Below are 60,948 nucleotides of genomic sequence, written 5' to 3' on the forward strand. Positions count from 1 at the left end.
TGTCGGCCACCTGCGGCCGACATCCCGTAGTCGTCCCCCGCTTGCAGGGCGATGATGAAAGCAGCACGGACATTGGGAGAGTTGGCGGGCTCCCGCACGTCCCACACCACAACCGCTTCCCACACGCGGGAAACGACCACGGAGCCCCACGGCCACAGCGTCGGCATCCAGCAGTCATCCCATGTTCGCGGGGCGATGGCGAAAGCAGCACCAGTGTCAGGAGAATTGTCAGGCTCCCACACGTCCCACGCTACACCCGTTTGCCGTAGCCGCGGCGTCGGCATCTCTTTGTCCTCCTCCCGCTGTGAGAGCAGCGATGGCGGAGACGAGGTCGTTGAGACGCTTCTTCCTGCCGTGGAGTTCCTTCCTTGGCGGCAGCTGTGAAAGGGGCTCCAGTTCCCGCTGCCGCGCCAGTGTCCACAATTCGCCGATCTCCATCACCGGGGCTTCAGCACCCGGGGCCGCTTGCGGGGTCAACTCGCCCTCTTCGTCGTCGTCCAAAGACGACTAGGTGAGCGCTCGTCACCTAGTGAGCATAAGTCTTCATATAAGCTAGCTACACCTAACTAACAAACCACTTCTGACGCCCGTGTAGTGTATGTCAACTGAGGCACACACACACACACACTGTTGTAGGAGGCAACGCGTTTATTAAACAATTCACTACACCGGATTCTGTTGCTAAGTGTGGCTAACTCCCTAGGCTGCTCACTATGTGTGTGTGTATTCTATCTTGATCCCTGAAACGAGCCCCAAATCCCCCTTACACTCCCCTTTTATCCTTTCTCCCCGGCCCCGCCCCTTGCTGTATCAAGGATGGCACCCCTGCTTCCGGCCACATGTCCTTAACTCCTCCAATCGCGACACCACTTCAAGTCACGTGTCCTTGACTCCTCCAATCGAGGCCCACTTCCGGTCACGTGACCTTAGCTCGTCCAATCAGAGCACCCGGCGCTCGGCACCCCTCCACCACTGTGGTTGGCGCGACCCACAGAGACATGTCTCTACATGTGTATGGATAAATTTCGATTTAAAGCTTTCGTGACTGCAATGATTCATCTTCTTTGGTTCTTTCGGTAAAGTCACGTAGAATGATAATAAAATAATAAATTGATCAAATAAAATAACAATAATATTCTCACGACGTTTCGGCCACAACACAAGCGGCCTTCATCAGGTGAAGGGGGCGAGACTGTCTGGTAGGACAGCGCTGGAGTGAAAGAGCCACGTTCAGATACGGCCTTTAAGCTGTGTGAGAGGAACAAAGTGCCTTGACAAAGGAATTAGCATATAATTTAGCATTGAAATGGCTGAATGATTAGCTTGTGACTGGTCACAGAAATAGCTATGTTAAAAGTTAAAGCATACACCCCCGCAGAGGCACCCATTGTTAAAGGGATTAGCATAGAATTTAGCATTGAAATAGCTAAGTTAAGGCATACACATCTTGACAATGGAATTAGCATAGAATTTAGCATTGAGATAGGTGAGTGATTAGCTTGTACCTGCTGCAGAAATAGAGCTTGTACCTGCTGTAGAAATAGCTACGTTAAAGTCAGAGCATACACATTCACCGAGGCCCTTAGTACAAATCAAACAGGATAATTTAGCATTGAAATAACTAGGCGAATCCAGCATTGAAACAACTGAGTGATTAGCTAGTGACTGGTCACAGAAATGACTACACACCTGAGCTGTTCACAGTACTATATAGTGAACCAATAAAAACTAAAATATAAATTACCTTCATGTTATCAATAAACTCTATATTCTCCAATCAGCTAAGCTACCAACAATAAGTCGTTATATATCACAATGCTATATGGCGAAAAAATGGGTTTGAAACTGACGCCATCCAGACTGCCACTCTACGCCCGACCTTATGGAAGAGGTACGTTGATGACACCTTTGTCATCTGGCCACATGGCCAGCCTGCTCTAGACCAATTCCACGACCACATCAATTCCATACACCCAGCCATCAGATTTACCATGGAGGTCGAAAAAGATGGCAAACTACCCTTTTTGGATGTCTTAATTAAAAGAAGACATGATGGTTCAATGAGCCACTCTGTCTACAGGAAAGCTACCCATACAGATGCTTACTTGAAACCGGATTCCCACCACCATCCATCCCAGAAGAACTCCCTCATCAAGACTCTATACCAGTGGTTCTTAACCTGGGTTCGATCGAACCCCAGGGGTTCGGTGAGTCGATCTCAGGGGTTCGGCAGAGCCCCCGCCACGGAGGTCCGGACCCACTTGAATTATTGTGTAAATTTGTGATGACACACACGGCCCGCTTGGCCATCACTGGCTGCAGATGATCATGCTACACTGCTTGGCCAATCAGCGCTGCGGGGAATTTAGTGCGTACTCAGTAGTCAACGTGTGACTGTTGTTGTTGTACGTCGTGTGATTTCTTTAATATTTTATCCATACTAACTATGTCGGGCAAAAGAAGAAAGTGGTCGGACGAATATGTACAACATGGATTCTCATGTATCACGGAACGTGATGGGAGTGAGCGTCCTATCTGCATGATTTGCAACGCCAAGTTGAGCAACTCTAGTCTTGCACCGGCAAAACTAAAGGAACACTTCTTGAAGCTGCATGGAGACGGGGAATACAAGAACACAACACTTGCTGAATTCAGGGTGAAGAGAGCCAGATTCGATGAAAGGGCCACTCTGCCTGCTCTTGGATTTGTACCTGTTAACAAACCGATCCTGACAGCATCATACGAAGTTGCTTACCTGATCGCAAAGCAGGGCAAGCCACACACCATTGGTGAAACACTTGTGAAACCAGCTGCATTAAAGATGGCGAATCTGATACTCGGAACAGCGGCCGAAGGTAAATTATCCCAAATTCCCCTTTCAAATGACACCGTCAGTGACAGAATAGAAGACATGAGTAAAGACATCTTGGCTCAAGTAGTCGCGGATCTGATTTCAAGCCCGGCAAAATTCAGCCTTCAACTCGACAAAACCACAGACGTTTCTGATCTAAGCCAGCTTGCTGTTTTTGTACACTATGTGAAAGACGACATGATAAAAGAAGAGTTTTTATTTTGTAAGCCTCTTACAACAACAACGAAGGCAGCCGATGTGAAGAAGCTTGTGGATGACTTCTTCAGAGACAACAATCTTTCATGGGATATGGTTTCTGCAGTTTGTACGGACGGAGCTCCAGTCATGCTGGGAAGAAAGTCTGGTTTTGGTGCGCTAGTAAAGGCCGATGCACCACACATCATTGTGACGCATTGTATTCTGCACAGGCATGCGTTGGCAACAAAAACCTTACCTCCAAAAATGACAGAAGTATTAAAAACTGTGGTGAAATGTGTGAACTATGTGCGAAAAAGTGCTCTGAGGCACCGCATCTTCAGTGAGCTGTGTAAAGAAATGGGCTCTGAATTTGAGGTACTTCTGCTCCATTCTAATATTCGGTGGTTATCCCGGGGACAGGTGCTGAATCGTGTTTTTGCCATGCGTGTGGAATTAGCCCTGTTTTTGCAAGAGCACCAACACTGCCATGCAGATTGCTTCAAAAATCCTGAGTTCATTCTCATTTTAGCGTACATGGCTGATATATTCGCAGCTCTCAATCATCTCAATCAGCAGATGCAGGGTGGTGGAGTCAATATCATGGAAGCGGAAGAACACCTGAAGGCTTTTCAAAAAAAGCTACCGTTATGGAAACGACGAACAGAGAACAATAACTTCGCAAACTTCCCGCTTCTGGACGACTGTGCAAGTAAGATCGAAGATGTGTCTGGAATCGGAGATATTTCTGTATCCACGGAACTGAAGCAAACAATTGCCACGCACTTAGATGAGCTTGCAAAGTCTCTCGACGGATATTTCCCTACAAGAGAGTCATATCCAGCATGGGTGAGACAGCCGTTCACGTTTGCTGTTGAAACAGCAGATGTCAATGATGAATTCCTCGACGAAATCATTGAAATTCAGCAGAGCCAGGTTCAACAGCAACTCTTCAGAACAACAACGCTCTCAACGTTTTGGTGTCGACAAATGAACAAGTATCCAGTTATTGCTAAGAAAGCCCTGGATTTTTTTATACCATTTGTTACAACATATCTTTGTGAGCAATCCTTTTCGAGGATGCTGGACATAAAAACGAAGAAAAGGAACAGACTTTGCTGTGAAAATGACATGAGAGTGGCACTTGCCAAGGTGAAGCCACGCATATCTGAACTGATCTCTCAAAGGCAACAGCAGAAGTCACATTGATTTCCAGGTATGTAATTTGTTGTGAGTTTATGCATTGTGTTGGTTTTATTCTTTGAACAAGGTAATGTTCATGCACGGCTCATTTTGTGTACCAGTAAAAAACATATCTATGCCTTGAATTTGAAAAAAAATCACAATTTATTTTTCACTAAAGAGGGGTTCGGTGAATGCACATATGAAACTGGTGGGGTTCGGTACCTCCAACAAGGTTAAGAACCACTGCTCTATACCATAGAGCCCAATGCATTTCCGACCAGGAACACATTACCAGTGAACTCAAGCACGTACACCAGGCTCTCAGGGCTAATGGCTACTCCGACTACACAATCCGCAAAGCCATCACTCCAGTCATGAAGTAGGATCCTCTTGTGGACCCACTCAAAACCATCACCTTACCCTACATTGCAGGGGTCACTAAAAAGATCTCCAAAATCCTGAACAAACACAAGATCCAGGTCCGATTCAACACAGTACATAAAATCCGTGATTTAGTTCCATCTGTAAAAGATGCTGTTCCAGACATACAGTACCCGGGCGTTTACAAACTAAAGTGCCTCTGTGGTAGTAGCTACATTGGAGAAACCAAAAGACATATCTCGGACCGCATCCGCGAACACAAAGCAGACTTGAAACACGGTAGGACGAACTCCTCTGCCGTGGCAGATCACTGTTATAATTCAGTGGGCTCACATGACATTGACTTCTCCAAGACGGAGGTTCTTTGCAAACCAACCGGCTACCATGAGAGATTCGTTCATGAGGCCATTCACATATACAAGCACAGAGACAATTTCAACCGAGAAGATGGATTCAGGCTTAGTAACCACTGGAAAGATGTTTTAAATCATTTCTGTTCTTAATTAATTGTATTTTTACGATGACCTTCAGACCACAGCTCTTTCGCCAGCATTGCCTCTTAATACCTCTCACACCACGGTTAATGGTATAGTTTTACAATATGGAGCATGCTAGGGCCTCGCAGCTGTCTCTCTCCCCCTCCTCTGTTCCGACCATGGACGAACTCGTCCGTCTGAACGGGGCCCGTAGCTATCCGTGGTGCTGAAATTTGAGGGTAAGAATCCACCCATTTTTTCGCCATATAGCATTGTGATATATAACGACTTATTGTTGGTAGCTTAGCTGATTGGAGAATATAGAGTTTATTGATAACATGAAGGTAATTTATATTTTAGTTTTTATTGGTTCACTATATAGTACTGTGAACAGCTCAGATGTGTAGTCATTTCTGTGACCAGTCACTAGCTAATCACTCAGTTGTTTCAATGCTGGATTCGCCTAGTTATTTCAATGCTAAATTCTCCTGTTTGATTTGTACTAAGGGCCTCGGTGAATGTGTATGCTCTGACTTTAACGTAGCTATTTCTACAGCAGGTACAAGCTCTATTTCTGCAGCAGGTACAAGCTAATCACTCACCTATCTCAATGCTAAATTCTATGCTAATTCCATTGTCAAGATGTGTATGCCTTAACTTAGCTATTTCAATGCTAAATTCTATGCTAATCCCTTTAACAATGGGTGCCTCTGCGGGGGTGTATGCTTTAACTTTTAACATAGCTATTTCTGTGACCAGTCACAAGCTAATCATTCAGCCATTTCAATGCTAAATTATATGCTAATTCCTTTGTCAAGGCGCTTTGTTCCTCTCACACAGCTTAAAGGCCGTATCTGAACGTGGCTCTTTCACTCCAGCGCTGTCCTACCAGACAGTCTCGCCCCCTTCACCTGATGAAGGCCGCTTGTGTTGTGGGCGAAACGTCGTGAATATTATTGTGTTATTTTATTTTATCAATTTATTATTTTATTATCATTCTACGTGACTTTACCGAAAGAACCAAAGAAGATGTGTATGGATAGTCCTCGACTTACGAACAATGTTGATTCCCTTGGTTAGTTCGTAAGTCAACCTGTTCGTAAGTAGGAATGTATAAATGTACTGCATTTAAATGGCCATGCGGTCAGTGTCATGAAATCTGTTATGGTTCAACAAAAAATTTAAGCATTGTTATAACTCATAACTAAGAAGAAACATTGTACATTTGCGTGTAACACTGAAATATACTATATAGTAAATAAAACATACCATAACGTTGCATAAATAGAAACAAATTCTGTTTCACCTACCTTGAGTATTGATGCTGGCTTGCTTGTCGTAAGGGGCGCAATGAGTTACCATAATTGCACGCACACAGTCACACACTCAAATGACAACGATCCCCCATATAGCCTTAACAGACTGTTGGAGAGCAGCACGTGAGTGGGCAGTACCAATCCCGGCCACCATTGACCACCATTGACTCCCCAGTGGCGATATTTCCACACCGAACCAGTTACTCATTCGAGACTGAGTCGACCTGAGGAAGGCCGAGGACCCATTCAGATAATTGTCACTGGTATTAGTCGTAAGCAGGAATCTAACTCAGGTTGCCGGGTTAGTAGAGCAGCATGCTAAGCATTTCACGACTGCTCCTGCCACATGAATACCAATACCTATCATTCGCCACAACGTGACAATTACGTCACCGCAACACCTGTGCCAGGCTGGGTGCACTTTGAGGCCATGTGAAGTGTCAAAAGCTCACTGACAGGAGGTCACGGGAGAGACCCAGGTGTTATTGGTTAAATGGTTGAGATAACTGGCAGATACACCAGCTTTGCCACCTACTGTACCAACTTGCTGTATTTTAGCTGCCCGGCACTCCGCTCATTGTTGTGAACATCGCTCCTCTGCCCTCCATGGTTGTTGGAGGGTGACTGCCTCAAACTGACAATAGCATCCTTCACGAGCCTCCTCCATAGAGGCCGATCTTAACACCGCTGGTACCAGTCTTTCGCAAGTCCATTTAGCTCCACATCCTCCCCAACTGCATCAGTCTATATTTTCTCCACCCGTGTCGTGCCTGTTTAGTTTCCTCTACCCGGCCAAACCGAAGCTGTTTGGGCATGTGGTAGTTGGGCATGCGGGCTACATGATCCAGCCAATGCAGCCTTGCCTGCCGGAGGAGCTCACTGACAGGAAAGTGTCCAGTTCCTTAAATAATTTGTGAGCTCCTCACACAATCCAGCCTGGTTAAACCCAGCATGGTTCGTAGGCAAGCCAATCTGAATGTTTCTAACCGGTGCAGATGTTCAATTAGAGGGGTCTACGTTCACAAGCGTAGAGATTGGGAGGCGGAGTGACAGTTCAGGTAGCTTCCACACAGCATTACACAGCCGATGAAAAGTTAATGCCTCTCAACTGATTCGGAGGAGGCAAGTGTGCACACACACGCACACCAAACTAAACATCTTTTTTTTTATTTTACCAGGTAAGGCCCACTTAGCTATATAGCTTTTTTCAAAAGAAACAACAACAACCGCCATTCGCCACTAAGTGGCAGTGACATTACCACGACGCTTGTGCCAGGCTATGTGCACCCTGAGGCCACGTGACGTGTCGAAAGCCCGATGACAGGAGGTCACGGGGCAGACCCAGGTGCCACGGGTCGACTAACTGAGATGACCGAGATTACTGGCTGATGCACCACATGTGCCCCCTACTTTGCCAACTTGCTGTGCTTTAGCCACCCGGTGCTCCACTCGTTGTTGTGAGCATCGCTCCTCCACCCTCTATTGCTGTTGGAGGGTGACTCCCTACAACTGCCCAGTAGCGTCCTTCACGAGCCTCCTCCACAGAGGCTGATCTTAACACCGCTGGTACCAATCATCGGCAAGTCCACTCAGCTCCACATCCTCCTGTACCACATCACTCCATCTCGAAATTCCTCCGGTACAGCTACTGAAGGCTTCACGAACTACGTGGTCGAAATATGTAAAATAATGTTGGAGCCAGAGGACATCCCTGTCGCACCCCAAAGTGTATAGGGAATGGCTCTGACTCCCGGCCATGTAGTTTTACCCGGGCCTGCTCACCATCATGAAGGTCCTTTATGAGCATGAGCAGAGGGTCAGGGACTGCAAAAGCATGAAGAACAACCCAGAGCCCACTGATGGTATCATCGGCCTTGACCAGATCAATGAAGCAGAGATATAGGTCTTGTTGGAATTTCCTACACCTCTGCTGTAGTAGACGGATATAAAATATGGCATCTGTGCAAGACCGCCCTTTCCTGAAACCGCATTGGGGCTCCGCAAGCCTCTCCTCAGCGTGCCTAGCAAGACGATGTTGAATAATCCTTGCCAGAGCCTTTCCTGGCACACTGAAGAGTGAGATGCCCCTTTAGTTGTTACAGTCTGTGCGGTCCCCTTTCTTAAAGAGGGGGGCCACCAGGGCATCCTTCCAATTCTAGATTTGAAGCTTCCGCAACTGAAAGGATCCATACTCTTTGGTTCTATTCGGTAAAGTCATGTAGGTAAAAAATAAAACAACAAAAATCACGACGTTTCAGCCACAACACAAGCGGCCTTCATCAGGTGAAGAGACCAGACTGTCTCGAGGACAGCGCTGGACTGAAACACAGCCAAGCTCAAACGAATTATTCTACTGTAGCTGATCACTGTTACAACGCTGTGGGTGATCACGATATATTTTTCTCCGATACCAAGGTTCTTTGCAAACCCACGGGTTTTTATCAGAGATTTGTTCACGAGGCAATTCAGATCTACAAACACAGACACAATTTCAACCGAGAAGATGGTTTCAAATTAAGCAACCATTGGAAAGATGTTCTAAATCGAACCAAACATTAAACTAATTTTTCAATGCTACAGTATATTTTTCAAGTAGTGATACCCCAAACTTTCGCAGCTTAAAATCCCCTTTTCACACCACCAGCATGTGGACGCTGCGGTGCCCCCTCGCCAGCCTGCACAGGTCGACCCCCTCCCTACCTTCATCATGCTAAGTCCGCCAATTAAAATGGAAATTTTTATGCTAATTCCTTTGTCAAGGCACCTTAATTACTCTCACACAGCTTAAAAGTCGCGGTCTGAGCTTGGCTGTGTTTCACTCCAGTGCTGTCCTCGAGACAGTCTGGTCCCTTCACCTGATGAAGGCCGCTTGTGTTGTGGTCGAAACGTCGTGATTTTTGTTGTTTTATTTTTTACCTACGTGACTTTACCGAATAGATCCAAAGAGTATGCATCCTTCCAATCCTGCAGAACCCGTCCAGTGGCCCAGACTGTTGTTATGATTTCATGTAGGGCAGTCTGCGCACAAACGCCACACTCCCGCAGCATTTCGCTTGGGAGATCATCTCTGCCCGGTGCCTTTCTTGGTCCTAGACTCTGGACCGCCTTCAGTATTTCCTCAACGGATGGCACCTTAGCCAGCCACTCACAGGGGGTGACTTCCTCCTCCAATATTTGAGGCACCGCAACCTCAACAGGGTCATCCACACTTTGTCCCATGATGTTTTCCAGGCTGAGGGATTTCCCCTCCCCCAGGACCTCACAGAAATGCTCAGCAAATCTGCAAACCTGTTCCTGGGGGTCGGAGATTGGATCACCGTTTTTCCCCTAATGATGGTAATAGGTGTGGCGGTGCAGGTTACTTTTTGATGGAGTTAAATAGAGATTTGTGATCACGGGCCACTGAGGCAGACTCCATCTCCTCAGCAACCCGTCCAGTGTCCCCGTTTAGCCACTGTGGTGGACACAGACGCCATGAGGGGAGGAGCCAATAGGAATTGGACCTCCCCTCACAGCACTGTCCACGACAGAGTTGCCTGTCCGGCACACATGCACGCACAACACTGACTCCCAGCGCGAAGCCGAGTCATTACATCTCGCAGAGGAAGGCTCCTCTGAACAAAATAGTTCCGCGGTTCAGTTTGCAAGTGTGATTTCACGTTTTAAGTCAATGTAATAAGTCAGGTGTTCATAAGTCGGTTTTTCATGAGTCGGTTATTCGTAAGTCGATGACCGACATATATATTTACTTATGTACGTGTTTTGTTTATTTTGTCAATGTATGCATATGTATGTGTCTATAGAAATAATTGTATGTGTACAAACCTCTGTTTGTATGCATGTGCATGGGTGTTTGTATATAGTGCGGGTGTCTCTGAATGCGTGTGTAGCACCCCCGTTGCCCATTCTCGAGGTGAATTTGCTTTTTCTTCAGCCACCCAGCTACAGAAGCCATAATTGTTGCCTTTGCACACTACATGAGTTAACAAACATGCAGCTGAGAAATCGTCAGAGCCCATTTAAAATATTCATTATCACAAAACCGATCATGTTCACACGTTTGAAATCTCTCGTGACACTAGGTCCATAGTGGATAAAGCAGTGCAGGTCTGCATCAAATATAGATGGGCTTTTGGTGTTTCCAATTAACTGGGCTCATAAAAGTGGTAAGAACATGATGAAAAAGCTGATCAATCTCAAAGGAGGTTCAGTATTCTCTAGGGGAGGTGTTTCGCCACATAAGTTTACCATGACTCTGCAGCCAGTGAGATTTAAAGACACTGAACGCGATGCTATCGTACTCTAGAGCCGCAATCTAGAGGATCTGGGAGACCTAGTTCACACATCAACATTGCAGGTAAGTTGCTCAAAAGATTAAACTATAAATGTGTGAAATATACAGCATGCCAAATTCCCGTGGCAAATGCATTTTACTATACATATACTACTATTGTTGTGATACATAACAGTTAATGTTGGTGACTAATCATGTGTGATGTATGGAGAGATGTGGTAATACAGTGTAATACAGATGTAGGGGTGTTGTGGGAAGGAAACACAGTGTGGGAAGGTAACACACATCCACACTTTGGTGGCTACAACCACGTCCACTATAGCCCCGCCCTCAGTGGTGTATGGGTATAAAGGGCGGATAGCCAGAAAGCTCGGGGCCAAGAATGAAGAACCAGTGAAGAATGAAGGCCGGCTAGATAGACCCTGGGACTTCCCTGACCGCTGCCCTTTTGAGGGCCGGCAGGGTAAGGCAGTGGTGCAGCCCCAGAGCCTCAGAGCCGGAGCCCTTTCAAGGGCCCATCTGGTTGGTGGGGTGCTGTGATTTGTGCTTGACGAGGGCCAGATCAGATAGCCTCCTCTAGCGTCTGTAGCGGAGGAACTGGGAGCACAGGAATTAGGCTAGATAGCCTAGGGGGTGTCCCAGAGTGTATATGGGTGAAGGGACCGTTACCTCTTCCAGTGTAACCCCTGTTAAGTTGAATAAACAGTGCTGCCTCTGCTTCACCATCTCCGTGTCCCGTGAACCCACTACAACTGGTGTCAGAAGTGGTCTTTATAATGGACAAAAGCCGGACAAACTGCTCGCAAGAACCTGGGGAGAAAGACGACTCTGCTGGGGCTGCTGGGACAGCGCCAGCGGACTTGGACCACGATCCCGAAATGCCACAGGCGTCCCAACAGCCGCCGCAGCTGGAGAAGTGGCCGCCGTTAGGGGACGGGTTACGGGCGGCTCACTCCCATCTGGCCGAGCTGCTGTACGCCGCGGCATCCACGCTGGAAGAGATTAACCGCGCGGGGCTGGGGGTGCCAACGCAGCATGGCGAAGAACGCCGGTCAACGGCCGTTCATGCCAGCACACAGCCGCCAAAATTTGGATTCGCCGCCATGGCGGTGTCCACTACGGAGATTGGAGGGCCGCAGCACCACGTGGACAGCGGGGGCCAATCACCGGCCGTAACATCATCACCGATGGACGTTTACCACCAGGACCAATCGGTAGGCGCAACGTCATCAACTGTGTGACCGCCGATGGGGACCCCCATCCCCTCCAGTGAGGACGAAAACAGTGAGAACAACGTGCAGCGGCTGTCGCTTCCTCGCTCATCAAGAGATGTCCGGGTGGACGGACAACGAGGCGCTGCATGCCTTGCCGGCCACGTTGGATGATGACGCTCTCGCCACCCTCATCACGGCTCTCAAGTCGGCGTGCGCTACACTACAGTCGGCACTCCGAGTCCTCGACACTATCTACGGGCCGCCATCGGACTGTCGCCAACTGTTCCACGAGCGGCGCAGGGGCCAGAAAGAGTCGCCGCTTGCGTACCGCACAGTTCTCCTGGCCCTTGCAAAGCGGCTTTCCCGCGCATGGACTGCGAGAGGGTGGACGCAATGGTTACAGAAAAACTTCTGGCGCTGGCTCAGGAACTACAGATTGTCATCATCGCAGCGGACGACGCGGACATGTGTTCCTTGCGGGCAGCAAGGCACATACACGCGCATCTGCTGTCTCAACGCAGATGCATTGAGACAACATACACGGGCTGGGACGCCGACCATCCCCTCGTCCGAGGAGATCTTCACTGCGGGTCGCCCAGCAGAGTGAAGATCCGGAGGGAGGCCGGTTCGAACGACATCGAGCTACCAGGAGCAACCCAAGACAGCGGGTGCACTCGTCATCTGCTACAACTGTGGCCTCAAGGGCCACGTGGCTTCGGGATGCCGGGTGCCGCGACAGCGACCACCAGGACCCCGGCCAGACAGCGCTCCAGCCGACAAGCCTTCGCATCAAACTCCGGCAAGTCACGGCACCCCACATGCTCGGCCTGTGCACACACCTGTCCCTACCTTACGCACTTCGATGTACGGATCTCGTGGTACGACCGCCAGTTCGTCGGGTTGCGGCGGGGTCGGGAGGGCGCTCAGGCCGGGTTAGTGGTCTGAATTGGCTCACCGAGTTGTTGCTGCGTCGGCGGGTTTGTCAGTTGTTGCGGGTCGTATTGATTGGGTTGAGGTGCGTGTCCTTGTCGATACGGGGGCATCAGCAACTATTGTGTCGGATTTGATCTATAATATCCTCCCCATTCAGAGCCACCCCTTGCTGCCAGTCGACGTTCCGTGTTACGCAGCAAACGGGGGTTCATTGGGTATCATAGGCCAAATCCGAGCACAAATTTGCATTGGGGATATCAAATTATCTGGGCCAATATTAGTCTCATCCTCGCTGGTGGTTCCGTGCTTGTTGGGGACAGACTTTTTGGCCAAAATGCCGATTAAAATATTGATTGACGAGAGATGCATTGAGCTCCCTTCGGGCAGACGTATTACGTTCTTGCCTTCCCCCGTCACCTCAAGGACGGCCTGCGCGACAATACAGGCATTTGTCACTCGTACTGTGCGTGTGCCACCGGGTGCGCAAATGCTCGTACCTCTTCGGTTGCGTCGACCCTTCGCGCCGGGTGTTTCAGACCACGGCATTTTGTTAGGGCCCTCAAAGGCTGGTGAAAACGGGCTGGATTTGGTGGCCGCTCAAACGATTGTGAAGGGAAGCGATGACCCGTTCATCATGGTCCTTAATGTTGGGGTGCACACGGCTATGGTTCCTCAGGGGACCATGCTTGCACACGCGACGCCGGTACCCATAGAAGAAACGGTTATGGGGCATGTGGGGACCGATCCTCCAACTCGGCCACGTTCCATTGAGGATGATAGTTGGATGGATGCACTGTGTTCAGGAACGAACGATCTATCTGACTCCCAGCATGCCGGATTATGGAACCTTTTGATTGAATTCGCTGACGTCTTTAGCAAGCACAAATATGATATTGGGTGCACGAATTTGCTGCTACACCACATCGACACAGGTGCAAATGCCCCGGTACGTCAGAATCCTTTTCGGTTGAGCCCTGCCGAAAAGAATCATGTTAAAACGGCTGTCGACGACATGTTGTGTGCGGAAATTATATCTCCATCCGCCAGTCCATGGGGGGCACCCATAGTGCTTGTAAAAAAGCACGATGGGTCCTTGCGATTTTGTGTGGATTTTCGTCACCTAAATAAAATCTCGGTGGCCAATGCGTATCCACTCCCCCGAATGGACGAATCTTTGGATGCTCTAGCAGGGGCACGATTTTTCTCTACATTGGACTTGACAGGATTCTGGCAACTTCCATTGGATGACGAGTCCAGACCAAAGACTGTATTCCGTACACCACACAGCCTATTTCAATTTAACTGGTTGCCTATGGGATTACACTCCGCTCCGGCGACATTTCAGTGCCTTATGGAACTGGTTTTGGCAGGCTTACAATGGGACGTTTGTCTGATCTATCTGGATGATGTAATTGTATTTAGCAAAACGTTTGACGAACACCTTTTGAGATTGCGTGCCGTGTTCCTCAAAATGCGCGCTGCAAATTAAAAATTCAAACCACAAAAGTGCCACTTGCTCCAAGAATCCGTGCGGTATTTAGGGCACATAGTCAGCCAATCGGGCATGTCCACCGATCCCACAAAAACGCAGTGTGCCAGCTCCTGGCCGACCCCCAAATCGGTGGCTGAGGTCAGGAGTTTCATTGGGTTCACATCTTATTACCGGCGGTTCGTTGCGGACTTCGCGACCATTGCTAAACCTTTACATGCCCTGACGGCAAAGGGAGTGAAATTTCACTGGGGCCAGGTCGAGGAGATCGCTTTCCGTTCCCTTCACGACGCTCTCGTGGGGGCCTCACCATTGAGCTACCCCGATTTTTCCGAACCCTTCCTGCTCGATACGGACGCCAGCAATACGGGTATTGGGGGTGTACTCTCACAGGTTGTCGGTGGTGTGGAGCGCATTGTGGCTTATGGCAGTAGGGTCTTGTCTCCGGCGGAGCAGAGATACTGCGTCACCCATCGGGAGTTGTTAGCCATTGTTTTTTTATACAACAATATCGGCCATATCTGTATGGATGGCACTTCACCGTCCGTACGGGCCATGCGGCATTGCAATATGCCTTGCGGGTGGAACAGCCTTTGGGGCAATTGTCTCAATGGCTCGAGGTCCTTCAGGACTATGATTTCACAACCACATATCGGAATGGTGTTCGACACACTAATGCGGACGCGCTGTCTCGCCTGCCACCCGCCTCAGATTGCGCTTGCCTCATGGGATCGGGGCGTTGTAAGCCGCCAGATGACAGCCCCACTTTAAATGTTCCAATTCTTGCTGCCACCACCGAGGACCCTTTGTCTGCGGGTCCTATCGAGCAGGGGGGAGAGGACTCCTTGCTGGGATTGTCTGTTACGGAATGGGGGCACCTCCAGATGGAGGATGCGTCCCTCCTCGCGTTGTGTCATCGAGCAGGGGGCTCCATGAGGGGGGTGACGGGGGTTGATTCATTCGGGCTGCACCAGGGGCTCCTTATGCATTGGGATGGGAAGGCCCGCCGTCACAGGCTGGTGGTGCCTTCTGCTCTGCGGGGTAAAGCCGTGTGGGCTGCTCATGAGCGACTTTTGCACCTAGGGATCCACAAGACCCTTGCCATGCTCCAGCTGGATTTCTTCTGGTCGGGCATGGCAAGGGATGTGGATGACCTCCTGGGTGCATGTACTCAGTGCACCCAACGGAAGCCACCAACGAGGGGCGCCTGTCCGCCGATACAATCTATTATGGTCTCTCGAGTTAATGAACTCGTCGCACTCGATATATTGGGGCCCTTCCCTGCGACCCCTAGGGGTAATAAGTATCTGCTAGTTGGCGTAGAATACTTTACTCGATGGCCTATGGCATGGCCCCTCGCCAACCAGTCAGCAGCAGCCATCGCCGAGGCCTTTGTCCAGGGCTATGTCCTCGACAAAGGTGCTCCCGAATGGCTGCTGACTGACCAAGGGAAGAACTTCTCTGGCGTCCTTCTGCACAAGGTGTGTGCGCTCCTCGGTACTAAAAAAATCCGTACTTCCCCCTATCACCCGCAAACGGATGGAATGGTGGAACGCCTTCATAGGACCCTCACGTCCATGTTGTGTCACCAGGTGTGTGACTCTCAGACCGATTGGGACCTTCAGATCCCTTGGTTTTTGGCTGCCTACAGAATGGCTCCTCATGCGGCGACCGGATTCTCGCCGTTCTTTCTGATGTATGGTCGCGATGTTGATCCACCTATTGAGACTCAGCTGCGGGTCTCCAAACCAAACGAAAAATCGAAATTGCCCGACCATGTCCAATTTAATATCCTAAGGTTGACCGAGGCTCGAAAGGCAGCCGCCCAAAACTCTAATTCCCGACAGAAGGCTAACAAAAGGTTTCGATCACGCCAGTCACGCACACATGCGTGGAAACTGGGTGACAGAGCCTGGCTGCACTGCCCTCAAGTACCGTTGGCAACCTCGGCGAAATTGTTGCGGCCATGGAGGGGTCCTGTGGAAATTGTGCAGGTCATGCGGCCACAGTGTATTCGTATTCAGTGGGGGAAACATCGCTGGTATGTACACCCCTCGCGCCTGAAGCCATTTGTGGCACCGCGCATCCATCCGCCACATTACACAGGCCGAGCATGTGATGTGTCCGCTGACTCCCAGATGGCGACTTCGCCGCCTGCCCCTGATATGCCACTAACTGTCCCAACTTCAGGTTCCCTGAGAATAACGGCCTCCCAGCCGCCTGCGCCACCCGGTGGGCACGGGGATTGTCCTTCGGGGATGTCGGAGGGTTGCGCACCCGAACGGACAGCGCCCACCGCCGGCCCGACCGGTTCCCCCCCCCTACGATGGCCCCGCAAAATGGACTCGCGCTAAAACGCGCCGGTTTTTGTAATGTTGCCTTCTGGTTGCACTTGCTCTGTGCACACTGTTCTAATCACCTGTTACGTCTCCTTTTGCTGCGCTGATGGGTGGCTCTGGTTGAATGCGGGCGGGGGAGGGGGGGAATGTATATGCTGTATATAGTGCATATTTGTATAGGTGAGTTGGGTTATTTATTGGGGCATTTGGTTGTTATGAGGCACGCATGGTTGGGGTTTTGTTGCGTTGTTATTGTTCAATATTGTTGCAGCCGGGATGGCTGCGGGCTGTACAGGAGGCGGTGATGTAGGGGTGTTTTGGGAAGGAAACACAGTGTGGGAAGGTAACACAGCCACACCTTGGTGGCTACAACCACGTCCGCTATAGCCCCGCTCTCAGTGGTGTATGAGTATAAATGGCGGATAGCCAGAAAGCTCGGGACAGTGTGTTGGGGCCAACAATGAAGAACCAGTGAAGAAGGAAGGCCGGCTAGATAGACCCTGGGACTTCCCTGACCGCTGTCCTTTTGAGGGCCGGCAGGGTAAGCCAGTGGTGCAGCCCCAAATTTGCCAATAAGGACTTTATGGATGAACAGGGCCCAATATAGATGTATTCTTTAAGCAAGTGCTGAGAGATTGTAATTTAAGTAGAGGCCACAATGGTGGGTCCTGTATGGTACATCCAGTGTAAATCTAAGAGCAGAACGATGAAGCAGGTTTAATCTGTTTCGTGATTCATTAGCTGATCTGTAAGCAGCATTACTGTAGTCAAAGAGTGGTATAATGATAGTTGCAAAAATTTACAGGCGTAATCGAATGGAAAAGCAATGTTTGTTTCTGTATAAAAAAACATTTTTAATTAGATTTTCTTCTAGATGTGATGAATATGGGGTTGGAACGTAAGTTTTGAATCAATCAGTAAAACCTTGTACTTGAAGTATTCCATATGTTCAAGGATGTTGTTTCTGATCTCAGTAATAGGAGAAGACAATTAAATTGAACTGCTAGTAGCTAGATATGGCTAAGGAGGTCTCATAATGTAAAAGCTTACCCCGAGCTCTCAATACTCTGATGGTGCATTGTCTTTGAGTTGTGCGCATTTTGGCATCATCTGGTCCAACACCATGTGAGACTGGGCTCTAAGAAAAGCTGTCTCGGGTGTGGACCAATCAATTTCAAGGACAGTGCATACATTATCAGTGTTGTCTTTTTGTTTGCATTTTGACCACAAGTGTTGTGGTTAGTGCAAGTGTAGTGTTCGATTTCACTCGGACAACTTTTGTCTTTCTTCGAACACCGCTTTATTTACAACTCTTAGCATGTCCTCAATACTTCACAGCATCCATGTCGCCACGGCTCGCTCGCCGTGCTGCACTCGACTCGCTCGCCACCTTTGTCTCTCCACTCCCCACGATTACCTCGCTTACTCCGCCGCGAACTTCTTCGTCCCCGCTCTCCGCTATCACCGTCGCTATGTTCTCTCCACTGCTGGCTGCTTCTCTTCAGCTCCGCTATCGCTATGCTCTCTCCACTGCTGGCTGCTTCTCTTCTTCAGCTCCGCTATTGCTACACTCTCTCCACTGCTGGCTGCTTCTCTTCTTCAGCTCCTCTATCGCTACGCTGTTTCCAAGCTCCATCTCCAACTCCGTCTCCCCTATACTCTGTCCCTCCAACTCTCTGTCTCCAAGCTCTCCATACTTCAATTCTCCGCTGTTGACTCCAACTTCAGTTTCCCCTGTTCACTCCAAACTCTCCAACTTCAACTCCCCGCTCCAATTGCCGCACTCCAATTTATCCCCGCTCTCATTACTCCCCAATTAATTAACCCGCATCCCAACGGCACTCCGCGTGACCGTACACCTGTTCCTCACCAGACTTCAAGACGCCCCTCCAGCCTTGGTAACAGCACCAACCAATCACAGCCGTCCTTGGCTCTCCCAGCTTAATTGCCCTTACATAACCTGTACTGTATTTGCCTTCGCTACAGGCATAACCCGTACTGTCTGTGTTATCATGTAATCACGCTGTTTCCACTACGTACCTTCCTACTCCACTACACAAGCATGATCCCTTGTAAAAAGGTATCAGTTTTATTGCCAGATAAAAGGGTAAAAACCTAGTATTATATCTTGCTACTGGCAAAGGAGGTCTCATAATGAGATGACACGTTGTTTATATATTTTCGTTTCTCCAATGTAGTGGACACAAGGTTTGCATGTGATGCAAGATGGCAGGCGTGAATATCAATCTATGGTGTTTCACATAGGATGCTCTGAGTTCTTTCGGTAAAGTCACGTAGGTAGAAAAATAAAATAAAACAAAAAAATATATCATGACGTTTCGACCGCAACACAAGCGGTCGTCCTCATGCGTAAAAAACTATCCAGCAGTGGAATTGCTGAACCAGCGAGAGAGCTGTTACAACAAGGTTATATATGTGGCGATGGGCAAGCAGGCGGGGTCTGAGTTGGAAAGGAATTCCATCCCCAGACGCAAGCATGTCAGTTGTGTTAATGGGGGAGATTAGGGAGCAGGAGATTAGGGATTGAGATTTAGAAATGAGCTTCCGTCGCCGCATAATAGTATCATCCCCACATATGCGCACAACAGCAGTGTTAATGAGAGATTAGCACTATACTCTTTGGTTTTATTCGGTAAAGTCACGTAGGTAAAAACAAATTAAAATAAAATAAAAAAACAATTAAAACACGACGTTTTAGAGGCAACACAAGCTTCCGTCTTCAGGTGGAAACAGTCAGCAAAAAAATCGCTGCACCAAGTGGCGAGGCTCTGGGAACATCGGGCTTAAATACAGGTTAAGGGAGGGAGGGGGGAGGAGCCATGTAGGGGGACCTTGGTGGGGTGAGGGGCTGAGTTAATCCGTCTTTTGTTGTGTCGAGGGTGCGAGGGGTGGGTCACTGTGTGTGTGCAATAGAAACGGAACAATAGAAAAATGAAATATCAGCAAGAATGTGCCACCTAGGTTCCAGCACCTGACACCATTAAAATAATTGAGGATCTGGTCCAACATGGACTAAACCCTGAGGTACCTGCGCTGGTTAGGCACTGCCTCACCAGCACCTACTTTACTTGGAACGGTACCTTTTACAAGCAAAATGAGGGTACTCCCATGGGTTCCCCCTTGCCACTAGTGATAGCCAATGTTTTAATGGAGAAATTTGAATCGGACGCCATCCAGACATCCACCCTCAGTCCTTCCCTGTGGAAGAGATATGTGGATGACACTTTCGTCATTTGGCCACATGACCTCCCAGCTTTGAACCTTTTCCTGGACCACATCAATTCCAGACACCCTTCCATCAAATTCACCATGGAAGTAGAGAAAGATGGCAAACTGCCATTCTTGGATGTTCTGTTTGAGAGGAGGTTTGATGGCTCGTTGGGACATTCTGTTTACAGAAAGCCCACCCACACAGATTCCTACTTTAAACCGGAATCCCACCACCACCCGGTTCGAAATAATTATCTCATCAAAACGTTATACCATAGGGCTCATCGCATTTCGGACCAACACCACTTGACCAGTGAATTAAAACTGGTACGGCTGGCCCTCAAGAGGAATGGATACTCTTACCATACCATCCGCCAAAACTGTTTCTCCTACCATACAGAAACAACCACTTGATACTCCTATCAAAACCATCACACTACCATACATAGCAGGCGTTACTAAAAATTTCCAAAATTCTAAACAAACACAAGATCCAAGTCCGGTTCAATACAGTACACAAAATCCGTGACCTGATCCCTTCCGTGAAGGATGTTATTCCTGCCTTACAGTACCCCGGAGTTTACAAATTGAGTTGTACCTGCGGTGATTGCTATATCGGGGAGACGAAACGACACATCTCTGATCGAATTCGCGAGCACAAATCAGATCTGAAACACGGCAGAACGAATTCATCTGCTGTGGCTGAACATTGTTACAACGCTATGGGTGATCATGAGATTGTTTTCTCCGATTCCAAGGTTCTCTGTAAACCTACAGGTTATCACCAGAGATTTGTCCACGAAGCCATTCAGATATACAAACACAGGAATAACTTCAACCGAGAGGATGGTTTCAAATTAAGCAACCACTGGAAAGACGTTTGAAATCATACCAAACGTCAACTAATTTCTAACAGCAATTTCAAGTAGTGGTATACCAAGCATATTCCTTCAAAACTTTCTATTTCCCTTTTTTCGACTCCTCCCTTACAGCACATTCTTGCCGATCTTTAATTTTTCTATTGTTCCGTTTCTATTGCACACACACAGTGAGTGACCCCCCCCCCGCACCCTCTACACAACAAAAGACGGATTAACTCAGCCCCTCACCCCACCAAGGTCCCCCTACATGGCTCATCCCCCCCCCTCCCTTAACCTGTATTTAAGCCCGAGGTTCCCAGAGCTTCGCCACTTGGTGCAGCGATTTTTTTTTGCTGTGACTGTTTCCACCTGAAGACGGAAGCTTGTGTTGCCTCCAAAACGTCGTGTTTTAATTGTTAATTTTATTTTAATTTGTTTTTAACTACGTGACTTTACCGAATAAAACCAAAGAGTATGAATTCCTGCAGTCACGAAAGCTTCAAATCTATAAGATTAGCACGATATTGATGGGAGAGATTAGGCAGAGAGATTAGGGGATTAGTAAGTTAATGTCATGTCTATGTGTAACACAAGCTGCGGCGCTGCCAACTGCACATCCACCCAAGAGAACCACCGCAACGGTGGTCGCATCAGTAAGACACAAAGCCCATCGCACAGCCAGAACAATCGATACATTGAGGCTAAGAGAGCAGCGGTGGCCATGTTAGTGAGACCCCAGATGGGATCAAATCACAGTTGTATTGACCTGTTAGGTGCCTCTGCATTAACGGGCTGGGTTCTCACTAACATGGCCACCTCTGCTCCCTTAACAGACCATCTTATATAGAAGGACGCTACGCCCAACCCTTTATGTAGGAGACATTACACTGATAAACTCCTGACATGGTTACCTGCTTGACCACCTGAATATGAAAGTGTAGTCGTTGCTCTGTATCTACATTATGCTTTGGTAACAGAATGGATGTTATTTAATAGTTTTCATCATTGTGTTTCGTAATTGTATGCACAATTTTAAATAGGTTATGTTTAACTCAAGATAGAGGAAGATGTTCTACGGCAGGCCATTGTGTGTGATGGTGGGGGATCAGTCTGAAATTCGAGTGTTGATTTACACGACAGAAAAGTAAACTTACAAACTTCTCTATTCACACATGCAAGTGTGCTCGGCTGATGGAGCTGAACGTAACAGAGGCCATGCAGATGGCTCCTCCAGGAAAGATCTACATGACGGGTCTTCTGCGCGAGCCAGAGAGCACGAGGCCTCTCGTGTTCACATATATTTTTTACGTACTTGTGCTCTCGGTTTCATGAGACAATGGACAACATTTGTGCACATGGTGCGTTTTGTGTCAGGTGGGAACTATAGAATCTCACCATCGGTGCCCACAGTTATTCAGCAAAACTGGTACTGGAAAGAGATATAACGAGTGCGTGAAATATAGAGGGGTAAATTATGACAATGTGAAAGTATATGTTTCATGTATACTTTTTGGTTCTATTCGGTAAAGTCACGTAGGTAAGAAATAAAACAAAAATCACGACGTTTCGGCCACAACACAAGTGGCCTTCATCAGGTGAAGGGACCAGACTGTCTCGAGGACAGCGCTGGAGTGAACACAGCCAAGCTCAGACTGCGACCTTTAAGCTTGTGTGAGAGGAATTAAAGTGCCTTGACAAAGGAATTAGCATAAAAAATAGCATTCAATTGGCGGACTTAGCATGGTGAACGGTGTAGAGGGGGTGAACATGTGCAGACCGACGAGGGGGGGAGGGGGAGTTTACACAAAATCCGTGACCTGATCCCTTCCATGAAGGATGTTATTCCTGACTTACGGTACCTTGGAGTTTACAGATTGATCTGCACCTGTGGTGACTGCTATATCGGGGAGACGAAACAACATGTCTCTGACAGAATTCGCGAGCACAAATCAGATTTGAAACACGGCAGAACGAATTATTCTGCCGTAGCTGATCACTGTTACAATGCTGTGGGTGATCACGATATAATTTTCTCCGATACCAAGGTTCTTTGCAAACCCACGGGTTTTTATCAGAGATTTGTTCACGAGGCAATTCAGATTTACAAACACAGACACAATTTCAACCGAGAAGATGGTTTCAAATTAAGCAACCATTGGAAAGATGTTCTAAATCGAACCAAACATTAAATTAATTTTCAATGGTACAGTATATTTTTTTCAAGTAGTGGTATCCAAACTTTTGCAGCTGCTTAAATTCCCTTTTCACACCATCAATATGTAAACTCCCCCTCCCCCCCTCGCCGGTCTGCACATGTTCACCCCCTCTACACTGTTCACCATGCTAAGTCCGCCAATTGAATGCAATTTTTTTATGCTAATTCCTTTGTCAAGGCACCTTAATTCCTCTCAAACAAGCTTAAAGGTCGCGGTCTGAGCTTGGCTACTTCTCTGAGGACACCACGGCAGCTGGGGAAGGGCTCGCTGCTGGATTACCAGAAAAACAACGCAGTACACGGCAGGACTGATCGAAAACACAGACACAATCCACAATACCAAGAAAGCATGGTCCATAATACACAAAAAAAACTGAGCAGCTACCCACGGAAACAAGAACGCCACTATATCACAGCAAACCAGATAGCACCTCAACTGCTTCAAAATTGCAAATACGAAATAAACAGCACACAAAAGGCAAAAAAAGAAACTTAACAACGAATATAGAATAAGAGAACAAATCTTGACTTAAAGTTTCATGACTACAGGAATTAATATTCTTTGCGTCTATCGGTAAAGTCACGTAGATAGGTTAAAAGAAAATAACAAAAAAATACAAAAAACGATGACGTTGTGATCGAAACGTCGTAGTTTTTTTATTTTATTTTCTTTGAACCTATCTCCGTGACTTCACCGAAAAACCCAAAGAATAAGAAGAGAACAATTACTTTGGTGACCAGTTCACAATCGCCGTAATGGAAAACCCCACCACCACCACCGTGGGAGCAGCCAACGGTCTGCTCTCGGCCTCCATCAAGGCACAGCCCCAGCTCATTGGGCGACAAGGCCAGCCATCCCATTCCCCGCGAGCGGCCCGACGCCAGCAGCAGCAGCCCCACACGGCGTGGCAGCAACTCACCTGCCCACCTCCTCCAGGTGAAGGCTGCCCTCTACTCACTGCCACCATCCGGCTCACGCAAACCCATGCGCAAGCCCATGAGTCCGGTAGCGGCCTCGGTGGGGGACCGGCAGCAGCAGATGAGGAGCAGCCAAGCAAGTTCCAGGACAAGCCGAGCATACTGTCCAAGCGGTTATGCCCAGCATGCGGCGATGTAGCATCGGGGTACCACTATGGGGTGTCATTGTGCGAGGCTAGCAGGGCCTTCTTCAAGCACAACATCCAGAGAGACATCGAGTGCAGCTGCCCAGCTTACAAAGAGTTCGAGATCATCAAGCGGCGCCGCAAGTTACACCAGGGCCACTTCATGAGGTGTCTCACCGTGGGCATGCTCAAGGAGGTTTGCTTTATGAGGATGCCATGCTGTGGCTATGATCTTCGGGATGGGCTTCTGCTGGAGAGGTCCTTCCCTGGCTGGTGTTTATGCTGGTACTGGGTTGTCTGGAACTGGTAGAGCAAACTGCTGCTGGTATCTCACCTAGTATCTCTGGTCTGTCTTTTAATCCCATTGTCCATAGAATCCATTGTCATCTCATCCATTACACACAACACACCCCATATACTGTCTCAAACAATACCTCCCATATTCTGTTATTTTTTTTCTTCCAGGATATAGTATTCGACAATGGCATAATATTGTTCCTTTCATAAGGTCTCCTGTCACACGTAACTTAAAGATTTCATGCAGACATGCCACACTACATGTCAGAAAAAGCCATTCATGACAGCACTCTATTACAAAATACATTGTAAAACTATTCATATTGATATTGTTAATTAGGTCGGGTATTGAAACAAAATCCTGGTTCCATTACTGCCACATTTTCTTCATTACTCACCTTCAAATTCAATAGCAAAAAAACAGACAGGGTCTGGGCATTATCAATGTCAAGACCCTGTCTGGTATAGTGATAGCAGGTTCCGCCACAGTCAGTATGCACTGCTGTAATCATAGCAGGTTCCACCACAGTCGGTATGCACAGCTGCAGTGATAGCAGGTTTCACCACAGTCAGTATGCACAGCTGCAGTGATAGCAGGTGCCACCACAGTCGGTATGCTCTGCTGTAGTGATAGCAGGTTCCACTACAGTCGGTATGCACAGTGGTTGTGACAGTAGATACTGCTATCGAGTTAGTAGATACTACTATAGAGTTTGTGGTTACCAAAACAGTTAGTATATACCACTATGCTCAGTAAAACTGCTACAGTCAGTAGATACTACTACGGCCAGTATCTACTGCTATAGAGTCAGCAAATACTACTATAGAGTCTGTATATACTATCTTGATTTGAAGCTTTCGTGACTGCAGGAATCCATACTCTTTGAGTCTTTCGGTAAAGGCACGTAGGTATAAAATAAAATCAATCACGACGTTTCGGGTGCAACACAAGCGTCCATCATCAGGTGGGAAAGCATGGTCTGCTGCTGAGGCAGACTGTTTTAAAAGGTTTGACATGGGTGTAGCTCAAGGGTTATAAAGAAGTGGCCGGGGCTAGTGATGTTAATGTGAGGGATTAGCATGATGTTACTGTGATAAATTAAAGGGCACGGAAGTGGTTATGTTAATGTGAGAGAGTAGCATGATGTTAATGTGAGACATTAGCATGTAACTGTAAAAAAGAAGGAGAAGAAGAGTGGCCTCCTCGACGAGGGAGTGCAACACAACGGGTATAATCCGAAGGGCCTGGGAGTATGAGAGTGCAATCTAAAAGACATGTGAGTATGAGAGTGCAATCCAAAAGCATGAGAGTGCAATGCAACGGACATGTGAGCATGAGAGATCTAAAAGAGAGGCATAGAAGGAGAGAGACACAGAGAGTCGAAATAACAGCAGACATATGCAGGTTGGATGGAAACATCACAGTCAGTTAAGAATTTACCTGGTTAATAACGTCCTTCCAATGATTGTTCAGTTTGTACCCATCTTCTCGGTTGAAGTTGTGTCTGTGTTTAGATATCTACATGGCTTCATGAACAAATCTCTGAAGGTAGCCGGTAAGTTTGCAGAGTACCTCCGTCTTGGAAAATGACTTTAGTGTGAGCCCACAGCGTTAAAACAATGATCGGCAACGGCAGAGGTATTGATCCTACCGTGTTTCAAATCTGACTTGTGCTCACGGACGCAGTCTGACACGTATCGTTTCGTTTCCCCAATGTAACTGCTGCCACAGCCACAACTCAGTTTGTAGACATCAGGGTATTGCATGTAAGGAATGACATCTTTTACAGATGGGATTAAATCACGGATTTTGTGTACTGTATTGAAACGAACCTGGATCTTGTGTTTGTTTAAGATTTTTGGAAAAAAATTGGCAACCCCTGCTATGTACGGTAAAGTGATGGTTTTGGTTGGATCCTCAGAAGGTTGTCTCCGCATGGTTGGGGAGACAACTTTGCGGATCGTATGGTCCGAGTATCCGTTGATCCTGAGGGCTTGGTGTACGTGCTCCAACTCACTGGCTAGGTGGTGCTGGTCGGAGATACTACTATAGAGCTAGTAGTTACTACTATGTATAGTCAGTTGATACTTCTATAGAATCAGCTGATACTACTATACAGTTAGTAGTTACTACTATAGAGTCGCTAGATACTACTGTAGGGCGAGTAGATACTATTGCGGTCAGTCGTTACTTCTACAGTCAATTGATAGTACTGTAAGGCCAGGAGATACTACTACGGTCAGTAGTTACTACGGTCAATAAATACTACTATACAGTCAGTAGCTACTAGTGGTTCAGTAGATACTACTGTACAGTCAGTAGATACAACTACAGAGTCAATAGATACTACTTGCTCTGTTGTATGTAGGGTGTGGTGGTATATATACATACGTGGGGGTACTGTAAATCTATTTTTTGAGGGGGGGTGGACAATTTTCGGAAATTTTTTTTGATTAACTATTTACCCCCCACTTTCTATTACTTTTTGGACCTCTGCAAGCCTCTTATAAATTTGTTGGTGGAGAAATGGACAAACGGCCCAATGGGCTTTCACAATAGTTTAGTATCTGTGTATGTATATGAAAGGTTTTTAAGAGTTTTTAAATATATTTTTCGCCCGAGGTACTTTCCATTAGTCTAAATCTAAACAGATTGCTTCATCCATGTCAATGAGCGCTCATCGTGCAAAAATAACCAAGACACCTCATAAAATCATTATGGAATGGACATTTAAAAATGTTGACCTTCAATAATTTATACATGACACTCTCCATTTTGACTGAGATACGGCGAGCTCGTTTTTTTACTGCTTGAACATATTTTAAGATCTAATTCTTAAAAATCATTTACTAATATGCCTCCGTAAAAAAAGTTCAGAATAAAGTGTGATCGTCCACCATGGTTTGCTCAGAACATTTCTGAATTAATGACAACCAGAGACATAGCCTGGAATAATGATAAAACATCAAATAATCTCCCAAATTGGACTACCTATGGAACACGAAGAAATAGACGTACTCGCCAAGTAACAAACACAACATTTCCATACTATCATCAAACCATTCTCAATTCACAAAAAAGCAAGACTCTTTGGGCAAGCATTTAATCCAGTTGAAAACCAAAGGAAAGCAAAATGTTTATACCAAAAAAACTCCAACTAGGTAGCAAAGAACTGTTCACAAAACAAGACATTGTTTATGGATTTAAGTATCATTGTCGATTAGCAGGACGTCTTTTACAAAATACACCAGAGTAAAATTTCCCCAAATACACTACCATTCACATCTCTCGCTTATTCCTCTTCACACACCTACAGTACTCTAAAAATGTTAGTGAGTCATCGTCCCTATTTCTCGTTTAGTCCCATATCTGAACTGGACGTACTGGATGAGCTAGTATCAATTAAGACATCGTCGTCTACAGGAGAAGACGAGGTACCTGCTTTTGCACTTGTGGTTGTGGCATATCTAATCTATAAACCCTTAAACGCATATTTTCAATCTCTCACCGAAGTTACATTTCAACGAGTGTAAATCTGCTCTTTCGTTCAGTATATAAAATAGGCTGCAAGTACCCTAATAATTATAGATCAATCTATATTCTTCCACCCGTTACTAAACTGTTTCAAAAAAACTAAAATCACAAATAAACTGCTACTTAAACAATCTCCTGCAAAGTAAACAGTCTGGATTTCGAGAGGATGCCTGCACCAGATCAAAGATGGATGTGTAAAATGTCATGTTCAGTAACCTTGATACAGTCCACTACTGCTGTGCACTATTCCACGACTTTTCAAAAGTCCTTGATTCTGCTGACCATGACATTCTACTCACAAGACTTGGTCAACTAACATTTTCAGACAGTAGAATAAATCGAAGAGCAGCATTTGGGAAGAGGAAATAATGGGCAGCTTTGGGCAAGTGTGCATTAATGGGCACCAGTCGGCAGTATAGGTAGATGTTTTCTCATGTATTTACATGAGGAGCTCTGTGGTATTCCTATTGTTTGATAAAATGTGATGTCCACTGTCACCAACATTGTAGACACTTATTATCTGCAGCAGTAGAAAATGTGGGCCCGATATTTCAATTTCAGCATTTGCGGTCCAAGTTCACAAATCCACTTTGCTTTGTGGAAATCTCCTTCCTGTGACATGTACGCCCTGTAATTAGTGAGGACACCTGATGGAAAATATTTCAAGTTCGTCTTATTTTTTTTAAATATATTACATTCATCTGCAGCACAAAATCTACTATAATTACAAAGTGTTATTCTTACAAGTCATTGCATGTATTTATTTTCAGCGAGCAGGCTTTACACTATAAGTTATGGATTGGCATAGGACATTTGACAGCAGTTTCTCGAAATCACATATAATAAATTACCAAAATAAGAGTAGAAACTCTAAATGAGTCTTCCTCCGTTTGAATGTCCTTCTATTCATCACTCGCTGAGCAACAGTGACCATCATTGTTTCCTCCACAAGTTGCATCAGCTTAAAAAAAAGGAGCAGCTGTGACTCATCATCACAGAGCCGATTTAATTATTAATTATCGCAAAATGGGTAACGTTCACACCTTTTTAAATCTCTTGTGACGCCAGGTCCATAGCGGCTAAATGAGTGCAGGTCTACATCAAATGTAGGTGGGACTTTTAGTGTTTCCATTTAATTGGGCTCACAAATATGGTAAGGACACGCTAAAAGGATGATCAACCTCAAAGGAGGTTCAGTATTCTCCAGGGAGGCGCTTTGTCACGCAAGTTTGCCATGACTCTGCAGCCAGTGGGATATAAAGATACCGAATGCGATGCAATCACACTCTAGAGCCACAATCTCGAAGATTGGCAGACCTAGTTCACACTTCAACACTGCAGGTAAGTTCCTCAAAGATGAACTATACCTGTGTGCAATATACATGCCAATTTCCGATGGCAAAAAGTGTTTTCATGTATGCGGCAATTAAGGTTGGTAACTAATCATGCTTGACTAATGAATGCTCGCGCAATCAAGGTGTACTATAATGTAGAAGTGGCAATCGGTAAGTTTTTACTATTAATCAAAGCAAATTTATTGTATTTCAATTTCACTGATGTGAATCATGTTGATGATTCCAATGATCCTTTGAAAATATTGTTTCATCTGTAACTCTAATCCTCACAACTCTAGCAGTAACCATAAACCCTCATGCTAATTATGAACACTAACCCAAACCTTCCCTTTACCACCAACCCTGCCGCTAATCATAAACCCTTTGCACTCACCATAAAAACGCATTCCCAGACCCTTCCACCCATCTGACCCCTACACCAACCTTAAAACTTGATACCTACTCTTTACACTATCAATATACTCTAAACACACACCAACGTGAACTCTCCTTCTAATCCGATCACTAATATAAAGCATAACTCTAACGCTACCCATAAATCAATAAGCTAACACTAAGAATAACTCTTAGCCTTGCACTAAACCATAAACTCCTAATTCTAGAATAACCTATAAACCTTATGATTAATCATAAGGCCTTACCCGAGCACAATCGTAAGTTATAACTCAAGCACTTTAGCCATAAACCCTAGCTCTTCCTTAACCCAACGTGAACCCCCATGCTAGAGCACTAATCACACATAACCCCTATTTCTAGCCCTGCCTTCGTGAAATTTCACAAAGGCAGTGTGTACACGTTTGTGCTAATTCATTTAATAATACAAGTTTTTGGGTTAGATCGCGTAAGTATAAATGTGTCGTAACCCTCCATCACCCGACACAGCCAGTAAGGTTTGTCACGTAAACAACGTGCCTATTAGTTACTACTTCAGCCCACCAGTGTATTGGAGACTAAATCCACAACATTCACAATCTGAGTATGACGTTTCGCTGGTAATTACATCCAGCATCATCAGGCAAAACGTCGTACTCAAATTGTAAATGTTGTGGATTTACTCACCAACACACCGGTGGACTGAAGCAGTAAGTAATTGACGCAGTTTATGTGACAAACCTTACTGGCTGTATCGGGTGGAGGGTTACGACACATTTATACATAGGCGATCTAACCCAAAAACGGTTATAATGAATATTGGTTGCGAAATCCTACGTGTTAACATGATGAATTTCGTTTAACACGTAACGAATTAATTACGTATAACTATTGCAGTTTTTCCCCCATATGCTTTCTTCAACTTTACTTGTGATTGTTTCAATTACCTCGGATTAGCACAGTTGGTTACGTATGGTGCGAAAGAAGTTAATAATTTAACAAGTAGGCTTTAGCGACCAATATTATCTATAAAGGGGCTTTTTTGGGTCAGATCACATAAATATAAATGTGTTGTTAAACCCGCCACTACCCGACACAGCCAATTAGTAAGGTTTGTCACGTAAACAAAACATGCGAATTAGTCACTCGGTTTGTTGGAGTGTAAACCCACTGCAACATTTACAATTAGAGTACTGTAATATTTCGTGGGTAATTACAACCAGCCTCATCAGGCGACAGCTAGCAAGATGCTTGTTTTTTTACTACGCCAGTGAAGCTGGTTGTAATTACTGGCGAAACGTCGTACTCAAATTGTAAATCTTGTGGGTTTACTCTCCAACACACCGGTGTGCTGAACTAGTAACGAATTGGCACGTTTTGTTTTCGTGACAAACCTTACTAATTGGCTGTCGGGTGGTTGCGGTTTAATGACACATTCATAATTTACATGATTTAACAACAAAAAAAACCCTCTATTATAGAAAAGTTCGACTGTATAACGTCCGATATTTCCGACCAGCTAGGGCTGGACACCTCTCATAAAGAGCTTCATAAGTCATCGGATTCGCAGCATTTAAATCACGTCTGTTTAACGAGGACTGTGTTTTGTGATATAGAGCTATGCATTTGGTAAATGTCCTGCTGGGCTGATTGATATGAACATTGACTACTTTGTTGTGTGGATTAGATTAGAAATAATTACAACACTTTAACCAAAGAACATAGATTCTGGAAAAGACCAATGCATTTAAAATATCATGGTGCCTTGCCTTTGTAGATTACGAAAACGCATTAGTCAATAAAAAAAGTGATGCATTCACTTAAGCTCTCCCAAACCGAGGCCTAAGTAAAACATATATTGAGTTATATTCTTAGCTCTTTCGGTAAAGTCACGTTGAAGGGAAACAATAAAATAATAAAATATATAAAACAATAAAAATTCTCACGACGTTTCGACCATAACACAAACGGTCGTCATCAGGTGTGTCGGTTTGTATTTATTTATTTTTAAACGGTGTATATATTGAGTTATAATGGTCATTTAAGAAAATTGAACAGCCACAATATTTTTTTTAAACATACCAAAGTAGTGGAATCAGAGAAGTTTGAATGCTTTTACCAAATTTATTCATAGTAAATGTTCATGATATAAATGTATTGGCATTACCAAGGTGCGCGGAATTAAAACAATATTATTTGCAATTATTTTCTTTATTTTGCCGCGATTCGCAAACCTGAGACAGAAAATCTTGCGGGGGTGGTGGTGCATCAAAATCAGCAGCTGAACACGAAACTTCACAGTCTGTTGCCATAGAGCAGCACCCATCCTGATGACGATTGGCTGCTCTGTTTTTGAACGGCAGATTTGGCTCCTTGTACCCTAGACCTGGTCGGACGGTTCCTTAAAAATCGCATGCCCCGGACCCAAATCAGCAATCAATGTTGACCTTTTTTAACAAGTCTCAGTTGACCGAATAAACCCACGAATCGCGTCAAACTTGGTGACAGGCTCAATTTAAAACAGATAAACATTTGCCAATTCAAATGTTTTTATTTTAGAACTGTTTGATGAGGACTGGTGTGTTATGCTGCACCGGTGTACCGCCAATACGTCCATATTTTCCAAAAATGAATTGGAAAAACAAATTGTCATGCAGCGGAATGGTTTCAGAAGCATGTGGTGGGCTATGTGCATGTATGCGAGATTTGACACAAGATCAGGAACCTCCATCTCCCATATATGTGCATACCACAAGATCTCAAATCGAACCCAGAAGACAATAACACAACTTAGTCTATTTTAGTCTATGTTAAACAAGGTACCAACGTGTTCCGTTTACAAGCAACGCCCTCTTTAACGCCATCTCCGCAAAGCAAGGCGTCAACACGATTGCTTCAGAAACTGTTAGGTTATTTTTTATTAGTCATCAGTGCTAAACAACCCCGTATCCATTGGTGAGATGCAAGTGCTGTGAAGGGGTACGCACCGTTCAGGAGTGCACACCGTTCAGGGTCTACGATAAGGGATGATGAGCAGAGTTGCAGTGGCCTTGTTCCCGACAAAAGGGGGGGCGCTGTGATAAAATAAAAGCTGACTGTGACGGTATCACCAATGCTGGCTGATGTTAGCCAATCAAAAGGGGGGAATATCGCCTGACCACTCGATCCCAAGTATCGATTGCCAATGAATCTATTGGCAACGAATCGCCATGAAGACATTTTAATGACGGCTGCCGGATAGAATAAACTTAATCTCTACAAATTAAACCTCGATTCGTGATTCACAATGACCAAATATGGACAAAGACACGGCCACACCTTGGACAATGCTATGCCTTACTTTATTCCGTATATTCGGGGTGGGGAGAAATTTATCTCACAATGCCCAAAAGCGCAGCCCGGCCATGCTTCACAGTCCAAAGCTGCACGTGGATCCATCTTCTCGTCAGCCTATCGAACTGGTTTCAGCCCCACGCGATGAGGCAGTGGTCACAATTAAACACACCTCTGTTTCTATCTCTCAACATATTTCTAACCTAAGGAATATAATCTTAAGCGTAACATATTTACAACACTGCCACAATATTCCTTTAATATATTGTACGGAAACAATGTTTCATTCCTCTTCAACAATATTCAGTATCACTACTGCTTAAATAACACCAATACCCTAAGTAATCACTTTAATATATTTTCACACGACCCACATATCAGTACACTGACAATACTGTAATTTTCATCCGTAGCAATGTTCACCAGAATACTTTTCCACACAGCATACCTCAGTCATTTACCAGATTCTACTCTACTGCCAATAGCAGGATAATCACATTCATTGGCACTTCACAATGGTCAATACAAAACACTTCCTCCGCTGTATCCACAGTATTATATTATTTGAAGATGCCCTTTACTAAACTGACATACTAACGCCCGTCCTGGAACCCAAACATTGTCTTGAGAGATGGCCATGCGTAACTCCACGTGGTGACTCAAACCAGTCTGATCCGGATTCAGCCTTTCTCCCTCCTAGATTTGAAGTTTTCGTGACTTGCCGGGATTCATACTAGATTTAAAGCTTTCGTGACTGCAAGGATCCATACTTTTTGGTTCTATTCGGTAAAGTCACGTAGGTAAAAAATAAAACAACAAAAATCACGACGTTTCGGCCACAAAACAAGCGGCCTTCATCAGGTGAAGGGACCAGGCTAATTTTTATGCTAATTCCTTTGTCAAGGCACCTTGTTTCCTCGCACACAGCTTAAAGGTCGCGGTCTGAGCGTGGCTGTGTTTCACTCCAGCGCTGTCCTCGAGACAGCCTGGTCCCTTCACCTGATGAAGGCCGCTTGTGTTGTGGCCGAAACGTCGTGATTTTTGTTGTTTTATTTTTTACCTACGTGACTTACCGAATAGAACCAAAGAGTAGGGATTCATACTCTTTAGTTCTTTCGGTAAAGTCACATAGGTATAAAATAAAATAAATAAAATCACGACGTTTCGATCGCAACACAAGCGACCGTCATCAGGTGGAACAGATACAGCAGGAGAACTTCTGACATAGGAGGTCGACTCAGCCTCAAACAAGTAGTTGCTGTGGTGTGTGAACATCGCCACTGGAGAGACAAAGGCGGCCAGGCGTGGTGCTGTCAGCCATCCCCTCGTATGCCATGCCGGGCTTCATAGGTGCTCGCTAACAGCACTTGTCCCCTACAGTCTCTTCTCTTTCTTATCTATAAAATTCTCCGCGCGCGTGCTCTTGCGAGGGATTTGCCTCTCGAACGGTGGCCAGCCAGCATGCCCTAAGCCCCGCGGTGGGAATAGGTTATTCCCTTTTCACGTCCGTCACCTTTCAATTAGTTTATTCAGCGTTGTTTTGGAGATAATTATAAAACTTAAAAGTTAGTTCACCTATTATTTATGTATTTCCCCTCGCTGCGCGCTGGGTCACAACGCAGCCAGCTACACTTGCACACAGCGCCCACGAGGCTACCCCCAGCAATCCACACGCGCCATCGCCCAAGGTAAGTCGCACACTTTTGTATTATATGCTTTTAGATAACACGTAAGTCCCACTAATTTGTCTCATAAGCATTTATCTCATTACACTTTGCACTGCCCACATGGGTTGCCCCTAGCAATGCACACACGATCGCCACATTTTCTTTCGCCTTATACATGTAGCTAGCATAGCATAGGCCTTTGTGTCTCGAGAGACAATTATTTTTGCACCTTACGAGGTCAGTTGTAGGTTTTGCAGTGCCTAGAATGACTTAGTAGGCCAATCCTTGAGTGACAATCCTTGCCACAGCAATTGCAAGTGAATGCGGTGGCAGCTCCAGAGGTGTTTGTTGCTTTTTCTTTACGTCGCTCCCTCTTGGTCTGCCAAGCGGTGTGTCTTTTCTCCTCGCCTCTCCTGAGGCCTGTTTTCGCAGCCTGCTGCCAGCTGAGTCGGTCGTCGGCAGTTTTCTCCCAGTTATTTGGGTTGATGTCGCAGCTCTTCATGTCCCGTTTACAGACATCTTTGAAGTGCAGGACTAGGCGACCAGTGACCCGTGTGCCTGATGCCAGCTCGCCGTACAAGACATCCTTGGGTATTCTGTCATCCTGCATGCAGCGCACGTGTCCAAGCCATCTCAGGCGCCTATGACTGAGTAGAGAATACATGCTGGGAATGTTGTCCAAGTTGAGAACTGAGGTGTTGGGAATGTAATCTTGCCATCTGATATCGAGGTGGAATGTGTTTAGTCGATGTTCTTGATGGGCGTATGTTGTCCAGGACTCAGACCCATAGAGGAGTTCTCTAATGAGGACTTTGCGGACTTTGGTTTTGGATCTGAGACGGCCAAGGTTGCTAAGGACGCATGCCCGATACACTTGTACTTTGGTGTTGAGCGTTAGGGATTTGTTCTCCCACACTCTTTTAGTCAACCTGAACATAGCTGTAGACGCCTTCCCAATGCGCTTGTCAATCTCTGTGACAAGGGACAAATTGTAGGTGATGGTAGAACCCAAGTAGGTGAAGTCCTGAACGACTTCCAGGGTGTAGCTTCCAATGTTTATGGAAGGGGTGTCTCTGACATCCTGATTGTCGGGCCAAAGTTGTTGCAGGAAATGGCAAAGTGGTCGATGAGTGTCTCCAAACCTTGTTCTGTGTGAGCTGTCAACGCAGCATCATCAGCAAAAAGGAGTTCTCTAATGAGGACTTTGCGGACTTTGGTTTTGGATCTGAGACGGTCAAGGTTGAAGAGTTTGCCATCAGATCTTGTATGAAGAAAGGCTCCCTCTTCTGCTGCCCCAAAGGCATGTGTGAGCATAAGTGAGAAAAAGATGCCAAACAGTGTTTGGGCAAGCACGCACCCCTGCTTTACACCGCTGAGTATGAGAAATTCCTCTGAGGTGGTGCCGCTGTGCTATATTTTTCATTTCATGTTGTCATGGAAAGAGGAGATGACTGCCAGCAGCTTCGGTGGACAGCCGATCACTTTGAGGAGTTTGAAGAGGCATCCCCTACTGATGAGGTCAAAGGCTTTTGTAAGATCAATGAATGCCAAGTACAGGGGCATTCTCTGTTCTCGACATTTCTCCTGTCGCTGACGCAAGGAGAAAAGCATGTCAATTGTAGACCTTTCTGCTCTGAAGCCACACTGAGCCTCAGGATACGTCCTCTCAGCTAGTATCTGTAACCTGCTGAGGGCCACACGGGCAAAGGTTTTCCCCACAATGCTCAGCAGGGAGATGCCGCAGTAGTTATTGCAGTCCCCATGGTCACCCTTGTTTTTATATAGGGCGATGATGTTAGAGTCTCTCATGTCTTGAGGCACTGCTCCTTCTTCCCAGCACTGCCAGAGAAGTTCATGGAGTTTTGTGAGGACGGCGGGTTTTGCACATTTCAGTACCTCAGGTGTGATGCTGTCCTGTCCCGGTGACTTTCCGCTGGCTAGTGGGTTGATGGCGTTGTCAAGTTCCTTCAAGGTTGGAACATTGTCCAGTTCGTGTATCGTTGGTAGGGGCTTTACAGCAGCAAGGGCAGCTTCTGACACACCGTTGTCTCGTGAGTAGAGCTCTGAGTAGTGTTCTACCCACCTGGCCATTTGCTCTTGTTTATCAGTGATGATGGACCCTGTGCTGGATTTAAGGGGGGCAGTCCTCCTGATGTTTGGACCAAAGGCTGTCTTGATGCCTTCATACATGGCACGGATATTGCCAGTGTCAGAGGCGAATTGGATCCTACTGCTGAGATTCACCCAGTAGTTATTGGCGCAGCGTCTAGCAGTCGTTTGAGCTGCACTGCGAGCAGCTTTCAGAGCCCTTAATGATTCTGTACTTGGGACTTGCTTGTACTTCAGGAGCGCCATGCGTTTGGCTTGGAGGATGGGTTCCAATATAGCTAGGTGTTCCTCAAACCAGTCTGTGTTCCACCTTGTCTGCTTGCCGAAGGTATTGATGCATTGAAGGATGGCATCTCTGATGTATGCCCACTTTGTCTCCACGCTTCCATCTGGTGTGTCGTCTAGGGACTGCTCAAGGCTGTGTTGAAATAATTGAGTGAGCTCTGGGAGGGATGTCTTGGAAGAGTTGATGCGTAGGTAGCGCTTTTGTTTGAGTCCGTGTATCTTTCTGGGGCGTAGTCTGACCTTGCTGGATACCAGCGAGTGATCGGTGTCACAGACTGCACTGTGGTAGCTGCGTGTGATGAGTACTGAGTTGAGGAGGGCTCGTCGGGTGATGACGAGGTCCAGTTGGTGCCAATTAAGAGACCTTGTATGTCTCCATGATACTTTATAGCATGGTTTTGTGAGAAAATGAGTTTGTGATACAGAGATTGTGGTATGAACAAAGCTCCAGTATTTTGATTTAAAGCTTTCGTGACTGCAGTAATTAATATTCTTAGCTCTTTCGGTAAAGTCACGTTGAAGGGAAACAATAAAATAATAATAATATGTATATAAAACAAAAAAAATTTCCACGACGTTTCGACCATAACACAAACGGTCGTCATCAGGTGTGTCGGTTCGCATCAATGAATTAATTTATTTTTAAACGGTGTATTTATTTATTTTATAAAACGTCAGCGCCACGCGCAGCGATTTGGCAGTTTATTTAGAAGGACGAGTCCATCTTTGTTCTGAAAAGAGGAGGGGGGAGACGAAAAGTTAATGTATGCTGTCTGAAAGCCACTGTAAGCGTGAACAATCAATTAAGACCTGAAATGGTTAATCAAATCTTTACAATGGTTGCTAAGCCAGAATCCATCTTCTCGGTTGAAATTGTCTCTGTGCTTGTATATGTGGATAGCCTCATGAACGAATCTCTCATGGAAGCCAGATGGCTTACAAAGAACCTCTGTCTTGGAAAAGTCAATATCATGTGAGCCTACTGAATTATAACAATGATCTGCCACGGCCGAGGTGTTGGTCCTACCGTGTTTAAGGTCTGCTTTGTGTTCACGAATGCGGTCCGATACATGGCGTTTGGTTTCTCCAATGTAACTACTACCACAGAGGCAACTTAGTTTGTAGACACCAGGGTACTGTATGTCCGGAATCACATCTTTTACAGACGGAACCAGATCACGGATTTTATGTAATGTGTTGAAACGGACCTGGATCTTGTGCTTATTCAAGATTTTGGAGATCTTTTTTGTGATCCCCGCAATGTAGCGTGAAGTGATGGTTTTGAAAGGCTCCTCAAGAGGGTCCTTCTTCATGGTTTGAGTGATAGCTTTGCGGATTGTATAGTCAGAGTAACCATTAGCCTTAAGAGCTTGGTGTACGTGCTTGAGTTCACTGCCTATGTGTTCCTGGTCGGATATGCATTGGGGAGGGTTTCCACATAACTTTAAGATCCTTCAACAAACTTCGGGATAAGAAGGCTCAGCTGATCGAGTCTCTCACCTTTCTGAAGAGATGCCGCGACTCTGGGGTAATACCAATCGCATTTACACTGACCTCTGCTGCTGTAACTCCTTCTAATGCGAAACGAATTCTTTTCAAAACTAGCTTAGCTCTTATCTCAGAAAAAATCAGACGTATACGCACCGAACTAGATCAGTTAGACAAGACACTCTACAAATCACACTTATCATTGACGGCAACAATGTCCACATCGGATTGGGAACATGTAGACAATATGACTGCCTCTTCAGCTGCTACTATGTCGACCAAATGTAAGGACAACCTGATTTCCAAATTTAACCTCCTCTTCAACAAAAGACCGGACCCACACACCAAAAAGTTAGACGTTAACAAAGTCGTAATTAATCGTAGTAACAGTTCTATGTCCGATGGTCTGAAATCCGTATTAGCTAAAGGTCTAAACTTTGCAGTCACACCTAAACACATACCACTTAATGATATAATTGCCCAAGTAGACGTTGCTCTCAGGGGCCTGGGTCAAATCGCTGCAGACGTAGCAAGATCTGAAATCGCTGCAACCCTCAAAAACGCTAAGATGCCAGCTAGCAACCTCAGCAAAGATGAGCGTTTTGAATTATATAAATTAAAAAAGAGGGATGATATTGTAGTCCTCTCAGCTGACAACGGCAATGCTACTGTCATCATGGATAAAATAGAATACAACAACAAAATTAAAGAATTACTCGACGATGGTAGTTATACAAAAATAAAAAGAGATCCCACCAACAGCCTCATCACACAAACCAACAAAATAATTTCTGATTCTACCACATTAATTGATCAATCTAAACAGTTTTCGTTGAAACCTTCTGCTGCCAGGCCACCAAGATTATACGGCTTACCAAAAATACATAAAGTAGATACACCCCTTCGTCCCATCGTCTCTACTATCAACTCCCCCACCTACAAACTGGCTCGTTTTTTGTCTGAAATCCTGCGTCCTTTCACTGGAAAAACCACCTCTGCGGTACAAAATTCTACTCACCTGGTATCGACAATCAAGGGTATTTCCCTGTCCCCAGACGACCTGCTTGTCAGTTTTTACGTAGTTTCCTTATTCACCAAGTTTCCTGTACCTGACACCATCACAATCATTGAAGACTTGGTTCATCAAGGACTAAACACTGAGGTACCCCCCCTGGTGAGACACTGTTTAACCAATACATACTTCACTTGGAATGGAACTTTCTACAAACAAACTGAGGGCACCTCAATGGGCTCCCCCCTATCTCCGGTTATAGCTAACATCTTCATGGAGAAATTTGAGACTGACGCCATCCAGACTGCCACTCTGCGTCCTATCTTATGGAAGAGGTACGTGGATGACACTTTTGTCATCTGGCCACATGGCCGGCCTGCTCTAGACCAATTCTTCGACCACATCAATTCCATACACCCAGCCATCAGATTTACCATGCAAGTCGAAAAAGATGGCAAGCTACCTTTTTTGGATGTCCTAATAAAAAAGAGACCTGATGGTTCAATGAGCCACTCTGTCTACAGGAAAGCTACCCATACGGATGCTTATCTGAAACCGGATTCCCACCACCATCCATCACAGAAGAATTCTCTCATCAAGACTCTGTACCATAGAGCCCAATGCATATCCGACCAGGAACACATAGGCAGTGAACTCAAGCACGTACACCAAGCTCTTAAGGCTAATGGTTACTCTGACTATACAATCCTCAAAGCTATTACTCAAACCATGAAGAAGGACCCTCTTGAGGAGCCTTTCAAAACCATCACTTCACCCTACATTGCGGGGATCACAAAAAAGATCTCCAAAATCTTGAATAAACACAAGATCCAGGTCCGTTTCAACACATTACATAAAATCCGTGATCTGGTTCCGTCTGTAAAAGATGTGATTCCGGACATACAGTACCCTGGTGTCTACAAACTAAGTTGCCTCTGTGGTAGTAGTTACATTGGAGAAACCAACGCCATGTATCGGGCCGCATTCGTGAACACAAAGCGGACCTTAAACACGGTAGGACCAACACCTCGGCCGTGGCAGATCATTGTTATAATTCAGTAGGCTCACATGATATTGACTTTTCCAAGACAGAGGTTATTTGTAAGCCATCTGGCTTCCATGAGAGATTCGTTCATGAGGCTATCCACATATACAAGCACAGAGACAATTTCAACCGAGAAGATGGATTCTGGCTTAGCAACCATTGTAAAGATTTGATTAACCATTTCAGGTCTTAATTGATTGTTCACGCTTAGTGGCTTTCAGACATCATACATTAACTTTTCGTCTCCCCCCTCCTCTTTTCAGAACAAAGATGGACTCGTCCTTCTAAATAAACTGCCAAATCGCTGAGCGTGGCGCTGACGTTTTTTTTTTAAATAAATAAATACACCGTCTAAAAATAAATACATTAATGCGAACCGACACACCTGATGACGACCGTTTGTATCATGGTCGAAACGTCGTGAGAATTTTTATAGTTTTATATATATTATTTTATTGTTTTTCTTCAACGTGACTTTACCGAAAGAGCTAAGAATAAAAAGCTCCAGTAGTCTTTGTCCACTGGCATTTATCTTTCCAATGCCATGATAGCCAAGGCATGCGGGCCACGCGTTGCGGTCAGCCCCAACCCTTGCATTGAAGTCTCCCAACAGAAATATGTGCTCAGAGCTGGGGATTTTGCGAATAATATTGTGAAGCTCTTCATAGAACTGGCCATGAATCTCCGGAGGTGAGTAGAGTGTTGGGGCGTAGACACTCAGGATGTTTACATGGCCAGAAGCAGTGAGCAATCTCATGATTGGAATCCGCTCGGAGCCTGCAGTCGGTGGTTCTATTATGCCAAGGAGTGTTTTTGACGGCGAACCCAACACCGTGTTGCATTGGTTCGTTCTGCTGTTTTCCTTGCTAGTAGAAAGTGTAGTCACTCTCTCGTAGTGAGCCACTGCCAGCAAGCCGGGTCTCCTGCAATGCTGCAATATCGACATGGAGTCTCGCCAACTCTCTGTTGATAACTGCAGTCTTGCGGATGTCCTCAATCTGCAATAGATCTTCAGAGTGTCCAGAACACATTGTACGTACATTCCAGCTTGCAAAATGAAGGGCTGGAACCTTCTTTCGTTTTGTTTTGCTTTTGTCTGGTGCAGGTTTTGCAGCCCACTTGTTTGGTGATGAACCATAAGCTCCAAGCACCCATTGGAGCGGGTGAGCCGTGGCGGGAAAGCACCTTATTGGCCGGGGGCTGCCCAGCTTGAGGTGGGCGGTAGCTATCCATTGGGGTGCAATAACCCCTCCCACCGACGATGGCAACCCGTGGCGCCCATTTTTTACGCCACTCTAAATTGAGCTTATAACCCGTGACTGCTGCCATCCGTGTTTCTTGGCCACGATTAGGTGGCCGAGGAGTGTCCTCTCCCCATTTTTGCACCTCTTGTTGGTGCAAAGCCCGGGCAGGTTATTCTGGAAATCCTGGGTTGCACATGCGTCAGGATCCCCCCCTCGGCCTTGCTGGTGATGTCCAAAGGAGTGCGTAGCACGACGTTTGGTACCAGTTTGGCTGCAGGGGCTGCCGGGAATGTGCCGCAGTGCGTCACAAAACCGCCTGAGGGGCCCCACTCCTGATTTTCTGTCGGGGTTTACTCCCTTAGCCATTGACTCTCCCGAGACACTCACAAGGCAGTGAGAAAACCGTGTAACCCTGAGAGGGGCCCTTGCCAGGTACTGACAGCCGGGCCAGCTGTGCCTGGGACTCGCGTAAGGCAGGGTCGTCACACCCTGAGGTAGTTTATCACAAACTACCCGCTACCTTAATACATGCAGCTAAAACACACCAAACACGTACATTTTTCACTGTGCGATGTCCTCTTCTCCCCACCACACCCCAATTATACCCCAATGCGTCTTGAAACTACTATAGAGCCCCTACATATCATTATAGCGCTTACATCACATTATTTTCGCGTTTCCGGGGGGACTGGCCCAGACCCCAGCCTGCCAAGGTCAACCTCGGCGAGCTGGGAAATCTAGGCGAGTCCGGGGGCTCTGCATGCGACTAGGCCTCACCCCGGCACTCTGTTTGCTTTCTACTTTGTGCTATACATTCCATATATACTGCTATACAGTCAGCATGTACTACTGTAGTGCTAGCAGGTTCCACCACAGCCACTATGCACTGCTGTCATCATACCAGGTACCACCACTGTCGCTTGGCTTGCTCTAAACATAGCAGCTTACACCACAGTATGCATGCACTGCTGTAGGGAAAGCAGGTACCACCACACTTTGCACTGCTGTAATCATTGCAGGGACCACCACAGTCACTATACACTGCTGTAGTTAAAGCATGTACCAAGGTCCGTATGCACTGCAGTAGCTAAAGCAGGTACCACCACAGTATGCACTGCTGTATTAATAGCAGGTTACACCAGAGTCACTAGCCACTGCTGTAGTGATACCACGAACCACCACAGTCTGTTTGCACTGCTGTAGTTTAAGCAGGTACCACCACTGTCCGTGTGCACTGCTGTAGTGATACTGCATACCGTCGATGTGTGTGTGTGCGTAAGTCCATGTGTGTGTTAGTCAATGTGTGTGTGTAGACAACTACTATTTTTTAATTCAGTTACTTCTTTTCACAATAATAATGCCTGTGTCTAAGTCCATGTGTGCGTGTGGATCGATGTGCATGTCTGTGTCGATGTGTGTGTGTGAGTCGATGTGTTTGTGTGTGAGTCGATATGTCTGTGTGTTTGTGTCAGTCGATGTGCGTGTGTACTAGTCGCTGTGTGTGGGACGCTCCATGTGAGTCAGTGTAAGTCCATTTCTTTATGTGTGTGTGTGTTTTGGTCCACGTGTGCGTGCCTCTATGTGCGTGTGATAGTACATGTATGTTTGTGTGAGAGTCTATGTGTGTCAGTCCATGTGTGTACGGCAATGTGTTTATGTGTGTGAGAGTCCATGTGTGTGTGTGTGTGCGTCGATATGTGTGTGTAAGTTAATATGTCTGTGCTTGTAAGTCGATGTGTTTCTATGTGTGTGGGTCGATGTCTGTGTATAAGTCTACGTGTGTGTCTGCCTTTTTCACCTGGGCAACACCGGGTACTTACCGCTAGTAATGCTATAAAATAGATTTGAAAAAAATGGCGGGTTTTTTTTCAAATTTTCTTGCTGTGGGTTTCACACCTGATGATGATTGCATGTGTTGCAGTCGAAACGTCGTGAGAATTTTAATGTTTTATATTTTTATTATTTTATTGTTTCCCTTCTACGTGACATTACCGAAAGAACCAAGAATACCTACAAATTATCCAATAAGGTAATTTGAAAATGACACGTAGCAATTTTCGCCCCCTAATGACAGACAACGACCATTTAATGTGTAGGCTGTCGCAGCCAATATCATCCATAATAGAGGTTTTTTTGGTTAGATCTCATAAATATAAATGTGTCGTTAAACCCGCCACCACCAGACACATCCAATTAGTAAGGTTTGTCATGTAAACAAACATGGCTATCGCCTGATGAAGATAGTTGTAATTATTCGTGAAATATTGTACTCTGATTGTAAATGTTGTGGATTTGCTCTCCAACACACCGGTGTTCTGTACTAGTGTAGAGGAGTAATATGGGGACGTGACATCATGCGCGCTGTCCAGTGCGATGACATCATGGGACGTGACGTCATGCACGCTGGGCGGGGCGATGACGTTATGCCTCCTCTGGGTACTTAAGGGGGACCCCGTGATGAAAGCGGGGTCACTGTGGGAGCCCGGGATAGAGAACGGTCAAAGAGCCAAGCCAGGGGTAGAGCTCAAGGAGTCTGGAGAGAAGCCGGCGGTAGTCATAAGAGGTGCTACTCTCCCCGGTCAGTCGGTGTTGGCTGAACCCCCGATCCGATTTGAGGGAGAGAGCCCTGGAGCTAGCCGAGCTAGGAACAGACAGTGCGGGGTCGTGTGAAGGACCCAGTATAGGACCCCTACCCCTGGGGAGTTTTCTAAACCCTTAATAAATATCCGGCGCAAGCCCTTACATGAAGATCTGCCTCCGAGTCATCATTTGTACCTCAACACTAGTAACGACTTGGCATCTTCTGTTTACGTGACATGCCTTACTAATTGGCTGTGTTGGGTTGTGGCGGGTTTAGCGACGCATTTATATCTACGCGATCTAACCCAAAAACCTAAATTATGTAAGACTAACGACCAGGTCCAGTGCTGCCATCACCTCGTGCCCATAGGAACAGCTGCCACTGGGTGTGCTCTTTCAAACGTTTGAGATCAGACGTGATGCAAAGCACTTTGAAACATCTCGATGGAATAGGGCACCATATAAAAAAAGCATTACCCTTCGCCATTGCAACTCAATCCTCGTTTGATCTCCATAAAAGTAATTGACAGAAAATACAACAGCTGTTTGCACAACATATCAACCCACATTGCTGCTGGCGCCCCGTAATCCTCGGCTCGGATTCTCTCGTGAGAGGCAGAGACAGGGCTGGCCCCGTGGGTGCCTTGTGCAAGGTTTGCAGAGGGCACACTTTTTTTTTTCTAAGACCAGCCCTGAGGGGAAACCCACAAAATAAATCTGTCTATGCCTGAATTCCTTCCGTACATGGTGCCAACTGCTGCTGAAAAATAAACCTCGGGAAAGTGGGGCCACCTCGACCCAGCTCGCAACACAAATTCCATCTGTGGTGAAGAGCAGTTGATGTCATGTCTACTCAAGTGTCACGTGTATCGAGCAACTGTGGACAGCTGATGATTTCAGCACCCTTACTAACCACGCGTCCATAAATGGTCTTCGTTAATCTAAGTTGGAATAATGACCACGCAACGACGATGAGTGTGGTATATTCCCAACTACGATGGGCTAGCAAAATTTGAGCAATTAAATAGACATCATCATTGCGTTTCTCAATTTTGTTCCAATAAATTTCCCAACATGGTTATGTGTAATTATAAATAGCGGAAGATAGTCTCGGTGACGATTGTTGCGTGTGATAGTGGGAGTGAGTGTGGAATTCAAGTGTATATTCTACAGGGCAGAGGAGTAAACTCACAAACATCTCTATTCACAGGTACAGGTGTGCTGGGCTGATGGAGCTGAACGTAACAGAGGCCATGCAGATGACTCCTCCAGGGATGATCCTCATGACGGGTCTCCTGCGTGAGCCGGAGAGCACGAGGCCTCTCGTATTCACATTTGTATTTGTGATCTATGCCCTTTCCATTATTGGAAACACATTGCTGGTTCTGGCCATCTTTCGAGAGGAAGAGCTACACAAGCCCATGTACATCTTCATGTGCGGACTTTCCACGAATGCAATTGTCGTGAGCACCACCGCACTTCCAAGAATTATGTATGATCTTGTGTTCACCAATATCATTTCCTTTCCTGCTTGTGTCGTACAAATGACCTTCATCCACTTGACAAGTGTTTTCGAATGCTTTATATTGGCTGCAATGGCAGCGGATCGATACGTGGCTATATGTAAACCTCTCCACTACAATTCTATCTTCACCTCCGTATTCGCCATTAAAATATGCTTCGTATTCGTTGTGATTTCATCCATAATGTTATCTGGAGAAATTATATTGGCAAGCCTTATTAAGCTATGCAACAAGCCAAGAATTGTATGGATGCCAAATTGTGATTTTATGTCATTGACAAAGATGAGCTGTGCAGATGTAACCATCAACATTATATATGGCTACGTTCTCACGGCTATATCAGCTGTAGCCTCATTGGTGATCATTGTGTTTTCCTACATCTGCATTCTGTATGACTGCCAGAAGTCCACCCAGCGCAGAAGTCAACATAAAGCGATCAGCACGTGCGTTACTCACTTCTTTGTTCTTATCATGTTTTATGTGTTTGTCGTCTTCATGGTCATGCATCATCGGATTGAACATTCTACACTAATTCCCATTGCAGTCCGCTCCACGCTCAGCTCATTGTATTACATCATCCCTCCAGTACTTAACCCAATTATTTATGGTCTTCGTACGACCGAGATTCGACAGAGTTTAGTGAAAATATTAAAGTATAAAATTTCATCCATTTAGCGATACTTCCAGTTATAGGTTGATAAGAAAAATGTCAGTAATCTTAAGTCCTCACCAAAAGGTGTGCTTCGTCTAATCCATAAGCTGGCGCATTGTTGAAAACGCCTTTCCTAAGATGTGCTCGTGTTATTTTTAATCGTGAGTAAGATACGTTCAGCCTTAAAATGTTTTTACAAGAATGACCCGATGAGGACCTTGGTGCATTTTTTGTGTGACAGCAAATGAAGCATAATATTGTAGAAACTGAGTAGTAAACACATTGGAAGGAAAACGACAGCCAGTTCAGGCACCACTCAAGCGACACTGGAAGGCAGCTGATGAATTGAAGCGCTAAGTCGCAACCACATCCGCAAACCATGCATGCAGGGATTGGAGTGCATATCAAAAATAGAATACAATATTCGCGCGGGTTTCCTAACCACAAGTGCCAGAGAAGGGATATTTTAAATAAAAGAAAATATTTTTTAAAGCAAGGGAAGATAATGGAAGGAGTTGTGGATTGGTCCGACTCTCGCGAATGTGGGCACGGATAAGGGAGAGTATCCACTCTGTTGTGATGATGCTAACACCTGCAAATGTTTTTTTACCAAAACAATGAGAATATATTATTGAATCGCAGAATATATACGACAGGGCGTCTCAGAGCCCGTTACACATCTAATCACAAATATTTTAAAAGGCACCTCCAGTTGCAGCTGTCCCTGTGGGCAAAAGATAAATCAGCAGCACCTGGTCTTCAAATTCGTGTGCCAGTAGGGTGTGACGATGGAAATGTATAATCCTGATTGAGTAATTCAAGAGTACATTTCGAATGTGGCAAAATTAAAGGTGACACGTGACTTGGAAGCTTGATATTTCCCCCCATAATTGACAAATGTGCATGATCCATGTGAAACGACACGAACGACGAACAACTAACAGCCTCTTTCCAATGGCACAGCAACAATAGTAGGTCCGGGCTTCGTGCTTGTTCTTGAAGCTCGTCCATTCTGTCGAACCTCCGTTCCCCTTGTGCTCTGCCCTTTTATATCATTCGAGCCCCTCTTTTCGAATGTTCCCACACTGTTTGTCTCCTAGTCAATCCCTGTTCTTCTCCTCTTACGGATCCTAAACATCGCCTCTAGGTTCCACTTTGTTTCCCACCTATTCTCGTTCAAAACTTTTTCCTCCAATAATTTCACAAGCCTGCCTCTCGAACAATTACTGTGGAGGCCTCTTTCTGCCAATCGGAGACCTTGGCCTACTTTTGAATAACTATTAGGCTGCACATTTTCTTGGTTTGAGTTTTTATGAATTTCAGTCATTACATAACCCCCCTCCTCCCACCCTTTGAAAAGAACGAGCCGTCCCGGCTAACTTCAGGGAGGAATGACTGACCTACAGAGCACGGGGAGGCAAGGGGAATTACAACCCAGAACGCGGTGATACCATATATAACATTTCTGTGCCGACAGTGTGGCAATAAACAATGTGTGAATAACAATGTGTGGTGTGGATAATTTTCGCAGCACAGACATTGCATCTCCTACAATTAGGAACAATAACGACAATAGTATTATGGAAAAAGGGGTGCAACGGTCTTTTGCACTGACCAGTCCATTGTCAGCACCATCGTGTGCATTTAGCGCAAGTTCTTGTCGCCTGATCGGCATCTGCTGCAGGGTCTCACTCTGTCCCGTGCTGGGTCACACTCAGCTCTGTGGGCGGCACAGAGTCATGTACTTGTGATCCAGGTGCCAGCAGCTTGTCGGATACCTCAGACTCCAGCAAAACAGGGCATGAGATGCTCGGGTGATGATGGGAATACGGTTTTCGGCGCTATGGGTGAATGTACCAATAACGAAGTCCCTATTGTACATGTGTAGTGAATCACTTAGAGACACTAATAGTAGGGGGTACTATATTTATTATAGCCTTCACAGGCACAAGGAATAGCTACACTATGGTCAGGACAGCTAACAGGCTGCCTGGCCAACAACGCTGAGGAGGTGAAGACGGTGATGAAGACTCCTAGCAGCACGACAGTTCCCCTCCAACAACAGCCCCGAACCCTTGCTCGGGGTTCAGCATTTATTCACCTAGCGTGGCCTCGTTCTGCTTTTGGCGACGTGCCCCTTCTGGAACCCACTAGAAGGTTCCCGGGCTTTACCACACGTTCCCCCTCTATCCCCCTTGCCTCATGTTCCTCTCTCCAGCTCATCACATACTGCTGGCCGACAGGGCTACTATACCTGCCGATCCCCCTGTGCCAGCAACCAGCACTATGCGCCACAGTGACCCATTCTATGCTACACGGAATGACGAAAATTAATGAGGACTGGAGAAAGGCCTTAGGATGGCGGCGTCAGCGGAGCAGCGGCAACAGCGGCGCGAGTAGCGAGAGTGGGGGGCAGAGAGTGGGGGCAGCGAGTGTGGGGCAGAGACTGAGAGAGACAGGGAGAGAGTGGGGGGCAGCAGCAGACCTTGACAAACAAATTGAGTTGGGGAGATTACAAGCCATGGTCACACAGAACATTGATACTAACACAATCCACCTTAAAATGACGATGCCCTTGCCCGTTACCCGACCCCACAGACACGAACATTAATAAACCGAGGAAGGGCCGTTGAATTGAAATTAAAATTAATGAGACACAGACAGAGCGCAGCACACAGCAAACTGTAGGGTTGACTAAACGCAGAGCCAGGGTCGCCGAGAGTTCGCGTTAGCCACAGACATAGTTAAATTTCGATTTAAAGCTTTCGTGACTGCAATGATTCATCTTCTTTGGTTCTTTCGGTTAAGTCACGTAGAATGAGAATAAAATAATAAATTGATAAAATAAAATAACACAATAATATTCTCACGACGTTTCGGCCACAACACAAGCGGCCTTCATCAGGTGAAGGGACGAGACTGTCTGGTAGGACAGCGCTGGAGTGAAAGAGCCACCTTCAGATCACGACCTTTAAGCTGTGTGAGAGGAAACAAAGCGCCTTGACAAAGGAATTAGCATATAATTTAGCATTGAAATGGCTGAGTGATTAGCTTGTGACTGGTCACAGAAATAGCTATGTTAAAAGTTAAGCATACACATCCGCAGAGGCACCCCTTGATATAGCTATTTCTGTGACCAGTCACAAGCTAAGGGGTACCTCTGCGGATGTGTATACTTTAACTTAGCTATTTCAATGAGCCATTTCAATGCTAAATTATACGCTAATTCCTTTGTCAAGGCGCTTTGTTTCCTCTCACACAGCTTAAAAGTCGTGATCTGAACGTGGCTCTTTCACTCCAGCGCTGTCCTACCAGACAGTCTCGTCCCTTCAACTGATGAAGGCCGCTTGTGTTGTGGCCGAAACGTCGTGAGAATATTATTGTGTTATTTCATTTTATCAATTTATTATTTTATTCTCATTCTACGTGACTTTACCGAAAGAACCAAAGAAGAGACATAGTTAAGTCAAGAAGCTCAACTATTTATCCTGCATTGCTTTTAAAGTAACGTTAAAGTTCGAAATTCAACAACAGGAGAAGGCTAAAATTATCGATCCTCACGCTCGCTCCAATTGGAGACCAGGCTGCGAGCTACATCAATGGACCATTGCCCATTTATGAATTCAATACTGAATGTTTAGTAGTTTTTAGTAGTTTCTGCACAACCTGACCGAAGCGTATGACAATCAGAATTTTTCCTAAGTCAAAACGAATTCTCTAACCTCAGGACATAAGCAAATAATAATGCAATGTTAATTCAAAGGTTAGAGAGGGAAAAACACATAAGCCAGAGCAGCCCTGAAGTAAGGGCGGGAGAGGCACCTGCGGGTGCCCGTGTGAAGCTGACCTCGGCACGCCAAAGATAAGAGCAACAGACGGAGAGAAAGAGAGACGCTTTGTCTCCCCGCAGCGTGAGAGAGCGGAGGAATAATCACAGGCTATCTGTATTCAAGGGAGAGCTAAATCTAATTAAGCAACGCACACACCAGGCAGAGAGGAGTGGACGTGGGGAGAGATGCCTTGAATGCAGTGTGTGTCAGCAGGACCCCAGGCAACAAGTTTAAGTTAAAGAAATCACAGTACATAATTCATACATAACATTAATGTTAAAGCTAAATAATACTTGAGCGATGTTAAACTGGGGGCCAGGGAAAAAGAGAGTCTCCAGGCCGCCTTTGTCTTCCTGCAGCACATGATAAGAATATGCATACGCACAAGAGAGCACCTTTCCTTGAAATAAAATCGAACACCACGATGGAAAACTAACACAACAGACCATACAGAATCATCATTGTAAGACTATGATGGAATAAACTGATGTAATGAAATATTAACTTTAAAATCCTCAACCATTTCTTTGTGCGTCGGTGAAGGTTGCACCAGAGGGAATATCGCTCCTCCCTCCAGGTTGTGCAACACAGACAGAGACACCTGTGAGACGATTTGTAACACCTGTTGTTATGGTTTGTGGAAAGAGGAGGGCAAAAGAGCTGTGGCGTAAATGACGCACACAATGACACACATACGAACGGACGCACATACGGACACACACTCCAGACCACGACACACAGCTAAATCAAAAGAAGCTCCGCCTTGTGGGGAGGAGCCAAGAGGAGGGATTTTGGACATAAAAGAGGACACTACAGCATTGAAACCTCAACTCATCAGCAAGGAGCTCACCAGCAAGCGGGCATGACCCGCTTGCCAGCTCAGAGCTCGGCTCATCGGGGGAGCTCGCAGGGGGAGCTCAGCTCACCAGCAAGCGGGCAAGACCCGCTTGCCAGCTCAACTCAGCTCATCAAGGGAGCTCATCAGCTTGCCAGCTCAACTCATTCCTGCAGGAGATCGGCCGCCGCCGACGCAGATGAGGTCCCTGCCGGCCGCCATAATGGCAAGACTCGCTGTTTAGCGACGGGGCTACTCGGTGCGAGTCGGCACCATCAAAAGTAGCATCGCAACGAACGTGTATCGCCCGCGCCCGGTAGGGCAACCGGTGGTCAATACTCAGCGACACGATCATGCCAGCGACCAGCAGACGAGCGCCATCTACCGATCATACAACCGTGCCCGCAAAGAGCGGAACGTGGGCAAGCTGCCAAGCCGACGGCACTACCGTGCATGCTACAAGCGAGCTGTGTGCGCCATCTACCGACGGGCCATCGCAACTACAACAGCGTGTCGGCTCGCCAACTTACGTCAGCCGAACCGAATCAACCACAGTGACAGAAGAATCGACTGATACGTATGACGCACACTGCCCCCCACCACACGACAAACCAGGCGTCTGTTTGACGCAAAGAATCAACTCCAAACACTGTCTATTCAACACAATTTATATCCCTCACCATACACGAGTCAGGAACCAAAAGCCAATCCCAAAACGTGAACCATCTGTGGCCGTGGAAGCATCGCTACAGATTGGGTGATAACAGTCCGTCGTTTATAAGTATATTCATAATTTTCCTCCTTAATATTTTGTTTTGGGCTGTACTTCTAATCGCAAAAATTACCAACCGATCCATCAATACGAATTAATCCTTGACCCCTTCGCCACGGAGCTACGCTCACGTGGGGGAATAGCGTATCCAACCGGCTTCCTTATCAGGCAAACTGGTCCATAATTAATTAAACGTTGGTCCAAGATTAAGATATCAGGGGAGAGAGCGCTCCCCACCGCACACCCTCACTCGAAGGCATTTCGGTAATCATATAATCTGTCCGATGGATCTGTTGATATATTTGTGCCTTTGGGAATAATAACTGTTTTGATCACCTTTTCGTATGAATATCGTCATATAATCTTTAAGTACCTTTCATTACTGATCACCGCACGCACTCGCGTACTCTACAGAATACTCTATCGTTCCGTGACCCAATGTGCTAACAACGTGATAAGGGTTGCATATGATCAATAATGAGTGCGGTACTGCGTGAACAATTCAAGTATAATCATTTATTATAAATTTAAGGTTTTTATTTAGATTAGCATATGCATGTTTTAACGACTCTGTCTCTCACCAACCGAGCTCGGGTATGCGGCGGAATTAACCACAGGTGCTGTTGTCAAAGTGAAACAACCCAGTCATTGATGAGACTGTGTTGATACTGTGTTGTATATCCAAGCTAAGAGTTGTATCTTTTAGAGTTAAGGTTTAATTAGAAATAAATTGATTAATGCATAAGTGGTCGTGTGATTATTTCCTGAAATCTATACATGAAGAACTGGTTCTGCGTTGAAATATGAACTTGGTGACCTAAAATATAAACCCACTAATCCACTCATTAAACGTTAAAGCGAGAATAATTGTATTATACTGATCGATAATACAAAGTTAAACAGCGAAGCCGAGTTGACTCTGGCATACCGCATCACACTAGCATAACTGCATACGATTGATAACCGACCCTCGTCAACGAGGCGGGGTCTGATTATCATAAAGGCTGTCATTAACATAACCACACCCACTCGCATAAATAAATACGATTATCTCTCGAATTAGCATAATTTATACGCATAGTTTCACAAATTAACATAACTTCGGATATATTATACAAACTTCACATTGCATTTATTTGTTTCATTATTTTCATCAAATTTTCATAACCCACATATACAACAAAGCTAACCCCCCTTTTCCTGAAAATGACCGCTTGTGTTGCGATCGAAATGTCATTGTTTTTTGTTATTTTTTGTTATTGTCTTTGAACCTATCTACGTGACTTTACAGAAACACCCGAGAATATTAATTCCTGCAGTCACAAAAGCTTTTTGTCAAGATTTAAATAATACATTGTTTAAATTCATGCCTAGTACACACAATTGATAGAAAATACAAGATCAATGGGCACGCATAATGTGCATGCATAATATACATTGATTAATTAATCCCTCCCCTACCCCCCTTTGCACAAGAACAATGAGTGCTGAATGGTAAGAGGTCAAATATAAAATGTGAAATAATAGTGCTCTACGTGGCCGTATGAATAAAAACGCGGACCGCCACTCCTCTCACTGAACGCATTACCACTGAGGTCGCAGTGGCTACTGCTATGTACCGTTGAGCCAGCACAACTCGGGCCACTGGTGGAGAAGCGCGTGTTGAAGTTTCTTAGGGGAATTCGTGGCTTCATTATCCCCGACACTCGTTGAATTAGATGATGGGGGGGTGATGGAGGTGGTGAGTACCGATGAGTCCCTAGATGAACGAGGTGGATTCGCTAGCCGGGTGTCTGGGGTGTCGCGACTTGCCTGATGTTATTGAGCCATGGCCACCGATGGAGAAGTGGATGCCATCAACGCTAACGGCAGTGGGTCCTCTATCCCCACATGTGCCCCAGCTGACTGCAGCGATGGCAGGTGATGGGCAGACCCCTCGGCTCCTACCCCTGCTGCCATTGTGGGATAGACCCGCTGGGCCCGGTCCACCTGCATACTGCCACCATCACCTCCTCCCATGGACTCCTGCCGACCTACACTGCTCTGCTGTGGCGAGTAGGCCCCCAACGACGGCACTCCTCGCCAGCAGCCCTGGCAGGAGACACAGTCAATGGGGTCAGGGCTTTCCACCACCTGAGCCACCACCCGGATCCACTGGCTCATTTCTTCCTGGACATGCAAATATCGGGCTACCCACAAGGAGGTTTGAGCCTCCTCTTTCACTATTGGAAGCACCACCGCCATCTCCTGAACCAGCGCCAGCATTTTTTTCCATTACCAGCGAGTCCAGTGCTGCTATGTCTAAACAAGGATATGCAGCTTGGCTGAGCACCATCAGGGCACTGTGGTAGGCGAGGGGTGACTCTGCTTTCTCCCGCCTGCGTAGTTGACATTTTTTCATGCCATTTGATGGCGGGTCGAAGACCTCCGCCATCTCGCAACAGGCTGTTTGGAGCGTGGTTCTCCACTCCGGCAGTATCACTCTGAAGATGGTGAGGGCCTCATCATTAAGGGCTGTCAGTAAGGCCTTCAGTCCTTTGGCCTCCGACCAGTGGAGGGTCTGGTACGCGGCCTCGAACCGGTGGATGAAGGCCACCCAATTACTGCCCGCCGCCACAACCTCCTTTACCGGCCCCAGCCGACGAGGTCGGTTGGTCACTTTTTCTCTCGCGATGGGGCCCATCCCTGGTGATGGTGTCTCGACCACCACCACCTCTCCAGATGCCCCTTGCTCCCCAGTCTCTGCAGCTGTAGGCCTGACGGCTGCGGCCGCTGGCTCTGTGGCTCGTGCTGCCACCTCTGCCACTCCCACTGAGCAGTAGCAGCAATCAGGTGGCAGCAGTGGACAGCAGTGGGCAGATTGTTTAATGTAGAGTTCTGTGGTCCCCTCCTGTGGTTTAGGGAAATGTGACGTCAGCTGTGTCACCTCATATTATGCACTCATTATCAGCAGCAGTTGTATTTATTTAGCGAATGCTTCATCAACTAGCTTCATCAGGCGATGGCCAGCATGGTGCTTGTCACTTTTCCTGCGTCAGTGAGGCTGGTTGTAATTACCGGCGAAACGTCGCACTCGAATTATAAATGTTGTGGGTTTACTCTCTAACACACTGGTGTGCTGAACTCGTAACTAATTGTCATGTTTTATTTACGTGACAAACCTTAATAATTGGCTGTATCAGGTGGTGGCGGGTTGAACGCTACATTTATATTTACGAAATCTAACCCAAAAAAACTTTTATTATAGATAAAATTGGTCGTAAAAGCCTGTTTATTCATATTACATTTATCTGGAGTACTAAAGTGAACATAATTATCAAACGGGAAAAAATCAACTTCTGTTCATTTCATCAATTGTTTGACAAATGTTGGTCTTCCAAGTTATTGCATGTATTGGTTTTGAACAGGCAGGCTTCACACTATCAGCTATCGTTTAGCATAGGATACTTGACAGCAGTTTCTCGAAATCACATATCATGAATTACCAAAATAAGAGTAGAACATTTTAATCAGTCTTCCTCCGTTTGAATGTCATTCTGTTCGTCACTCACTGAGCAACAGTGACCATCATTGTTTCCTTCACAAGCTGCATCAGCTTAGGAAAAAAAGATGCAGCTGTGACTCATCATCACAGAGCCGATTTAATTATTAATTATCGCAAAATGGGTAACGTTCACACCTTTTGAAATCTCTTGTGACGCCAGGTCCATCGCGGCTAAAGGAGTGCAGGTCTCCATCAAATGTAGGTGGGGCTTTTAGTGTTTCCATTTAATTGGGAGCATAAAAGTGATAAGGACATGCTAAAACGCTGATCAATCTCAAAGGAGATTCAGTATTCTCCAGGGGAGGCGTTTTGTCACGCAAGTTTGCCATGACTCTGCAGCCAGTGAGATATAAAGACACTGAACGCGATGCTATCGCACTCTAGAGCCGCAATCTAGAGGATTGGCCGACCTAGTTCACACTTCAACACTGCAGGTAAGTTCCTAAAATATTAAACCATAAATGTGCGCAGAATACATCGTGCTAAGTTTCCATGACACATACATGTGGCTTGATACATACACTGCTATTCTGTGATGTGTTTTGCAATTAACGTGGGTAATTTATCATTTATATTATTTATGAGTGTTCTATTACTATCGCTCTAATAATATCTAAAGTAAGGGTATGAGTAATATAATCGATGTGGTGTAATGTAGAAGTGAAAATTGTTCAGTTTCATTCACGACTCTGATCCTTACCACAACTGCACCTCCAATTAACACGGTTGGCTACATATGGTGTGAAATACGAACAACATACACACAACTGTAGTAGTAACCATCAACCAAAACACTAAAATAAAATGTATCTCAAACACCAATCCTGGTGCTAATCATAAACCTCTTGCACTTACCATAAAAGCTCATTACAGCAACCCGTCCACCCATCCCTAGCCCCGAAACCAACCTTAAACTTGGCACTTACTCTTCAAATATCAACAGTCTCTGAATATAAACCAACCCCAGCACTAATATAAACAATACATGGAAGACTATTCATAAACCCCTGAGCTAGCACTAAACATAATTACATTAGCTATAACCATAAACCCTTACTATTGCTTTAACCGTAACCTCTCATACTAGCTCTAACCATAGCCCCTTACACGAGCTTTAATCATAAACCCTTACTCTATCATTAACCATAAACCTTTATACTAGCTCTGTCTATAAACATTCATATTTACGTGATCTAACCCAAAAAACACTCTATTATGAATAATATTGGTCGCAAAAGCCTAAGTGTTAAACTGACTAACCTCTATTCAGAGGATACTTTTCTTCAAACCATAAAATTGGAGAAACTCCACATCATGCGGATGAAACTGATGTCTTCACTTGTGTTCCTCAAAAAAATTAGAGATTCAAAGATAATACCAAACGCAGTTAAACTAACTAATCACATTAAATTACTGAAAGCCAATCAAATACTGCATAAAGCTAGTGAAGTATTGTTCAAAGAGAGAATGTAGCATAATCCGAGTGAACTAATTCACATTTCTAAATCACTTATGTACTTAACTGACAAATTAGTAAGTGTCTCTACAGATTATTGGAATATAATCAACACAATAACACAGCAATCGGCTGACACTGTATTTAAGAAAACTAACACTACGCATATTAACAAATTTTCTATACTGACTAACAAACAACTCTCAACTTAAAATGAACAATTGAAAAACAAAATGGTTATCAACAGGACTCACGTTCAATTAGCCAACGATTTGAAATTAGTCCTATCTAAAGGTCTTAACTTTGCTGTTGCCCCACGTACAATCCCTGTCCATGACATAAATTCTGAAGTGGAATCAGCAGTTAGACATCTTCCACATTATCAAGCTGAGATGACTCGGCATGAGGTTGCCAAAAAGAATTGAGAACAGTAAGTAGTAAAAAATAAATATTAGTCTCAGTGAAGCAAAAGATTTGAGAACGAATAAAGTTGTTGGTGCCGATGAGGGCTGATCATATGTTGTGATGCCAATTGAGGATTATAATATTAAAATCTAAGATTTACTGGATGAAAGTAAACGGGACCCAACCAATGCCTTGGAACGTAGGATGACTGCAATTATTGCCAAGTAATTAATTCCCAAGGAAGAGCAATACCTGATCAAATCAAGGGAATCAAAACCACCAAGACTTTATGGGTTGCCAAAGATGCACAAACCAGATATCCCCATTAAGACAAATGACTACAATACATAACAAATAAAGCCCTACATCGGCAGGACCAACTTTGTTCATTAACAACTCAGAAAATCTTGTAAATATAATTATAGATATTAAGCTTAACCCTAATGATATTCTGGTAAGATTTGATGTGACTTATCTGTTCACGAGGGTTCCGGTGAACGAGTCCAAAAAAATAACTCGATACTCTGGTAAGGAACACAGGTTTACACAACGATATCCCATGACTAGCTGAGCATTGTCTCAACAACACCTATTTCTTGTTAAAAGGCGATTTCTATAAACAAAAAGAAGGAGCAGCAATGGGCTCTCCTTTGTCTCCTGCATATGTATATGGAAGACTTTGAAGCAAAAGCACTAACTTCGAGTACACTAAAATCCTCTGTTTGATTTTGATTTAAAGCTTTCGTGACTGCAGTAATTCATATTCTTAGCTCTTTCGGTAAAGTCACGCAAACGGTCATCATCAGGTGTGATGATGACCGTTTGCGTTATGGTCGAAACGTCGTGAAGATTTTTATTATTTTATATATTTTTTATTATTTTATTGTTTCTCTTCAATGTGACTTTACCGAAAGAGCTAAGAATATGAATCCTCTGTTTGGTTTAGATATGTGGATTACATATTGGTGGTCTGGCCACACGGTAAATATACATTTAATGAATGTATAAATCATCTCAACTCATAAAACCCGTCCATACAGTTCACCATGGAAGTGGAGATTGATAAAATTCTCCCATTTCTGGATTTTCTAATCTGGCGCGGCCGACATGATAAAATGCACACTGACGCTGATCTGATTGTAGAGTTTACACCATCACCCTCTGCAGATATCCTCTCTCATCAAGACAGCTCATACATCGGCCTAAAAATGGCACTGAATGCCAAAACTAAATCAAATAACACAAGTGTTGAAATTGATCAAGCGATTAAAACTATTAAAATACCGTACATTGTGGGAGTAACCAGTAAACTAGCCAGATTTTTTCGAAAAAATAAATTATCCGAGTGAGACTTGTCATGGTACAGAATATACTTAAAGTTATATCTGCTACTAAAGATATATTACCGGATTAATTGATCCAGTGGCAAATGCTATGTTGGTTAGAAGGGGTTGAATGATCAGCATAAAACTAAAAGAACACCAAATAAATATTAAATAATCCGAAACACAACTGTCCGTAGTGGCGGAACACAAAAGGACACTCATTTTCGATTTAAAGCTTTCGTGACTGCAAGGATTCATCTTCTTTGGTTATTTCGGTAAGGTCACGTAGAATGAGAATAAAATAAAAAAAACACACAATAAAATTCTCACGACGTTTCGGCCACAACGCAAGCGGCCGTCTTCAGGTGAAAGGTACAGACCTGTCGGGACGACAGAGCTTCAATGAACGATGTTAAGATTCGTAGCAACTTTTAAGCTGGTTGGGAGAAGTGAGGCACCTTGACAAAGGGGTTTACATATTAAATAGCTGAGGGATTAGCTTGTGACTGATCGCAGAAATGGCTATGTTAAAGTCAAAACCTACACATCCACAGAGGCAACTAGTAATTTAGCATTGAAATAGCTAAGGGATTAGCTTGTGACTGGTCACAGAAATAGATGTTAAAGTCAAAGCCTACACATCCACAGAGGCAGCTCGTACATGGACGCCAAAGGGGGCTGCAACAACTCAACTGTCATACAGTAAACCAATGTGAAAAACCTAATTCTAAATTACATCAATATAATAAATGTACTCAATATATTCTTCAATAAGCTGAGCTATTAACATTAACTGGGTATACACTACACTATATAATGAATATCATATAGTAAACCAATAAAAACTGAAATATAAACTACCTCAATGTTATATCACAATGTTATATGGTGAAAAAACGGGTGGATTCTTACCTTCCACTCCAGCACCACGGACAGCTACGTTCAGACGGACGAGTCCATCCATGGTTGGAGCGGAGGAGGAAGGAGGGGAGAAACAGCTGCGAGGCGCTGTTATACTCCATGTTATAAACCATACCATTAACCGTGGTGTGAGAGGTATTAAGAGTCAGTGCCAAAGAAAGAGCTGCGGTCTGAAGCTGGTTGGGAGAAGTGAGGCACCTTGACAAAGGGGTTTACATATCAAATAGCTGAGGGATTAGCTTGTGACTGGTCACAGGAATGGCTATGTTAAAGTCAAAACCACACATCGACAGAGGCAACTAGTAATTTAGCATTGAAATAGCTAAGGGATTAGCTTGTGACTGGTCACAGAAATAGATGTTAACATTGTGATATAACATTGTTTATATTTCAGTTTTTATTGGTTTACTATATGGTATTCATTATATACTGTAGTGTATGCCCAGTTAATGTTAATAGCTCAGCTTATTGAAGAATATATTGAGTACATTTATTATATTGATGTAATTTAGAATTAGGTTTTTCACATCGGTTTACTGTATGACAGTTGAGTTGTTGCAGCCCCCTTTGGCGTCAATGTACGAGGTGCCTCTGTGGATGTGTAGGCTTTGACTTTAACATCTATTTCTGTGACCAGTCACAAGCTAATCCCTTAGCTATTTCAATGCTAAATTACTAGTTGCCTCTGTGGATGTGTAGGTTTTGACTTTAACTTAGCCATTTCCGTGATCAGCCACAAGCTAATCCCTCAGCTATTTGATATGTAAACCCCTTTGTCAAGGTGCCTTACTTCTCCCAACCAGCTTAAAAGTCGCTACGAATCTTAACATCGTTTATTGAAGCTCTGTCGTCCCGACAGGTCTGTACCTTTCACCTGAAGACGGCCGCTTGCGTTGTGGCCGAAACGTCGTGAGAATTTTATCATATTATTTTATTATCATTCTACGTGACCTTACCGAAAGAACCAAAGAAGAAGGACACTCATTTTATTTTTATGTTGAGGTTTTGTGCAAAACTAGTTGATACCAGCCAAGACTAATTAGAAAATCTTTTGAAATCGAGAGATGTAAAAATTATTGTAACCTTTCTGATTACTACAGAATTAGTGCTGCTTGGAAGTGTATTATCAAGTAATACAGTGTTTAACTGCATGCCTATACAGGTCAACATAAGCCTATGGTGTTTAACTGTGAGCAGCCAATAACAAGTATTGATTTTGAGCCCAAAAATTGCATAATACACGTGCATTATGTACATACATAATGTAGAGTATGTTGATTG

General features: G+C 45.3%; 2 protein-coding genes across 2 annotated transcripts; both read left to right on the forward strand.

The window, feature by feature from the left end:
- Positions 1-12,027: 12,027 nt before the first annotated feature.
- On the forward strand, positions 12,028-14,334 carry LOC142905724 (uncharacterized). The gene is made up of 3 exons (XM_076052795.1): positions 12,028-12,236; positions 12,434-12,537; positions 12,872-14,334. Exons 1-3 carry the CDS (start codon positions 12,028-12,030, stop codon positions 14,332-14,334), a joined length of 1,776 nt encoding a protein of 591 aa, XP_075908910.1.
- A 31,108-nt stretch (positions 14,335-45,442) lies between these two features.
- Positions 45,443-48,095, forward strand: LOC116955170 (olfactory receptor 52D1-like). The gene has a single exon (XM_076052782.1). The coding sequence runs from the start codon at positions 45,634-45,636 to the stop codon at positions 46,600-46,602; it is 969 nt and encodes a 322-aa protein (XP_075908897.1). The 5' UTR covers positions 45,443-45,633; the 3' UTR covers positions 46,603-48,095.
- Positions 48,096-60,948: the final 12,853 nt, after the last annotated feature.

Source organism: Petromyzon marinus, chromosome 58, assembly GCF_048934315.1.
Source record: "Petromyzon marinus isolate PM22_M1 ecotype Great Lakes invasive population chromosome 58, UKy_Petmar_22M1.pri1.0, whole genome shotgun sequence".
In the NCBI taxonomy this organism is placed as follows: domain Eukaryota; kingdom Metazoa; phylum Chordata; class Hyperoartia; order Petromyzontiformes; family Petromyzontidae; genus Petromyzon; species Petromyzon marinus.

Bases quoted from the DNA above. Each gene is read 5' to 3' on its own strand.
- LOC116955170 (XM_076052782.1), top strand. From the start codon at position 45,634: ATGGAGCTGAACGTAACAGAGGCCATGCAGATGACTCCTCCAGGGATG.
- LOC142905724 (XM_076052795.1), top strand. From the start codon at position 12,028: ATGTCCGGGTGGACGGACAACGAGGCGCTGCATGCCTTGCCGGCCACG. The intron at 12,237-12,433 runs GTACCGCACAGT...GTCTCAACGCAG, and splicing joins CAGAAAGAGTCGCCGCTTGC to ATGCATTGAGACAACATACA. The intron at 12,538-12,871 runs GTTCGAACGACA...TGGCTCACCGAG, and splicing joins GAAGATCCGGAGGGAGGCCG to TTGTTGCTGCGTCGGCGGGT.